Here is a 68634-nt window from a genome sequence, read left to right on the forward strand (position 1 = left end):
TGACTGGAAAAATTATAGATGACTTAGAACTTTGAAAATACATTTAAATCTATCAAAAATAGTTGTAGTTTAAAATATTTGTCTTCACATTATTAAAGCTACTGTTAAATTATATTTTTATAAATGCCAAGTACAAATAGATAAAAAGTAATAAATCATGGTATAAAAAGAAAGAAATACTTTCTTGGGAAAATGTATTTGCAATTCAACTGATCATATAAAAGCATAAACTAAAAAAGTTTATATATTTTTATGTGCTATGGTTTCACCATTCATTGCATTACATTCCAGAATATTTCACAAGTTCTGGGCACAATGTCCTTTTGTGTGAAGCATAATGATCATAACTTTTACACTGAAGTCACTCTCATAACAACCTCCCCAGAACTGTTGTCATCTGATGAATCCTCCAGAGGTCTCATTCGACTGAATAGTTGCAATAAAACATAGCCACATTGAAATCTTGGTGAGGTTAACTGTGTTGAATGAACTAAATTTCTGTTTCTCAATACATTTAGTGGTAGCCACAAAGTCCTAGCTGTGGAGGATTCTCCTCGAGTGCTCTCTTCTATGTCTGTTGCTTTGTCATAATTTTGTACATCCCAGAGCAAATTGACAGCCCTCCAACGCTTAAATACTCTGCAAACTGATGCTCCTTCATGGACAATAAGGCCTGAAATTAAAAGAAACAAATTATTGAAGCCCTTAGTTCTGCACATCAAATGTACTTTTTGTTAACAAATACAATTAAAATTGAAATGCTGGCTTGAATCAAAGCACAGACTTGAATTATGGATAACTGATTCCCACATACCCACTGTATTAAACATTTATATCCAGATATATCTTTTTGGATAGCTTACATTGTGTATTATTAATAAACAGAAGAAAGATAATGCTTTTATTTAAACATTTAGAAGTTAGCATAAACTGGGGGCCACTACTAATTTTAATAAGTTCCAATTTATGATAGGTGATAGATAGATGATAGAGAGGTAGATAGAGAGAGACAGAGTCAGAGATGGGAGAGAGAGGAAGAGATGATAGAGGGAGAGGGAGAGATATTCCCATGCCTTTGATTCAAGAGACATAACCAGGAAATCCAGAGCAAAAAAAAAACCAGCATCAAACAACTACAGGAAGCAAACAAACAGTAGGCAGTAGAATGGTCAATGTTCAGGAAGTTTTGTTATGTATACAGCAAGGTTCAGAAAGCTAGGGAACAAGAGACATCACAGGTTCAGCAGATACAGAATTACTTGCATTGTCCAAGAAAGGGTCATCTTCAAAAAAAACCCCAAAGGAGTCAAAATACAGCTGTCCAATATGGTTTCAATGTTTAAAAGGAACCAGGACCAAAAGCTCCTAGTCTCCAGCCAAACAAAACTGGCTCTGTTTGGAATGAATTTTAGTCACTGAATTGCTTTAAAAAAACAGCCTACGTCAGAATCGGATAATAATTCCAAGACGTTTCCCCCCACAATGTGGTATTTCTATTTTTCAGTTCTCTGCTACTCAAATGAGAGATGGAAGCATTCTGATAGATTTTGTGCTTCTGTCCTTCCTTCAGAGTCTGAGTTTAACATAAGCAGAGTCGGAGGTTGTTGAAAGTGACTCCACCAAGACCTAAGAGATAGAATTAACTTCCTCAGATTATACTTGCTAGAATCTTATTCTTCACCTAGTTCTCCTTTTCTTCAAGAGGAGGCCTGCTGGGGGGGGCGGGGTTTCCATCATTTGCCCTCCCAATATATACCTTCTCCAGTTGTATGAAAGCTGGCTTATTTTAGTTTAGAGGAAAATAGTTTGTCAAGCTGAGAGAATGCATATCTAAAGCACTCCAAAAGAGAAACCTTCTAATCACTTCCCAGATACTGCACACATAAATAATAGAAATGAAAATTAAAAAACTGTACTACTTCATAATCTTCTTGTCCTTTAATCAGCATTGTTAGAGGATGAAAGAGGTTGACATGACCAGGCTGGGAAGGAATATCAAGAACAGATGTGTAGTTATATGAATGTAGCTGGTATGCTGTAAGATTAATTTGAGCAGTTATCTTGAAGGCTGCTATGAAGTGTGGGCTTAGTCTGAGCATAAAACAGTAGATGATTCATGGAAAGTCAGGCTTGTTACCAGCTATGAAAAAAGTTCCATTTTGTTTCTTCTGGTCTGTAGAGACAATGCAGTCTTGTTTAGGCCTTTCGTATTCTATCCAGTGTATCTAATCCACGGTAGTAACTGAGGAAGGAATAATTCTATTGGGAAAAAACACAAGTGAAAATCTGGAGTGTTGCCTTGTGGAAGCTTGCTGTTACAAGGGCAATTCAGAAATAAACCTCAGTTTGGTTATCAATGACAGACACTCGCAGATACAGAACTTTTATTATACACATTAGAAAACTACAACATTACATTACTTTTTGACATAATTGCCATTCAAATTGAGGCACTTGTCATAATGTCTTACAAGGTTTGAAATTCCTTCTGCAAAAAAAATCTCCCACCTGGGATGAAGCCAACCTGTAACAGCATCTTGAAGCATATTGTCATCGTCAACGCAAGCCAATGTTTCATGTGCCTGAAGAGGTGGTAGCTGCTCAGTGCCAAATCTGGGTTATTGGAGTGGTGGTGGTGATCAAAAACATACCAATGGAATTGCTTCAAAGGTTTTTGGGTGTGTCTAGCAGTGTGCGGGCAAGTATTATCGTGAACTAACACCACACTGTAAGTCAGCATGCCCTGATGCTTCTAATGGATAGCTCGTCTGAATTTTTGTAACTTTTCACAGTAGACTTCTGAACTGATGGTTGAACCACACTCCATGGACTTCACTAGCAGTACTCCTTTGGCATCACAGAATACTATTGCTATAACCTTTCTGGCAGACAATGTTTGCCGAGCTTTTTTGAGTTTCTTTGGCGAGTGTGTATAACACCACACCATTATTGCTGTTTGCTTTCAGGGTTCACATACAACACCCAGGTCTCATCACCGGTCACAATTCTGTTAATAATGTGTGAGAAAGTCCAAAGCAGAAACCATTATGCCTCTCTAGCTACAGTTATACAAAGTAGACAGCTTGAGTATATTCTAAACATTATCTTGACTATGTTGTGTTTGAAACTTCCAAGAAATTAAGAGCTTCTGTTTATGATTATGTATTCTGGGAGACCATATAGGCACAAAGATACAAAGGAATAATTTTGCAATTTCATAACGCTGCAAAATTCAAATAACTACTAGCTGGCAGAAAGGAAATACAAAAAACCCTCGTCTCTTTTTTGCCATCAAACTGTCATTCAGATTTTTTGCAGTTCACATTTTACATCCTTGCTTCATGAGCTGTGGGCTAGGATCAGAAGGAAACTGACCACATTAAACTATGAACAAAAATATATTTTGACTTGTACTTGAAAATAAAGTCCAAAACAATTGACTCGCTGTACTTGAGGACAGAAACATAAGAAGACATGTATGCTAACCAGACAAGCAATTCATTCACCTACATTTAAGAGGGATTGTAATGCATTGATAATTTCTGCTCTAATTTGATGCCACCAAAGGTCACTGGAGGTATAAAGTCTTGTAGAATCCAAAATGTCCAATAATCAGATGATCATGATGTAATTTAATTTGATTTTATAATTCCATGGGTTATATTTATTTGGATTTTAGCAATAAGCAATTTTGTATAGAGTACAAGGTAAAGTGGAAACTGACCTGGCTTAACACATTCTCATAGTATGACTTTTTAATGATTCTTGTTACTGATAAATGTATATTTTCTCAAACACAAGTGAAGGTTCCAGAAAATAATAGAAATTCTTCAAGTGCAAAATGGTGGTTTCCAGAACCTCTTTGCAGGCCGAACTACTGAACTTGAGTTTGTATGACAAAATATATGGTTTCTGATTCTGGACCTGTATATCATAAGAGTTGAGGAAATTAAACCATGAAAAGAGACCAATAAGCCTGGCATTAGATGAGCTTTTTAGAAGTCTGAAGATATTCAAGATTATATTATTTTGTATACTTGATGACATTTATTCAAATCATTTCACATTGGAAAAGCATTCTCAATATTGGATCTCATATTGTATAGTTGAATTTTGTAAAACAGAGTTTCTGTGCAAAATCTCTTCTGCGCCAGAGATTTATAAGAAAAGCCTTTCTACAATATCTTCCTTACTACAAAGGAAATCTGATGACTACATAATGGTGAATTCAGTCAGAAGTGAATAAATTCTTAAAATTTTAGAAGATTTGCTTAGTAGCCATCTCTCAAAAAAAAATTGGACAAAAGCAAGTGCTACCTTAGTGAAGGGGTATAAATTGTAAGTAATAATTTACAAAGCTTAAGTGCCTTTGTACTATCCTGATATTCTGATAGAGAGGAATTACTTAGAGGAATCCATTACTTGCTGAAGAAATAGAAGAAATATTTACAAATCTGAATAGGAAATTCGAGAAGATACAATTCATAAAATGTTGGAAGATGATCAAAATGTTGCACAGTTCAGTAGGTATCACTATGTTCAGGCAGGAGGCTGGCATAATCACTGTGTCTAGTATGTACCAGACAGTATGCATCTTAAAGCCATGATTTAGTATGGATAACTGCTCCTTGTAACTGCATCAGCAGAACCCATTTAGTTGCATATGCCATTTTTCTATTTCTCCTATAATCATTGCATATATATTTTTTTCAATAAATAATTATTTTCTTTAAAAATAAATTAAAAAATCCTAGTTGTTCTGGTGAAACTGAGCCTGTGGAAATATAGCATCAGGAAACAAAAACTCTGTGTCAGATTAGATATAAAGAGTTAGGGAGATAATCTTGAAGGAACTCTTGAACAGCTGTGGAGAGTGTTGAAGTATGCTAAATTTTGTACTCTTGGAGGTGGTTTTATGATGTAAATATCTCACTGGTTTTAAAAAAGGGACTTCTCAAAAAACATTCTTTGGTAAAGCAATTTGGTTCTTATGGGCTTTTAGATGTTTCATACATGGTTTCAACACACTAAGTGCAAATTCAAAAGTCATCATAAAGAATGAGATGTTGGAGTTTTTATAAAACTCTAGTGGTCAATACTCATTCATAACTATCCTCAATAAATGAAGAACTCAGGCTTCTGGGGAAAAGAGTAACTTTAGTCAGTATGCTATGATGCAGGTCCAGGCATGTATTTCAATTTTAGTTAGCCCTTTTAAGTTAGCTCTTTAATACTACATTTTACAATTTTAATTAGCTCTTTAATACTATATTTGGAATGCCAGGGGCTATATGTAATATGGCCTTTAGGAATTTAGATTGGACCTATTTATAAGGAGTAAATGTAAGGCCCCAGCTAGGCACTGAACAGTAATTGTATTTGAGCCTCAGCTGAACATAATTTCAGTTTTGCTAAGATACTGTACACCTCTGGTAAAATGAAATATTGCTTCTTGTTTAAGTTCAAGTATGCAGCCCAGTAGAATAATGAAAAATTATTACAGTTTATTATTATTATAGTTTTGAGAATCTATAGTTAGTAATATAGTTTACTCTATTACTAGGATTCTAATTAGCGTTTAACTTTTACTAGATTCAACAATGACTGGATCATTGCTGCGGATATGTTACATTGAGAAGCAAATTTAAGACTCAAAGAATTGAGACTTGGAGTCTTAAATCTGACCTCAATTCTGAAAAAGATAATCAAGCAACGAATCAGTGAATTAGAAGCAAACAAAGTCATAACCAAAATCCAACATGGGTTTGTCAAAAAACAGATCATGCCAGACAAATCTTATTGCATTCTTTGACAAGGTGACAAAATTAGTGGACCAGAGGAATGCAGTGGATATAATTTACTTGGAGTTCAGTAAGACATTTGATAAAGTAGACCACAACCTACTACTAGGTAAGATAGAAAAATGTGGGTTAGACAGCATTACCACCAGATGGATTCATAACTGGCTAACCTACTACCCTCAATGTGTAGTCCTCAATGGAACTGCATCTACATGGAGGGAAGTATGCCCTGGGGTGCCCCAAAGCTCTGTTTAGGCCCAGTACTCTTCAACATCTTCATCAATGATTTAGATGAGAGGATAGATGGGGAACTCATCAAATTTGCCAATGACACCAAACTGGCAGGAATGACCAATACTCCAGAGGATAGGCTTAAGATACAGAAGGATCTTGACAGACTTGAACATTGGGCACTATTTAACAAAATGAAATTCAATGGTGAAAAAAGTAAGGTTCTACATTTATTTATTTAATTGGTTTTATATATCGCCCTATTCCCGAAGGACTCAGGGCAGTTTACGGGGCAAAGTTAAAAAACAATATAAGTTAAAATAGAGTTTAAATAAAATTAAATAACAATTAATAGCCCAAAAAGTTAAAAATTTAAAACCCCTCAGTCCAGGCCAGATAAATCAAATAACCAGGTTTTTAGGTCCCAGCGAAATGAACGAAGGTCGGGGCAGTCCAGAGATCCACAGGCAGATCATTCCATAGGGCAGGCGCACCCACAGAGAACGCCCTTCCCCGGGGGATCACCCGCCGGCACTCACTGACCAGCGGCACCCTAAGGGGGCCCTCCCTGTGGGAGCGCACAGGACGATAGGAAATTGATGCTGGCAGCAGGTGCTCCCTAAGATAATCCGGACCCATGCCATTTAGGGCTTTATAGGTCATCACCAGCACCTTGAATCTCACCCGGAGGGCAACCGGAAGCCAATGCAACTCGCGGTGGAGAGGTGTTACACGGGAGTATTGGGAGACTCCCATCACAACTCATGCGGCTGCATTCTGCACCAGCTGAAGCCTCCGAGTGGTCCTCAAGGGCAGCCCCATGTAGAGAGCATTGCAGTAGTCTAGCCGGGAGGTCATGAGCGCATGAGTGACTGTGTGTAGGGCATCTCGGTCCAGATAGGGCCGCAACTGGTGCACCAGGTGGACCTGGGCAAAAGCCCCCCTGGTCACAGCTCGTATATGATCTTCCAAACTGAGCCGTGAGTCCAGGAGGATGCCCAAGTTGCAAGCCCTATCAACAGGGGGTAACACCTCACCCCCCCATAGTTAACGATGGACAAAACTGGTTCATTCCTTTAGGCAAGGAAAACCAAATGCACAGGTACAGTATAGGTGGTACCTTGTAACTTGAGAGGGATCTTGGAGTCCTAGTGGACAACCACTTATATATGAACCAGCAGTGTGCTGCAGCTGCCAAAAAAGCCAACACAGTTCTAGGCTGCATTAACAGAGGGATAGAATCAAGATCAAATGAAGTGTTAATACCACTTTATAATGACTTGGTAAGGCCACACTTAGAATACTGCATCCAGTTTTGGTCACCATGATGTAAAAAAGATGTTGAGGCTCTAGAACGAGTGCAGAGAAGAGCAACAAAGATGATTAGGGGACTGGAGGCTAAAACATATAAAGAATGGTTGCTGGGATTGGGTATGTCTACTCAAATACTTTGGCCACCTAATGAGAAAGAAGGACTCATTGGAGAAGGGCCTAATGCTGGGAAAGATTGAGGGCAAGAGAAGAAGGAGACAACAGAGAATGAGGTGGCTGGATGGAGTCACTGAAGCAGTAGGCATGAGCTTAAATGGACTCCAGAAGATGATAGAGGACAGGAAGGCTTGGAGGAATGTTGTCCATGGGGTCGCGATGGGTCGGACACAACTTCGCAACTAACAACAACAACAAGTTAAATAAGAAGGACTAGGGTTGATATGATAGCAGTGTTCCAATATCTCAGGGGCTGCTACAAAGAAGAGGGAGTCAAGCTATTCTCCAAAGCACCTGAAGGTAGGACAAGAAGCAATGGATGGAAATTAATCAAGGAGAAAAGCAACCTAGAACTAGGTAGAAATTTCCTGACAGAACAATTAATCAATGGAACAACCTGCCTCCAGAAGTTGTGAATGCTCCAACACTGGAAGTTTTTAAGAACAGACTGGACAACCCTTTGTCTGAAATGGTATAGGGTTTTCTGCCTGAGCAGGGGATTGGACTAAAAGACCTCCAAGGTCCGTTCCAACTCTGTTATTCTATTCTATTCTATTCTATTCTATTCTATTCTATTCTATTCTATTCTATTCTATTCTATTCTATTCTATTCTATTCTATTCTATTCTATTCTATTCTATTCTATTCTATTCTATTCTATTCCATTCCATTCCATTCCATTCCATTCCATTCCATTCATTATCAGCAGGTCCAGGATTAATTATGTCTGAAAACTAGTCAAATATATGCAATGTTACAGACAGGTTGAGATGCTATGCCATTTCATTGTCTGGGTGCGGAAGTGCTTTTTGCACTCAAGATTTAGAGTCTTCCATTTTCTTCCATTTTCTGGTCTTCCCATTGCTGATTGCTTCTTGGATGCAAAGTAACCATCTTGGCCAAAAGATAAACAATTTTCTCAGAAAGACAGGGTCTAGCTAGCTCCTTCCAATTGCATTGATTCCTTGACCACATGATTTGGCTAGGAATATGGTAATCAGGTATTACCATATTCTCTGCCAATGAAAAGTTACTCAGATGTGAGTCACACCAACTTTCCAAACATTCATCAGTCCGTAGATGCAACTGCTTAGACTTTGAAGCATTAGAGCACACATCAACTAGCAGGTAATCAACTAACTTTCCTGGCATTCATCCATGAATATTCCAAGAACTGTCATAGTAATAGCAAAAGCATTTAGACTTATATACCACTCCAGAGTGCTTTACAACACTCTCTGAGTGGTTTAGAGTCAGCTTATTGCCCCCAACAATCTGGGTTCTCAGAAGAATGGAAGGCTGAATCAACCTTGAGCCCTGTCAGGATCAAACTCCTGGCTATGGTCACAGTTAGTCTGCAATACTGCATTCTAACCACTGCACCACCATGGCTCCTAGTATACCACAGTACCAATCATAGCTACCAATCAGAGTTTACTGGTGTATATAGCAACAGATCTCTGTCCTACAACTATTATGCACAGGTGTATAATATAGCTTTTCACATTTTCAAGAATTCTTACAATTTATTTACATTACCTTTGCAAAGATTTTTATATACGATGTGACAGACTTGGAGGCTGGACTCATCTGTATCTCTCTCCTGTAATATGTCATCCAGTAACAATAAAGTCTACTGGATTCTCTTTGTGAACTGTCTTGCTCTCAACTGTGTATAGAAAGTATGCTGGTCAAAGGTTGCTGGAAATATTTTAGCATTCCCATCAGATTTTCCAGACAGAATTATTCAGAATTTGCATAATGGATGCTTAAAGGTAAAGGTTCCCCCGCACATGCGTGCTAGTCGTTTCCAACTCTAGGGGCTGGTGCTCATCTCTGTTTCAAAGCCAAAGAGCCAGCGCTTGTCCGAGGATGTCTCCGTGGTCATGTGGCCGGCATGACTAGATGCCAAAGGCGCACGGAACACTGTTACCTTCCCACCGTAGTAGTCCCTATTTTTCTACTTGCATTTTTACGTGCTTTCGAACTGCTAGGTTGGCAGAAGCTGGGACGAGTAACAGGTGCTCACTCTGTTACACAGCACTCGGGATTCGACCCGCCAAACTGCCGACCTTCTGATCGACAAGCTCAGCGTCCTAACCCACTGAGCCACCGTGTCCCTTAATGGATGCTTAGGTGATGAAAATAGTTAAGCCCCAGACTAACTCTTCGTAGGACTGGTGACCCAGAAAGAGACACTCAGATCCTGCTATTTAACTCCTCTAACTGTGCTTTAGTGCCTGAAAAAAACTGCCTTCTTTTAGTGCAACTATATGGGAATGGTAAACAAAACAGCAGAAGATGGCAACTAAGAGTTAGACTTTCTGTGTTTCTTCACTGCCATCTAGTGATCTTTCTTTATCTTTCCAAGTCAGTAATTGTATTTGCTCTGTCATAACAGTGCTAGAGGTACAACTGGACAATCCTGAGTGAAAAACCATCAGTAAATATTTAGAGCAAAGATAGTAAAGGACCTCTTAGTCAAGATCTGATCCAGAGTTTAAGGAATATTGTTTTGTTTGAAAAACAGAGCATTAGGCAATAATTGTTCTGGCAGATATCTACATAAATGACTTAGATGAGGAAATAGAAGGGGAACTCATCAAATTTGCAGATGACACTAAGCTGGCAGGAATAGCCAACACTCCAGAAGACAAGCTCAGGATCCAAAAAGATCTTGATAGACTTGAACAATGGGCCCTATGCAACAACATGAAATTTAATGTGGAGAAAAGCAAGGTTTTACACTTAAGCAGGAAAAATCAAAGGTACAAGTACAGATTAAGCAAAACCTGGCTCAAAAACAGTAACTGTGAGGGGAACCTTGGAGTCCTAGTGGATGATCACTTAAATATGATTACTTAAATATGAGCCAGCAGTCTGCAGCAGCAGCCAAAAAAGCAAATACAATCCTTGGTTGTATAAACCAAAGCTTAGAATCAAAATCACATTATTAGTACTGCTTTATAAAGCCTTAGTAAGACAACACCTGGAATACTACATCCAGTTTTGGTCACCACATTATAAAAAAGATGTTGAGACTTTGGGAAAAGAGAAGAGCAACTAAGATGATTAAAGGCCTGGAGACTAAAACGTATGAAAAACAGTTGCAGTATTTGGGTTTGGCTAGTCTAGAGAAAAGAAGAACTAGGGATGACATGATAGCAGTATTTCAGTATTTGAAAGGTTGCCACAAAGAGGAGGGGGTCAACTTATTTACCAAGGCACCTGTAGGCAGGACAAGAAACAATGGATAAAAACTAATCAAGGAGAGAAGCAACCTGGAACTAGGGAGAACCTTCCTAACAGTGAGGACAATTAACCAGTGGAAGAGCTTCATCACTGGAGATTTTTAAGAAGAGACTGGACAGTCACTTGTCTGTAATGGTATAGAGTCTCCTGCTTGAGAAGGGGGATGGGCTAGAAAACCTCCAAGGTCCCTTCCAGCTCTATTCTGATTAACATCAAGTTATCTGGATGATCAAAGTAAAAATGAATTTCAAGAAATAACAGTTTCAATTAGACTTTTAGAAACATTATGTCAGTAACTTATGATCCCTTAAAGGTAAAGGTTCCCCCGCACATGCGTGCTAGTCATTTCCGACTCTAGGGGCCGGTGCTCATCTCCATTTCAAAGCCGAAGAGCCAGCGCTTGTCCGAGGACATCTCCGTGGTCATGTGGCCAGCATGACTAGACGCCAAAGGCGCACGGAACGCTGTTACCTTCCCACTGTAGTGGTCCCTATTTTTCTACATGCATTTTACGTGCTTTCAAACTGCTAGGTTGGCAGAAGCTGGGATGAGTAACAGGCACTCACTCTGCTACGCAGCACTCGGGATTTGACCCGCCAAACTGCTGATCATCTGATCGACAAGCTCAGCGTCCTAACCCACTGAGCCCTTTAACCCAGAAACTCCCACTCTTTGCTCAAATACAGTCAATACTGCTTCAGTTGAACTGAGATTATAAAGAGATTATAGAATTATAGCACAACTATTCAGAGCAACATCTTATTTCTGCCTAGACAAAGTACTCTTCCCAGAAATCTGGTACTTCATTTTTCTGCTCCCAACTTTAAGGAGGTATTGATTTCTTAGACATTGTGGCTCTATCCTTTCTTTTGAAACTTAGTCCAAGGTTGCAAAGCTGGCAGCAGTAGAAAATGATTTTAAGCTTAAGGCATGCCTGGGCTTCAGAATCCAGACCACAAATTTATAGCATTGCATACATAGTTTTTTATCTCTTTGCTGTAATATAGCTGTCAACTAGGGTTTTTAAAAATCCCAATATGAGAGTCCTAAGATTACAAGCTGGCTAGACCATAACTCTTTAGGAGTGTTCTCATCAGATACTTTTTCCCAAGCAAATTAAAATTTTACATAAAGAGACAATCATCATTTTTAAATAAATAAATAAATAAGAACGTCAGCATCAATGGAAAAAGGCACATTTGTTGTCAATGGGTTCAAATAATATTTTAAATATTTTTATTATATATCAGCAAGCAAAAAAATTATTATGAAAAGGAATTTCCATTACCAGAAGCACTTAGGTAATCACTAGTATCTGACATGGTGAGGAAACAAAGCATTACTTCACTTCGCTGGCTGAATTCATCCTTACAGAAACCTTGAAAGTACACGTGGGAGAACAACTAGAGGAGCCCTTAGCTGCAAAACTGTAGGAATGTCTAGCAGCTTTTCTCTCTAGTCAAATAACTGGTAGGGAACTTATTATTATTTTCCCTTTGCTATTAGCAACAGAAAATTGCTTTTCTCTTTCCCATCAGACATTGATCGTGTTGATCAATTGCCCTGTGAAAGTAGATGCATCATTTTCTGCTGCTAATGCTACAGAAAACAGGTTTCCTGAGGAGAACTGCTTGTGGGTTGGGATAAGGCGCATAGTCTGCACAGTCTCACTCAAAATTGCTGCAAGGAAAAGGAATTATGCTTCCATTCTCCTTCTCAATACTAGCATCATTCCTGCTACAGAAACCTAAGGATCTTTTGAGTTGGGAAGAATACCATCTCATGGGCAGGCAGCGTGTTGAGAGAGGGATATACAAGTAGTGCATGGAAATGGGCACATATCAATATTTACCATCTATTCAAATGCAAAATGAGAACTGGGGCTGAAGTCATACTAGAAATCAATAGACATTGTACAATATTAGCTGATACATTTTTTTTTTGCTGGGCCTAGTTAGTTTCCTCACAACCACATTATAAAAGGCTCAGTTTTTATAGACGCTTTAAAGGCATGATGATGTAGAAAATTAGTAATTAATCAGGATGTGATTGAGTCAGGTGTGATTGTAGCTCGATCTAATGTTTCGTGGAAAGGCAGTGGCAAACATACAAACAAGTCTCCAGTTCACCACCAGGGCACCCAGAAATTGTTTATTCTTTTTTCCAAGTTGCAAACCTGATCAAGATCCCTGGTCAAAGATCCATCTGCTGCATGCAACATCTTGTTTCTCATTTAAAATTCTTGTCAAGATCAATCTTATTCAAAGCAAATTAAATACAAAATCATATAATAACTATTCTATTTATAAGCTACTCCACTACTTTGTTCAATATTGATTCTAGACATTTATTTAGGATGTCATAACCTGTTTAAAATCTAATGGAAAAGACAACGCTGAAAGTTGCTTATTAGAAAAAATAAATATCCACTTATGTATTCACCAATAACTTCAAAACATTATTAAATAATACGATAGACAAAATGGAATCCATGGGATTCCAAGGCCTTTAGCTGTTTCTAAGCATACCATTCAGCAGATTAACTACAAGGAAGAATTTTATAAGTGTTTCTTGAAAAATCAATTGTATTGAAAACTGTTAAGTACTTCTCAAAAACCAGTAGCAATGAAATATAGCTTAGTATCCAGATTATCCATCTGTAATGAATGGAACTAATACATATCATTCAGAAATATGTGAAGGTTGTCCACTGGTCCAAAGACATTTGAGTACCTTGCCAAGGTTGCCCTATAGCTCAATGAATTAAATACAGTTAGAAATCATTAAATTTGCTGGGATTTTTGCCAAGGGTACTGCTGGTAAAAGATTGCCGGCGGACAATACCCAGGGGGAGGGCCTTCTCTGTGGGTGCGCCTACCCTCTGGAACCAGCTGCCCGTAGAGCTCAGGACTGCCCCTGACCTTCGCTCATTCCGCCGGGACCTGAAGACTTGGCTCTTTGAGCTCTCTGACCCAGGCTGAGAATTTTAACTGGGGTTTTATTTTCAGGGATAATTTAATCTTTTAATTCTCTTTTAACTTTGTATTTTATATTGATGTGATTTTAAAATGCCCTGTAAACCACCCTGAGTCCTTCGGGAAAGGGCGGTATATAAATCTAATAAAATCTAAAAAATCTAAATCTAAATCTAACCCCTTCTCTTTCCCCACTGATGCTGTCTCCTCTCTCCGGGTTGGGGGGATGCTTTGGAGTCTAAGTTCTTCTGCCCCCCCCTTTGGGAAGTTAAGTTCTGCTGTCCTCCAGTTTATCCCGGGGTTCCATTTCTTCAGCCATTCCAGTCCTAAAATCATTGGGCATTCCATGCCTGGGGCCAGTATAAACGTTATGTCTTCCTCATGAGACCCCAGGGATAGGTGAATTCGTAAAGTGGCTCGGGTAGCTGGTCCCCCCCGCTATTGATCCATCTAATTGATTAAAGGAGATTGGTTGTTTTAGTCTCCTCACTGGGGTGCTCAATCTCTCCACCAGTGTTGGGCTGATAAGGCAGCGGATGCAACCAGAGTCTATCAGAGCTTTTATTTCTATGGCTTCCGGTATAGAGGAAGCTGATATAGTCACTGTCTTAAGTATGGGTGGAAGGGGTCCACTTACCAATGGTTCTCCCTCTGAGCTGTCTTCTGAGGTGTCCACCGTCCCTGCGGTGCAGGCTGGAGTACAATCCCAGTTCTTGGCAGGAGTTGTGGACTCTACAGCCTCTGTCCCCTTCATGGAGGATTCTTTTGTGTTGCCTTGGGACTACCCCAGCTTCTTAGAAGATGATGCCTCTGTTTTTCGTGGAGGGGCTTTTGAGTGACATTCTGTGGCGCGGTGGCCCTCTCTCCCGCAGTTGAAACATCCTGTTGATTTTTTGGCTGTGGCTGGTGGTTTTTCCCCCTCACGTGTTTGCTCGGGTGGCAGGCGGCTCCATGGTTTTCCTCTGTGGTGTCTCTTCAGTAGGTCTATTTTCACTTCCTCCACCAGGACATACCAGTCGTCGAGATGGAGTGGGTCTCCTCGAGGCAGGCAAGTGTCATACAGGTTGTAGTTTAGACTGTCTTTGAAATGGCTAAGGAGGATATCTTCTGGCCAGTTCAGCTTGCTGGTGATGGTTCAGAATTCTTGGGTATATTAGGCCACCGCTCGCCTGCCCTGCCTCACCGTTTTGATTCTCTCCCAGGCCTTACGGTCAGCCAAAGGATCCTCAAACCGCCACCTCAAGGATGACATGAATCAGTTGAAATCGTTGAGTTCAGGGGCGTTGGAGTCATGCATGTTCACCACCCAGTCTGCAGCCGATCCGTCCAGGGCGGATTGCACAATTCGGATGCGGGTTTTGTCACTGGGGATATCCCGTCCATATTCTTCCATATAGCTGAGGACTTGGGTTAGGAAAAATCCCAATCGTGATGGCTCCCCCTTGAATTTTACTTCCAGGGGCGGGAATCTTTGACTGGAGCGTTGTCTGCACCACGGACAGTATCGCTCCTCATCCTGCTCCCCGTCTGTGGTTCTGGGGGGGTGGGTACTGCTGAGGCAGTGACTCCTGTTCCATTGGACGGCCCCGGGGTTTCAGATGCTGGATCCCCTCCGTTACCTCTCCAGTTGCGGCCCCAGGCACTGACTCAGCTGCGGTCCTCAGCTTTCTCCTCTCTTAGTGAGCTAAGGGTTGCCTTCAATAGGTCGATAGCTCTTTCTAGAATCCGCTCCTCTTCATTGACGTGCAGGGAGCTCTCCATCTCTTGCCTCCATTCCAGTTGGTGGTTGCTCCGCCACGGGGTCACTTCCCCCGATGCCTTTTCCCACTCACTTTTCCTTCCAACGCCCATCAACCACCAGGGCTTTCGGTCATGCTGCTCCACCACTCCTTCCCCGGGGGAATATGCCGCTTTAGCTTCCCATCATTTCTGGGATTTCATTTGGGAGGAAGGCTCCCTCTCTGTGGGGCTTCCCTCCTCTCTTGCTTCGTCGCCAGACATTGTATTTATTGCAAAGTCCCTTGGTAAGGTTTTCCCTTCCAGGTTGACTGTTATAGCAGATCCTGTCTACTGTTAGGACCCACCCCAAATCACATCTTAGGAAATAAGAACTCTTGGAGCCAGGTTTGTCCAAAAAGGAGATTTTACTAGGATGTGTTTGGTTGTGGAAATACAAGACAGGATCTGGCATTGTGTTACATTTTGATACTATATAAAGGATTCCCGTTTCAACTCCCCCGCTCAACCCCATCTTTTCAGACTCACATCAATTAAACTTAGGTGTCAAACCCTTTCGTGGGGAAGGGGAATCTTCTCGTGCTTTATTGCTAATTGCTTTCTTCCTTTCAGTTTCAGATGGGGATACAAACCAGATCTCTTCTCCCTTCCTTCCCTTCCTTTGTTGTTCTAATATCAAAGGGGTTTCCCTGGTTTTGGAATGCAGCCTCCGGCCAGGCTGAATAAACATCTTCACCTTTCCCCACCCCGAAGAATGGCAGAATCCAGGGATGCACAACATTTCAAACATACATTTATGAATGTGATATAAATGGATTCTGACATGAAGGCTGCTGTAATTTCATTTAAACTGAATTATGGATCTCTCTATGGGTATTGTGGGTAAGAGTAATTATCAGGCAACTTTTTAATATTTTTGTATATCTGAATTATTGTATTTTTAAAATTGAAATTCTTGTTATATCTAAAATTGACAATACTCCCCCATATACATTTTATTTTTTTCTAGAAACTATCATGTATGTAAATTAGATGTACAAAAACATACACTCAAATGATAACATGCCATATTTAACAAAATGAATGACTGCATTATTTTTTAACTTACCTATGCATACTAGATCCATAAAACCATACATTCCATAGCAGATTTGAAAAAGGAGGTCTTTTCTTTGCCATACTGCATAGGGACTGAAGGCTGACCATAGAAGCCAAGTTACACTTGCTACTAAGAATAGTGATCCCAAAATTACAGCAATCATCTGCACCTTCTCAACCAGAGTTACAGTAATACTCTGCCACTAAAAGGAAGGAAAACAATATGGATAAAATATTTATCAAAAAATTCTAGGTCTGTTTAAACTCATCATGACAATATTCACAAAGTTCTATTGCATTTGTTCATAGCATTTTTCATATTCATTCTGGAGAAAGAAATTCCATTCATTTCGCTGAATCATCTTAAGCTGAATAACTTTAACAGTCTAGAAATGCCACAAATCTCTGTTCAGACATTATTTTTCAATGTTTGATAAAAACATGGTCCTTGTCAAAACTGGGTTCTAGAACGAACCTCTAACCAGAGTGTGCAACACAATGAAGAAAGCTAATAAAGTTTGTCATGTTTCCTCTTTCTCTGCATGATAATTGTACACATTAGAAATTCAATTTTAAAGATACATGCAGAAAATGCTTTCACTGTACATGCAACAGGAAACAAAGAAGAAATTCGTTAGAATGATGCAGTGCTTAAGAATAAAGCTCTAAAATTTATGGGCACATTTATTATAATACCTTGCAACCCCCATTTCAGTGTCTCAATTTATATTAATATGCTTTTTGAGATGTTTTCAGGAAACATAACCCTAGCACAAAGAAAGTGAAGCCTGAATAATTAAATATATATTGTTTATAGTTACACATTAGTCTTATAAGCATGCTTGTATATACAAATTCATTGTGATTAAATACTGTAAAAAGTGCCATTCAAATAAAATGTGGAGAATTTTTACTCATAACAATTGTAAATAATTTGCTCTTCAGTGACATATTATCTCTGCAGGTATAATCTTACTACAAAGGGACAAAACAGTGTTCCCCATTCTTCAAAGCAGAACTGCCTCTTATATGAGAGTTATTCAACCATATACAGTAGATTAATACAAATCTATACCCCATCACTTGACTCAAATGGACAACTAACATTTCTTTAAAAAAAATAAAAACATAAATCAAATTATCAAAATTAACAGTTATAGATCTTCTGAAAGAGATACAGAATGGTTAAGAATGGCTGGTAGCTTGATTTCTTATAGCCTCATCTGTCATATCTATCTGACATAATACTTTATATTTCCATTCTTGGTGACCTAGGTGATGCTGTGGCCGCTCTTTCATGGTGCTTGAAGGCTGTGTGGCCTGGATGAGGGACAACAGGCTTTGGCTGAACCCTGGTAAGACCGAATGGCTTTGAGTATTCAGGGATCTGAGATCCAGGACTTTGTCATCCTTGACTCTGGATGGGGTGGCACTGCCCCAGAAAAACCCGGTCCGCAACTTGGAGGTTCTCCTGGACTCACAACTCCTGTTCGAGGAACAGGTGGCAGTCATGGCTAGGAGGGCTTTTGCACAACTTCGTGTTATGCGCCAGGATTCCCTATGCTCAGTCGTTCAATCCCTAGTCATCTCATGACTGGATTATTGTAATGTGCTCTACATGGGGCTACCCTTGAAGAGCATTTGGAAGCTACAGGTGGTTCAAAGTGTGGCAGTGTGGTAGTTTTGGGGGCCCCAAAGATGGGCCCTGTAGCATCACTGCTAGCTGCGCTGGTTGTCTGCTTCTGGGTGCAATTTAAGGTGCTGGTGATCATCTTTAAAGCCCTTCACGGCATCAGTCCAGATTAATTGAGGGACCATCTCACCCTGCTGGGATTGGCTTGTACCATTTATGCCAGCAGAGGAGGCATGTTGCGGGTCCCGTCAGCCCAAGTTGATCAGGTCCAGGAGGAGGGCCTTCTCTCCTGTTGCTTCTGTTCTCTTGAACATCCTACCCCCCCCCGATGTGAGGTTGGCTCCAACTGTCATATTTTTTCATGAGGGTCTAAAGACATGGCTATGCCAGTTGGCTTGGGGCCTTAGTGGGGGATCAGCACAATGGAGGTGTTTAATTGAGCAATAACAGATCCCACCTGCCCCCACTCCTCCCCCGTCCTCTCCATGTGTCTGTGGCTGTAAGGTATGATTTTAACATTTTATGCTTTAACTAAAATATAATTGTAAGCCACCCAGAGTTACACCTTATGGTATAATGGATGGCAAACAAACAGACAGATAGACAGACAAACAAACAAACAAACAAACAAACAAACAAACAAATAAATAAATAAATAAATAAATAAACTTAATAAATAAATAGGAGGAAAATTGCTCATCACACTGTTTGAAGATCCAGCCAAAAAGGAAGAAAACAAATTAATTTTAAATGCAAGCATTTAACTGCAGAAGAAATCTAGGTATTTGTTGTGTTTTGCTGGTTATCAGTATCTTTCCTATTGAACTGAATAGTTCAGAGTTTACATCCAGCATATGAATGTCAAATGGAAGAGCATAGGTGCATAAAGCATTAAGAATTTGAATTTCTAGAAATTGTTAGCAGAATTGTGCAAAATAGCATCATGGATGAAATAGCATTGCCAACAGTTCATATTCTAACTCTTGGTAAAGACACAAACATTACTATCAATACTGAAATTTTACTTTAAACTGTGATCAATATATTCCTCAAATTATAAAACCTTACTTGGAGAATATTAGTTTCAAATCTGTGGTGCTATAGCAAGAATCTCTGAATTCAAAATGTTAATTAAAATAGAATGATCTAATGAAAATGATGATAGTGCCATCATGATATTACAAAGACTCAGTGGTGCAACCATATTGATGAAAAATGATATTCTACACATAGTCCAGCGGTAAGGCATTACATGCCACAAAGATCTGGAGATTACTGATGCAAGGAAAGAAGTCAAATTGATAAAGAACACTAAAACTTTAATCAGTGGCTACATAGTGTTTTATTACTCTTCTACATACATAAACAAGGCAAATTTCAAGAAATAGTGAATGTTTCTAAGTGTCACTCTTCAAGGATTCAGTTTTGTGAAGTCATAAAATTAAATCTCTTCTAGACAAGAACTCTTAAGAAAATAATCAAATAAAAAGCAATCCCACAATTACATTCAGAAACATCCTATCTGCTCAACTGCCACACAGGAATAGAATAGAATAGAATAGAATAGAATAGAATAGAATAGAATAGAATAGAATAGAATAGAATAGAATAGAATAGAATAGAATAGAATAGAATAGAATAGAATAGAATAGAATAGAATAGAATAGAAGCTGTAAGGGACATTGGAGGTCTTCTAGTCCAGGAGTGCCACACTGCGTAGGAGTATGATTTCAAGTTTTGGAATTCAGTTATTACAAATAAAGATTTTCTTTAGTTGATCGGAACAATGAGGTCAGCTGGTTATGAGCATGACTTAAGTTTAATAATACTCTAAATTCAAGTTATAGAATTGTTTACAACTGGATAATTTGGACATGCTAATGCATCTGAGTGTTATGGATGTCTATTCACTGTTCACTGTTATGGTATTTATTCTGTGCAGATACTAAAAAATCAATGCAAAGATTGCAGGGGAAAAGTTTAAGGTATATTATTCCTTTTTTTCTATAGTTTTTGACTCATTCTACTAATTGAGTTATATAAAAGACTAACAGACTGGAATTCGCCTACTGTTCTTTTAAAAATATATTATATGTTGGTTAGTTTATATTCTGCCTTTATAAGTTTTACAAATAACTCAAGGTGGAAAACATTTCCAATAAACCTGCCTCCGCCTACTTTCCCATAACAACACTGTGAAGTAGATTGGGCTGAGATACAGTAATTGGCCCAAAGTCATCAGCTGGCTTTCATGGCTCAGATGATACAGCTTCCCACTTTCTAGCTTAGTGCCTTAACCATTAGACCAAAGTGGCTTTTTATTGTACTTTATTGGTACTTTATTGTAATTACATGTGTATCATTAACATGTTGTAAAATTATTTTCATATTTATATATTTGAAACAGCATAAAAATTGCAAAATAAATTTGTTGTACACACACTGTACACACCATAGTAAAATTGGAGGATACATTTATGTAGTTTATAGGCCATCCAATAAATAACTTTGGGTAACAAGTTTACAAATTTAAATGAACACCTGAAAGGAGGAGGAGGAGGAGGAGGAGGAGCAGGAGGAAGAGGAGGAGATGATGATGATAACCCAGGGACTAACATACCCAACATATTAATGAAGTCCCCCCCCACAAAGGAACATGCTTCTTAACCCAGAGTTTGGGAAAAGAACCAGGTCTTCAAGGCTGGTTTAAAAGACAATAGGGTTAGGACAACTGAAATCAGTAAAGGAAGACTGTTCCAGAGCATTGCTGCCACAACAGACAAGGTGTACTGTCTGGGTCAGTAACTGTTTTAACTGACACTGTACAAGAACATGTTCAGCATTTAGTTCGGCACTCAAGTCATTACAAATTTGGATAATTACAGGAATTGATGGAATAGCTATAGAAATATGGCAGAGTGACCACAGATTGGAAGACGTTAGTCAATATCAAAGAAAGGAGACTTAACAGAATATGCAATCTATTATGCAATACCCTTAATTCTACATGTTAACAATATGATGTTTAGGATTGTCCAATGCAGATTAGGACCTTACATTGGAAGGGAGAGATGCCAAATGTTCAAGCTGGTTTTATAAAAGGCATTATTGTTGATGTACACAAGATAATTTAGAAAGTCAATATATGCCTCATTGGTTATAAAAAGGTAAAGGTTCCCCCGCACATGCGTGCTAGTCGTTTCCAACTCTAGGGGCCAGTGCTCATCTCCGTTTCAAAGCCGAAGAGCCAGCGCTTGTCCGAGGACGTCTCCGTGGTCATGTGGCCGGCATGACTAGATGCCAAAGGCGCACGGAACGCTGTTACCTTCCCACCATAGTGGTCCCTATTTTTCTACTTGCATTTTTACGTGCTTTCGAACTGCTAGGTTGGCAGAAGCTGGGACGAGTAACAGGCGCTCACTCTGTTATGCGGCACTCGGGATTCGACCTGCCAAACTGCCGACCTTCCGATCGACAAGCTCAGCGTCCTAACCCACTGAGCCACCACATCCCTTACTCATTGGTTATAGAAAGCTATTTATGTCAGCCATGACAATGTGAATATACTTGGGGAAAATGGGATCCCAGAACTTCTAATTGTCATGAGAACCTTATACATAGAAAAGGAAACCATAGTCAAGAAGGAAAAATGATGAAACAGAGTGGTTCTAAGTCAGCAAAAGAATGAGAGAATGTTGTATATTCTCCCCTTTTTCATTCAATATATACACTGAATGTATATTGAGGAGGTTTGGACAAGAGAAAGATGAATCTGTGGTTTTAAAACTAGAGGAAGAAATATTAATTACCAGTGCTAAATTGAGGATACCAGTCTGATGGTTTATCACGTTTTGGACGCATTATACAAAAACCCAGATCTCTTCAGAAGTCTAAAATGATGGGAAAGGTAGAAAGAAAGAAAAAAGATTACCAGCAAAGTGGATGGACTTAATTGCAGCACCAAAGGATATACTTTTGAAAGATCTGAAGGGTGAGGCTGAGGACAGGTCATCCTGGAGAAGGTTTCTCTATGTGATTACTAAGAGCACTGACTTGTGTCATAATCTTTTATTTATTAATGCATTCTAATTAACTCCTTTTTAAAAATTGTATAATATTGATCCTAGAACTTCTCCCTTGGAACACACCCTGACCCCAATTTTAGAGAAGAGAATCACTGTTTATTTAAACAAAAAGTTATTTGGTAATTAATAAAGTAATATGGAATAAATAACTGGTTCCTGAACTGGATGTTTTGGACTACATTGATTATAATCCCCAGCCATTATAGTTTGGAATTAACCAAATAGTCCGAAATATCTGAGAGTACCAGTTATGGGAAAGCTGGAGTAATTAAAAACATTCTGAAATCAAAGTAGCCCAGTAGGAAGTGGAAGCTTTGCATTTGCAGTTTGATGAAGAAATAAAGATTTCACAGCAGGATTTTAATAAAGAACTTTAAATGGTTCCTAAATTGTAGAAGATCTACTGTGGGGAAACCTGTATGACTGTCTCACTGCTGGCATTTTCACAAAGCAGTTAAGATGTGGCTTTTAAATAATGTCTGTGGCCTAGATTATTATCATTATTTTGCTTTCTGCTGTAAATTTTCTTTGGCTGTGAATTATTTTCTATTTTAAGCGATATTGTATTATAAAAGTAATTTATGGTCACTGACCATAGATTAGAGCATGCATAGGTTTGGAATTTTTTCCAACCCTCTTAATATCAGCTCCACATTGGGCCACATGACCAGGAGAGAGGAGGGAGAAGAGATTTTTTTTCTGACATTTTGCACTGAAAACAGATCCAGTCCATTTTCAGACTATATCTTTCTACTGTTGATTTGTCCCAAACCAAATCTGGTAATGTGCTGTTTTGTTTTCAGATAGTTATCATGTTAATAGAGTCCTGAGACCCCAAGCCCCTTTTACATAATTCCTATTCGATATTCCATTGGGCTGAAAAAAATAACAAGTATAAAAATGAAGTACAGTCCATGCTTCGCTTTGTGTTTAAGACATGTTTCTTATATGATCAGCAGCTAACTACAGTAGTTGAAATGTATAGGCTATAAATTATTGCACTTATTCAGTAGAGTTGAGAATCAGCTTTCCTTCCTGTCTTTATCTATACATTATAGTTTCCTCTCGTATTAGACTGAATTGAAGCTACCCATACTTAAATTTATTTGTAAATATAGGTCCAATTCAGTGGTGGGATTCAATTATGTGAACAACTGGTTCTCTGTGTGGATGCCACTTCTGGATGTCCATTCTTGGCCTGGGCAACAAAAAATTAGCTACCAGTTCTGCCAAAGTGGTGCAAACTGGCTGAATCCCACCACTGGTCCAATTACAGGTGCCAATACAACTGTCCTGTGGACAGAAATTTATGAGAAAAACAAGTGTGTTGGAAAAAACAATTCAAACAGATGAAAACAGTATCTTATACCTGCTGTAATGCTGATGCCCTGTTTTGTGTGGGGGGAACAGTTTGTATGTATGTATGTATGTTTATATGTGATACACGTGTACCAATGCATTTTCTAATTGTTGTGAGCTTTTCTGAAAGAGTCAACAAAAAACAGAATATAATGATATTAAATGAATTAATAATTAACATTTACCTATTTCGGTAACAGTAATAACATTGAAAATATAGCAGAAATGACCACATCATAAAACATCTGGGTGGGGTTAACTTAGACAAGAAAACAGAAATCTTTAATTCTACCTTATCTCAGCTAAATTCATCTGGACAAATTTAATGGGCAAAATATGGAGAACAGATTTTATGTATCCTTTTTTAAGGGAAATACAATGTTGGGGAAAAAATGATAAGAAATTTTGGATGTTCAGAACATATATTTTACAAATATTAGATGCCAATTTCATTATGTATGCAAGAAAGCAAAGCCAAAAATAATTTGCTTGCAGCATGAACAGAAATGAGAAAACCTAGGAATAAGAAATTCTTATTCCCTATCCTATTCAATCAGCTGAGCTCCATTAATCCTACAGATTTAACTAAGTAATGAGGAATAGTCAGACTTGTAGAACTTTGGGCAACTGTTACTCTCATAAATGTAATACAATGTTCAGGTTCAGTATAAAGAAAGATGCTACACAATTTAAAACTAGAATTTGTGAGATATATTTTTATTGTATAATTTTGTTCTATTCTATTCTAGTGTAGTTGTTCTGATGCATTTTAGGGTTGCAAAAATATAGGTCACCATTAACCGGGAGAAAAAGGGTAAAGAAGTCTGTACCTCTTTTCTGATACTTATGATAGCTAAACAGGAAGGATAAAATTATTTTAATTCATTGACGAGGAGCATATTAATGTATTTGTTTAATTAATACAGTACGTATTTAAGACTTGAAGAAAATCTAATAGCAAAGTTTAATGCAATTTTCCTTTAACACGAAGGTTTTTTTAAGTGAAATAGTAGTAAGAATTGCTAATACCGTGTTTCCCTGAAAATAAGACTGGGTCTTATATTAATTTTTGCTTCAAAAGATGCATTATGGCTTATTTTCTGGTTAGGTTTTATTTTCAGGGAAATATGGTACCAAATGCAGCTGTCTAGCTGACAATCTTAACTGGGGCTTATTTTTGAGGTGGGGCTTATATTAGAAGCATCCTTCAAAAATGCTAGGGCTTATTTACTGGTTTATTTTCAGGGAAACATGGTAAGTGGTTATAATTGGCAATTCTGAACCATTTCCTCCCCCCTCCCATGCAGTTCAGGACTGTTCAGTCTCTAGTCTTTGGTCCCTCTCTGGAATCTGTTGCCTCCTCCCTGGGAAGGTACAGTACTACTGCCAACATTCCCCCTCACTCCTTCTTCAACTATACATTCCATCCAAGTTAAGAACCAACAGAGATGGAGGGCTGTTGGTTAGAGTAGGGCTTTTCAACCTTTTTCACAGATTGTACCACTTTTAGGATATGGGAATATTCGAGTACCATCAGTTGCCTAGAAAGGTGTCAAAAAACTTATGACCAAAAAAAGGAAAAAAGTGATAAAATAGTCCTCAACTTACAACAGTTTGCTTAGTGACTGTTCAAAGTTACAATGGCACTGAAAAAAGTGACATAACCATTTTTCACACTTACGACTGTTGCAGCATCCCCAGGGTCAATCTACATTTGGATGCTTGGCAACTGCTTCATATTTATGATGGTCACAGTGTCCTAGGATCGTGTGATGCCCTTTTGCAACCTTCTGACAAACAAAGTCAATGGAGAAACCAGATTCACTACTCCTTTCATATCTTCTTTTCTCTCCCCTCTCCTTTGATATCCTCTCTTCTCCACCCTCATTTTATATCCTCTTTTCTCTCTCCCCTTCTTTTATATCCTCTTTTCTCTCCCTCCTTTCTTTTATATCCTCTCTTCTCTTGGAGATGGCTGGAAAGGTAAAAAGAAAAGAAACAAAGTAAAAACCTCAAGACTCAGAAGACAATTCCAAGAGAAAAAGACAAAGTGGTGAACTGGGGAAGGGAGATTGCTATTAGAAATATGGATACGTGTAGGTAACAAATATGGAGAGGTTGTTAAATCAATTCAACAATCCAGCAGAATGAAAACCTCAGAAATTCCAGGCAAATCTGACTTGGGACAAATAAGACTGACCATCTTGTCATTTTGCCAGCTCTTTACTATTTGGAATCCATTAAGAGTAGTGATGGTTGCAGAAAAGTGGTAGAAAGCAGTTGTGTGGAATCCATGAGGGTTAAGATAAACAGCCAGGCTCAGTTGTAACCAAAGAGACATATATAAGCTTAGTAAATAAAATGATGAAATCCATCTTCTAGCTTTTAGAAGGTCGAGAAAGATTCTTCCTGATTGGTGGACAGTAAGAAAAGGCAACTGTACTTCCTGTGTAGCGAAATAAACATTGGAATAATTACTCCCTTGTCATGCTGATTATTGCATGTAGCTATGGTATGATACAACTGTACATGCCCTCTGTGTTCTGTGAGTCTCGTACTTCAGAATAAGTAGTACATGTTAAGCTGCTTTTGTTTTTAATCCTTGGCATAATCCTTCATTAGTTTATCATGAGCTAAAGTCTGGGTGGTTTTGCCAACAGATCCAACAAAGATTTGTTCACCCACTGCCCAGCTCTGTGAAAACCTGTGTTCACCTAGCTACCTTACAGGGAATGAAAGGAGAGCAGACTGTTAGTCCATTAGTGGAGATTTTTAGCTTCTAATGCTATCTCATTTCCAAGAACTTATTCATATGTATATGAATTTAAGCAACACTCAGCTCTCAAGAGTCTAAAAGCTTCATAATAAAATTAAAAAGAAAAGATATATAAATCCGATATCCACATTTTTAAAAAACCAGAAGCTCAAATACCATGTAGTCATAACAGTACTAAAAATCAATCCCCAAATGCCTGCTGGAATAAAGCTATTTTCATTGCTCTAAGAATGAACGCAAATAAGGTGGGTTCCTAGTGTAGGCTATTGTATAACCAGGGAGCTATGATACAGAAGTATTGCCTTAGGCTCTTTGTCCTTTTGTGTTCTCATGGGGACAGGACCTTAAGCGTCCCCTTCCTGCTTGTGCCCAGGCTGGGCAGACAGTCTGTAAGGTATCTTTGAATTTAGATATATAAGTCTTTATAAGCCAAAAACAGCATTTTGAATTGGACTCACTAACTGGAGAATTGGTCTCAACACTAACATTTGTGCCCACTGGGACCTTGTGAGAGGAATGTGATGCAGAGTACATTATAAAGCTTAATCATATAGAGATGAGAACATGAGTCACTATTGGCAGATATGACAGCAATAGACACAACTGTGTAAATGCCTCTCTAGTCATGGCTTCCATTTTCAGTAGAAGCCATAAGGGTAGAAAGATATCCAAAATTTAGAATTGCTCCTTCAAAGGGCAAATAACTTTGCCCAGAGCTATTTCTGTGTTGTTGAGATTCAGATTAAATTTGTTTTGGCTCATTTAGACCTATACAATCTCAAGACATCAGGTCAGGATTTCCACACCATTTCTGGCATGTCTTGAGGTGGTAATGTATAATAGAATACCATGATTACCTTTCTAGATTGAGGAACAACCTCTTCCTATTGATTAACACCTCACAGACACCACAAATAATCATGAACAGAGATTTAACTAAATCATGTGAGATACAAAAAGGAACAAGAGATGGTTGCCCACTATCTCTTCTCTTGTTTATTTTAGTTCTTGAAATATTAAGTAGAGATATAGTACCATATGAAAAGATCACAAGTAAAAAGATCAAGAAAGAATCATAAAAGTTAAGAGCTATTGTAGATGACTTAGTTTTGATTTTGGTAGAATCTTTAGAGCAGAACCAATACTAATAGGTGCCTTGGGTGCAATCCTAAAACATATGGAGCATCATCTGAGCACCATCAGCATTGACAAAATCATCATCAGTCAACTCCAAATAGCAGCTTTACTTGGAAGAGCTTACATCCGTTAATGATACCAATGACATCATCAAACAAGAACATCTGCCTATCCCAGGGCCTTAGGAAGAACTTGATAGATGGATAAAAAATGCCAAATCCACTCTAAACATCTGGCTTGACTCAATCCTAATTAATTTAATAATAATAATAATAATAATAATAATAATAATAATAATAATAATAATAATAATAATAATAATAATAATAATATAGCAGACATGCCACAGTGGACCGAAGAGCATTGTCCTAACCACTCATCCCCAATATGAACTAAGCTACTCAAAATAAGACAGCTGGATACCATTCTATGACACAATTTACAGCATACTTCTGCATTGTCTCAAGGTAGGCCCAAACATAGCCTCATATCATATTCACTGTTTATTTTTTTGCTATTTTTATTCTACAGATTTCTTCATTCTTTCATTTCTCAGAAATAAATCAATGGACCCTTAGTATTGGCAGTACTCTTGTCTCTTCTTTATTCTACAAAGCAACTAGAGTTGCCCACCAGGTTACAGGGTAAGTCCTCAAGCGACCTCGAGAAGCCTTCTAGATCCATTAGACACCCAGGGCAGATCATACAGAAGTCTAGCACATTTGCAAAAAAGAAAGGTAGTATAAATGTAAAGCTTATACTTTAATTGTCTCACATCTCTGAGGAATTTTCTCAACTACTACAACAAAAAGAAAATATGTCCAGTTGACCTACTTTACAAGGCAACTGGCATATTAGGGAGATAAATTCTCTTAATGGGGAAAAAGTTTTTGTTATTTGCATTGGGAGGAAATTTTCTGCTGGTACCCTATGAATTTCTTTTAGTGATAACTGAAAATTGAGAGGGTGGATTTTTGCAAGATCAATCGATGGATGGATTTTTCTCTAAACTTTAGCATGAGAAGAAAAGGTTAAATGAAATGTGTTATGTTAATGTGACATGTTGATAGTGGAAATTATTTTATATTACCTGGCAAGGCCTTTTCATTTTAATTGCTATAACATGGTATCTATAGCAGCAGAGTTCACAAGTCCATGATCCTCGTTCACTGATCCACTTCAGTAGACAGAGTTGATGTGTATATCTTACAGAGCCATCACAGCGACAAGGATTTAACAACTCACCCTAGGAAAAAAATAAAATATAAATAAATATCAATCTTTTTAAATTCCAAAATACAACTCAGTTTTTTTAAAAAAGGTCTTATTGGCTGAATAAAACTAATGTTTCTTTCAACAACATCATTTTGCAGATTCATTTGCAATAAACATTACCTTTCTTATTCACAGATTGTCTTCAACTATGGAATGAAAGATACAAACTCTATAACTATTCTTTATGTTGTTGTTTTTCTTAGAATTTGTCTCAAAATTGAGGATTTACTTTTGCACTACACTTGTTTGGTTCTCACAATGAAATTTATCAATGTGTGAAGTAACGAAGGGTTTTGTTTTTCAACCAGCTTGTCAGAGTCTAATGAAGATTAGGGCTAGGAGGGAATAAAATGCAACAATGCATGCAACAAATGTAAGGATATATAAAAATTCTAATACACAGAAATATTTCAGATTGTAATCCTTAATTATTAGACGATGGCATCTATGGAAAGAAAAATATTATGATTTTGAAAATATATATTTCATTCTTTCTCATTTAGATCTTCAATATAGATTCTGCTCTGAATTAAGATTATCATGTCAGCAGATGAAGACCTGCTCTAAAATAGAATAAGGTCTTCTCGGTCTTCTCAGGTTTTACCGAATTTGTTTCAAGATGTCAGAAAGATCAAGCTCTCACAAAAATCACTTCCCTCATACCAGGCTAAATTTATGAGCAAAGCAGATAACAGTTTTTAACTGAAAAGATTAAAGATGGTTTTGCTATTCAGCTCTTCTACAGATAGTTAGACTGTCCTCATAAAAAACAGCCACAATAGTGCTGCCTTCCTCCTGCAGTAACATTGCTGTGACTGCCTCTGAAATCAGTGAAGGAACAAACTCAACCCAGAAACATTTGTTTACAGACCAAGTTGCAAGGGAAGCAGATAAATTTGTCTAGGTCAGGAAACAATATATGAAGCACAGTTGTTAAATTTCAGAGCAAACATTATTATCCAGACATGAAATTATATACGGTATTTAAAGGAAAGATGTTCAAATAGACCACCAATTAAAACTTATTAAAAGGACTGGTGAAAAATATGCACTACTGTGAAAAGAGAATGTGTAAAATATGAAAACACAACTGTAGCAGAATGCTTGTAACTATCTGGGAAAAAATAAAATTTAAAGGAAGTGGAAGGGCAGGTTACTGTAACTAAATCTATTAATGTATTCAACTCTATGCACAGTACCACAAAATTGCAAATTTGGAAAAAAAACCTATTAAAAACAACAAAAATAGAAAGAATATTTTTATACATATTATATAATAATTTTTAATTATTAAAAATGATTAAAATCTAAAATCTAAATCAGATAGGCAACTTTGCTGAATTACCTAAACTTTGATAGAAATAGCTAAATAAAGCAACATATTTAAGATCTCACTGACTCATACCTTCCATCATAGGATTCCATCATCCTATTATAAAGAATTATTTTAGAATCTCTTATTACGTATTAGAATAATTAGAAGTTGCCATCCAATTACATATGGAGTTGGTATGCCGGCTAATTTACAAGCATGTTTTAAAATATAATGTAAAAAGGGACTAGAAATAAATACAGAATTTCAAATCTGTAATTCTGATTCTTATACATGAAACAATTTAGCACATCCAGCCATATTTAAACACTTTTAATGTTAAATTAGTAGAGTTCCACTGCTTTACTATGCCTACTCACTACCCAGGTTAATGTATATCACTAAGCTAAAGTGTGATTTGCCTAGTTTTGGTTTAGTATGTTGCACAAACACAGACAACTGAAATTCAAGCAAACCAGTATGATGTATAAACTCATCCTACTTATAGCTGTAAATCTGAGATAAACCATTAGTTTTATTTAGAAAGAAAATGATTAAAAGTCAGCAGTTTTTATTAAAAAAAAACCTACAGAATCTGTGATCGTTTCAGAGATTTCCTTACTGGATTCCTCAACGCTTTGAACAATGACAGAACTAATGTACTTGAAAAGTTTTTAGAAATTCAGGGAGATATTCAGAGATGTATCTGCTTTGAAAGCAGCCTATGTTAAGCTGTATAAGCACAGGAAATGTTTCATGACATTTTTTTTATTACATCATAAAATGCTTTCTGTCAATTTTTATGTCATGAAGTGGTTTATAAAATTTGCCAAATTTTATTTAAAAAATCAATTCCATGGGAAACATGAGTCCTCAGTTTGGGATGCATTCCAAACTGCATTCCAATTAGCCCATTTGAGGTACTTTGGTTGAAAAGATTTTACCCCATGATATACAAATTCACCCAGTTAAAGGTAACATACATGAGAGTTTTAGTAGTATATAGTCTAGATCAGAGGTCTCCAACCCCTGGACCATGGACCGGTACCAGGTCACAGCATGCCAGCAACTAGTCCGCACAAATAAGCAAAGTCCAATCCATGGAATGCAGGCAGCACACGAAATCACACACTTTCCGGTCTGCAGAAAAAAACTTTCTCCATGGAACCAGTCCCTGGTACCCAAAAGGTTAGGGACCTCTGGTCTAGATCAATGCTACTGTAGTTTTTGAAAAAGTTAATGTTCTGGTAGACAAGGTAGAATTCAGGGTTTTGCAAATCTTCAAGTTTTCATCTATTTCAATTAAATTTATTTCAGAAATATTGGATCTAATATGCCTCAGTTGTGTATCTGTGTAAGGAGATAGTTTAAATTTTTTTTAACTTAGAAACAATTTTAGCTTAGAAAGAATTCAGTCAAAAATTTAAAAAATCTGATTTATTTATTAAATATGAGTCCATTATCCAATCTTTAACATTTGAATGCAATTGAAATGAGATTGCATTGTCACTGTGTGACTGGATTTTTTTTTTAGAACTGGATGTGTATTCAGGAGTACAAGGATGGCAATTGATACAGGGAAACGAAGGCAGTAGAGACTTTTATGCTTCTTCACTATATGTAACATAACTATGTACAATGGATATTTTCAACAAGATCCTAGTTTTTTACCTAGTTTTAGGTTTTTTTCTCAACTTTCTTTTCTAAAGATTATTTCCCTCTAAATATTCTCCCAAATGCTTAACTTCTTCCTCTTTCAGTTTGTCTGCCTTACCCATTTCTGGAATTATCACAAGAGAATTAAAGGAAAGAATGTGCTGGATTTTTGAATGAATGTGCTAAATGCTATTAATCTTCTTTCCTTGAATCTGTTCTGCTAATCACCATCTGCATCTTCTCTGTTAGGCGATGAACCTCTCTTGGGAATCTTTTTCTTATTCTTTCCTCAGAGACTAGGGCTTTGTCAAAGACTCCAACACTCTGTCCATAGCCAGCCAAGTCCCTCCTACCCATATGCCATCTCTGGGACTTTGCTTCTATTACTCCAGGCAAGTCACCTGTTGATTTTTTTTTCTCTCTCTACAACCACAAACTAACAACTGCTCCACACACATCAACATTTCCTTTGGCTTTTCTTCTCCAGCCATTTCTTTTTACAACAGTCTTTGTAAATGTCCAATTTTGGATTAAACTAGTAGCATGTTGTCCAGCAACTAAGGAGATGGGTATCTTCATCCCAGGGATCTAGTTCCCCACACCTATATGCAAGGCTTGACCAATGGCAATGATGTCTATGCCTGCCCCACAACAATCCTGGCCAGCAGCCAGGTCAACACATCAGTCCTTGGGACAGTATACCTATACTTCAAGCTGGAATTGAGCTGTTTCCCCTTTTCTCTCTCCATTTGCTCACACACCAGTACAGCAACTACACCAGACCACTTAAATCATATGCTACAATGCCATTACCCTTCTTTAGGGTGACCATTCTTCAGAAGCTTCAAAGAAGATTGTAAAATTTCTGTCAATTGCTACAGCTGATAGACATCATCTAGTTTCTCCCCTATTCTCCCCACAGCTATTGTTAACTGTGTTTTCTTGCAATACTTTCAGGATTTTCTGTCAGTATTTTTATTCTTTTATGTTTTTATTGTATTGTTGGTCTTCTTGTGTGTGTTTGGTCTTGGATTTTAAATAAATTTTAACTTGACATAAAATATTAGTTAAAGAGCAGTTCATTGACACAAAGTGGGACCCAACTCCATGGGTAAATGTGAAATGAACAAATCTGAAATGATAAAGTAAATTAAGTAGGACAAAGATAGGAATGAAGAATGAAACATATTTGTAGTTAAGGGGTCAAAGCTTAATCCAAGGTCATGAACTGATAAATGGATGTTGTGAGAAAATGCTAATGCTATTGATTTTAGAAAAATCATAGCGTTCATTAATGAAAAAAATATTATGAAATATGCAATACTTTTAAAGCATTTAAGAAATAATGAATAATGGATTATTTTTCTTTAAAAAATTGGATACAATAAAAAACTGTTATCTAATCTTAAAGAAAATCTTTACATATTATATTCATACAGAGAAAATGTGTGAAGACATAGGTCTTCATCAAACATCTACAATATGCCAACAGTAGGGACCTTGCTAATTTCAAGAAAAAGAGTAGCACAGATTGTAGAGAGAGAGAGCATGTCTATCCATGAGTGATTATAAAATGATATTATGTGGTAGTGTGGAAAATACAATACAATATCTTCCAATTATCCTAGGGACTGAGCAAGTCTGTAATAGTACAAGCATTCTATCAAGCTTCCTGGTCCCAAATTGTTTAATGCTTTATATGTCATAACTAAAATATGACTTGATAGCTAATTAGCCGCTAGTACAATTTCTTCAACCGAAATTTAACATGTATATGTACAGGCATTCTACTCAATAGCATGGCTGCTATATTATGCCTAGTTGTAACATTCAGATCAAGGGTAAGGGTAGTACTATGAACAGTACATTAGAAAAATGAAGCACAAAATTGGCAATACATGCACAACAGTAGCTTGGTTGGCTCTGTTCAGGAAAAGACATAATTAGTGCATGTTCCACAGAAGTTATTAGGACATTCAATGACACCACTCAATTTATGAGTACATTCAAATGACAAACAAATTCTTGTTTGAGGGATTGCAACCAATTGAGAATTTGGGAACTGCTAACATGGTCTTCTTCCTAAAAGATTAATACAATTTTTTTGAGGTCACTGATGTTGATAAAAGCTGTATTTCTGAATAAATCAACTATAATTCTGAGAGAAACATCTGCTGTAGGAAAGAGCAATGGCAAAAGCCAGTTGTCAAGCCCTGTGGGCTTGCCATTTCAGGGAAGGGAAAGGGAGGGAATTCCCCTTTGCCTGAGGAATCCCTCTGCAATACCTCCAGCTGAGGCTCCTGGCTGCATGCTGACTGCTCTCTCTTTGGCCCTCATACAGCTGAGGCTCCTGGCTGCATGCTGGACTGCTGGAGACAACACTGGAGGGGGGAGGTGGAGGCCAGCTATGCTGGTTTTAGGGACGGATGCCAGATGCTGGCTGGTTGGATGGGGGTGGTGGAGCTAAGGCAGGGTTGTCAAACTCAATTTCATTGAGGGCCACATCAGCATTGCGGTTGCCCTCAGGGGGCCGGGTGGGTGTGGCCTGCATGGGCGTGGCCTACTGGGTGGGCATGGCTAAAATGCGTATGGCCTACTGGGTGGGCATGGCCAGCTCTACATCGTTCACATCAAGGGTGCCTATGGGGGCCTGGGCAGGACTGGGACAGATCTGAGGGTCTCTGGCAGGAGGAGGGTCTCTGGGCCAGGGCCAAGGCAGTGGGGGCTGTTCCCTCACTGTTTCCAGGATGGCTTCGCGGGCCGCATGAAACCACTTCACGGGCCGGATCCGGCCCCCGGGCCTTGTGTTTGACATGTCTGAGCTAATGGGATTGCCTGTATATAAGGCACTGGGAGCAAGTCACTTGCAGTGCTGACTTTATTTGCTGTGCTTTTAATTGCTGTTAGTTGCTGTTAATTGCTGTCAATAAACACTGGTCAGAAAGTTCCTGCCTAGCCAGCTACCTTGTTGACCATCATTTATCATTTGTGGAACCAGGACTGGTAAGGACTCTGACAGAAAAGTCAGCACTCTTTATTTGTTCCTCCCCATTACCCTTATGCTTCTTTAGGGAATGGCTGAAGGGACACAGGAGGTGGCACCTCTGGGTGATGGAGGAGAGACAGCTGATGTGGCAGCATCAAGTCCTGCTGAGGGAAATGGAGGTGGTGAACCAGTGGTACAGCCCAAAGTGCGTGAGGCTCGACCTGCAGGTTCGGTGAGCGATACCCAGACATCTGCAGGGGTTGGCACAGGAGGCAGGGGCCTCAGGGGAATGGTGGCACAGTTCAGCTGTCACCGGCTTGGCTACTGGCCCAGGAAAACCACCGGGTGCAGTAGGCCCCATAATGGAGTGGAGAGAGAGGCGTTTGACTGAGGATGACAACAATGATTGGAGCTATTCTATGGCTCCCAGACGATACACGCTGGATGCATTAAGAGACTGGTTTGGTGAGGCTGGGGTTCAGGATCCCTCCCTATGGCCAAAGGTGGAGGCGGGATCCAAGACAGCTTCGTGGCCACAGATGCCGATACAGCCAACCCAGGCAGGGCCAACCCAGTTCTGATTGGCTAGCCTAAGGTTGAGGGTAGGGGCCAGCCACACTACTCACACCCCAGTGGCAGGGGCCAATAACCAGGGCATACAGACAGGACAATTGCAGCCACCATGGGATGGCAGGTCACCGATGGCTCCAGGCAGAACCCCTACCAGGCAACCAGTCCCAGCGGATGGATCCTCGGCCCAGCATTCTACGCCTGCGATGGATGCTCTGCATGGTACAGGTTGGCCCTTGGGGCCATGGGACCAAGGGATGGCCTGGGGTCCTCCAACGTTGAAGGCAACCTTTGATGGAGACCCGGATTGGTTGGCCATGTTTCTCTGCCAGGTTATTAGCCACGTGGACCAATATGCCCACTTTTACCCATCCCAGTGGGCATTGGTGGTGGTGATAACAGCAGGGCTACAAGGCAAAGCCGCAGAATGGGCAGCAGATCTATATAGCGACCATGCCAGAGAGCTGGCTGATGCCAGTTTATTTCTGGATGCTCTGCGGTCCTGTTTTGAAGACATCTCACCCACCCAGCAGGCCGAAGGGGAACTGCTGGCACTGCAGGAGCAGGGCTGGTCCGCAGTCGAGTATGTGCGTGAGTTCTGGAGGGTGGCCGGTAGGCTACGTTCGTGGCCTGAATGTTTGTTGATCCACCACTTCCGGGCTGGTTTGGACTGGGACCTGCACCAGGCATGTGTCTTCCGAGGCATCCCAAACCGGCTGCAGGACTGGTTTCGTGTTGTGGTGGACTTGGACCCGGGCCTGCGGGAATTCTGGGCAAAGGTGGAGGGACCACCAGCATTGCGTAAGGCTACAGAGAAACAAAGGGATGATGAACAAAGGACCCAGGATCCTGGTCTGGGTTCTCCTGGGGTCAAACCTCAGCCATTGATTAGATGCTTTCGTTGCAACCAGTCAGGACATCGGGTAGTGGGGTGCTGGGTCCCCATCAACCAGGGGACTCCCAGGAAGTCTGGGGCCACACCCAAGTGGTTCCCAGAGAAGCTGCGAGCAGCGCATCAGGCAGAGGGGTCCACCCTTGAAAGGGTATCCAGGAGGAGGAGGAGTCGACTACTGCCACATGATACCAACTGGTGGCCCATGACAGCGAGGACAAGCCAACGGAGAATGCAATGGTGAGTGAACCCATACGACCATTTGTCATCCCCATCGTCTTGACAAGTCCACAAACAGGGCATCGTGGGGAGCACAGGGCCCTGATAGATTCCTGTTGCACCCATTGCCTAATCAGCAAATCCGTGGTGGCAGAGGTAGGGATCAGAGTAAGGCAGCTGGCCAAACCCATTCAGTTTGAGCAGGTGGATGGTTCCCTCCTGGGAGGCGCGCTGGCTACCCTTATAACAGAGCCAGTAAGGCTAGAGATGGGGGCCCATTGGGAAGTCCTCCAATTCATCGTGGTCCCTTCCATGACTGAGGCTGTTATTTTGGGGCTAGCATGGCTAGACAAGTGGGGTCCCACAATTTGGTGGGAAGAGGGCTACCGTAAGCTACGGATTGGTGTTGGTCCCCAACCACCAGCCCAGGAACAAGCAAACAAGGGTGGAGAGAGCCAGGGAGGCACTCGTAGAACAGGAGAGCATGAGGGGGAAGGTCCCCTTCCTGGAGGTGTACGCTGACCTTGCTGAGGTGTTCAGCAAGCATGAATGTGATGCACTACCTCCTCACCGGCCAACTGATTGTGCCATCGACATTCTGCCGGGGGCCAAACTGCCAAAACCCCAGATGTATGCCATGATGCCTAAGGAGATGAAGGAACTGAGACACTAAATCGATAAGAACTTGGCAAGGGGTGTCATCCAACTGGCAAGATCATGGATTGCAGCTCCAGTGCTCTTCAAGGAGAAGAAGGATGGCTCCCTATGCCTGTGTGTAGACTTTCGTGGCATCAATGGGGTTTGCATCGAGAACATGTACCCTCTACCATTGATAAAGGACTTATTGGCCCATCTAGCCAAGGGGAAGGTGTTTACAAAACTCGACCTTAGGGAAGCGTATTACAGGGTCCAGATCAAAAAGGTAAACAAGTGGAAGACGGTGTTCAACTGTCCGTTAGGCAGCTACCAGTTTTGATTCATGCCATTCAGTTTGCAGGGAGCCCCTGCAGTGTTCATGCAACTCATTAATGAGGTTTTGCATGAACACCTGTACCGCAGGGTGCTTGTGTATTTGGACGACACCCTGATCTACTCCTCCAACATGACAGACCACATCCGACTCGTAAGACAGGTGTTGGAAAAACTGCTGAGGGCCCAACTATATGTGAAGCTGTCCAAATGTGAGTTCCATCAAACCCGGTTGGATTACCTAGGGAACCGAATATCGGGAGGGGGGGTTAGCTGAACTATCTGCCACAGCGGGTAATTAATCATATGTGTTTCCTTATTTTCCAGGTGGAGCCCTGGTAGAGGGGCTATCTGTCAAGCCCTGTGGGCTTGCCATTTCAAGGAAGGGAAAGGGAGGGAATTCCCCTTTGCCTGAGGAATCCCTCTGCCTGACCTCCGAGCAGCTGAGGCTCCTGGCTGCATGCTGGACTGCTGGAGACAACGCTGGAGGGGGAAGACAGAGGCCAGCTATGCTGGTTTTAGGGATGGACGCCGGATGCTGGCTGGTTGGATGGGGGGTGGAGCCAAGGGGATTGTCTATATATAAGGCACTGGGAGCAAGTCACTCGCAGTGCTGACTTTATTTGCTGTTTAGTTGCTGTTAATTGCTGTCAATTGCTGTCAATAAACACTGGTCAGAACGTACCTGCCTAGCCAGCTACCTTGTTGACCATCACTTATCATTTGTGAAACCAGGGATGGTAAGGACTCTTGACACCAGTGGGGAACATTATATATGTTAATTAAATAAAGCTATTGTTAAATTTTGCAAAAATTGTTGTTATCAACACATGGGCATTGACTTCACAATATTAATTTCTCAGAAATATTTTCCCCAAAACATTTTATCCTCATAAGACAAAATTGTCTGGACATAGAGACACCCTCTTCAGGAATGAACAGATTACCGACTCCTTTAGAGCTGGTGGAACTATCCATTACATAATACACCTACAACTCTCTGTTTCCATCGAGAGAATAGGTAATACATTACAAAAATCTTGCCCATATCCTATGAAAACTGAAAACAATCCCACTCATTTATCCCAGATGACACACACTAGACACTTCAGTACAATGCATAACAAAAGCAGATTTTCAAGGAGCATGAAATTAAATTATTCTATCCTCAAAATGTCTAACAAATGTGTCATAATGGGTGCCTGAGGACTCCTACACTGGGCTTTACAGAGTAAATGACAGTAAGAAAAAAATATATTTATGGTCAACAAGTTGACCATTCTAAAGAATTATGGCTAGCTACCTAAGAAGGCAATGGAGGATACAAAATAAGCCCCTTTTTGCAGCCCTTGTTGCCATTTAGCAGATATAACTGAATATACTAAGCCAAACTCAGGCAGGATAAATTTGTACCATTCACAATCCAGTTATCTGTTGGCTAGCTTTATTTCCATCTCCAGAAAATCTGCTCGCTCTCTCTCTCTCTCTCTCTCTCTCTCTCTCTCTCTCTGTGTGTGTGTGTGTGTGTGTGTGTGTGTGTGTTAGATTTCACATTGTTGAAGAGGATATTTAGTGATTGTCTCAATGGATCTTTCAGGGTCCAGCTACATATATAAAAATCCTAAGCAAATGAACCTATCACGTTAGAAGCTGAGGAGCCTAATGTACCATGAGGCAACAGATACAGGCCTTTACATTCTTGATATAATTGTAGAAAAGTCAAGACCATCTAGGATTGGGAATAAGATCAGATTTGAGTAAAAAATCTAAAAGACAAATCTTTGCAGAGCCCAACCCTAATTAATCTGGTCTACTATGAGATGTCCCTGGATGGGATGAGAAAGTTACTTGGATACTATGCCAGTGGCATCATTTCTAAAATTGTACTTTTCCTGACTCTCAGATGAAATTTGACATCTGCTATCCTTGAACCTGATATTTTTGGGACTGCTTGCTGGAACTTTAATTCTTATCATGAATTAGAAACATTACTACTGCTTGGTTCCCTGCTATTCTCAATCTCCACTTTCAGGATGATGTACAATTTATAACCATTAATATCTCTGTGATTTACAACCCACTTGTTTGCAGTCCACTGAACTGAGTTAAGCTTTGAAAGGCCCTTCTGTTTTCTTAGTCCATATATCAACAGGAACATTAATAGAAGAACGGATTCTTGCTTCAGGAAAATAGACTGGAAATTCAAGAATCCATCAGATTTCATAAATCTCTGGAGTCAGGTCATCTTAATAGCTTGTCTCCTGCATATACAGTACTAACTTCCTTAATATCCATGCCAAAAAACCCCTCTATATTTATGGTGTACCACATCCCAAAAACCATTTGAAAACTTGCTACAAAATTCTACTTTTTACTGTGACATTGGGAAAGCAATAATATTAGCTGTATTAAATTACTTTGGTCTAAATTAAATTTTATCCTCAAATTAAATCAATTTTTATTTATTTCTGGTCTCAGCTGTTTTGGAATGTAATTCCTACTATACATTGTGATTCTTGATCCAAATGAAGGTGCATCCTGATCTAGGCTGCACTCATATTGATACTCCCATATAACAATTAATACAGGCCAAGTAATAAATGTCAACATAAGCACACACACACACACATGTATCACAGTATTATTAAGCACACAAAAGTAACCTGTTATAAGGTGACAGTGTACAATTCATACTGATCTAAGTCACATATTTATTTATTTATTTTAATCCCATTTATATCCCGCCCTTCTCCGAAGACTCAGGGCGGCTTACAATCTAAGCACAAATCAATGTGCTTAGCAATAGCCTTCATTCTATGTATATGCCTGCTTATTAGGGCTTTCGCCCCCCCCCCAAAAGCGGCATTATTACAAAGTCAGCTTATTGCCCCCAACAATCTGGGTCCTCAGTGAATTTTCTAAGTTATCTTCATTGAAAGACATTCAACCCTGTTAACATTCTCTAGATGCTGCAGCTCTATGTCAGAAAACAGCTAACGGTAAATTAATAACCGATTCTTTGACCTGCAGATGTAATAGCAAGCCTCTATATAACTTGTCATTGTCACAAGAAAGTTACCCTGACTTGTTCTTACTGAATGCAGAAAGGTGCCACCACCATGCTACCACCCCGGTCATATAAGAGGTAGCATGTCTCGTCTGGGAGCTTAACCCCGCCTACTAACAATATTATGATGATTCAACCCAGTGGCGAAATGAGAAACCGGATTCTTCACTTCCTCTTTTCTGCAGTGCTTTTTCTCAGCGGCCACTGGCGCTGTCCGTGGTGCTGATGACCAGCCCGTGTAGTTAACTACTATTTCACTAGCCCAGGGGTCGGCAACCTCGGCTCTTTTATGACTCGCGGACTTCAACTCCCAGAATTCCTGAGCCAGCATAGCTGGCTCAGGAATTCTGGGAGTTGAAGTCCGCGAGTCATAAAAGAGCCGAGGTTGCCGACCCCTGCACTAGCCGTATTTGAAGAAGCAATCTTCCAAGGAGCTATAACAAACGGAGCGGGGGCGGGGGAGCGCCCCCCCCTCTTTTCTGCTTCTTGCTCCCTGAAAGTCATCCAGGGGATCTTTAACCTGTAATTCGGACGCATGAGACACCGTGTCTTTCCCAATCGGCTCTCCCGATTGTATACAACTACAATTGCTGCCTGGTTTTGGGGGGTGGGGGTGGAGGAAGGATGGCAGGCTGCAAATCTGTCTGCCCGCCCTTGCGACTGGAAGACTCTCCTTCCCCCTCCCCTCCCTTCCCCTCCCCTCCCCCCCCCCCCGGAGCCCATCTCTACCCCAGCGCTCACCTGCTCAGCGCCCTGGAAGCAGATCTTGCAGATGGGGCCGGCACCGCCCCCGCCGGCTTCCCAGCTGCTGTTACTACACACCGAGCGGGTTTCGGGTTTCTCGCTCTGACCCGTCCCGCTTTTGACGGAGCGGTTACTGGGGCCCGGCCCGGGCGGGATTCCAGTGGCTTTCCCAGCTGTTGTCCCAGGCGAGGGGTTTTTTGGCTGCGGTGGCTCCCCGCCGCCGGGGCTCCCGCCGTCTCCCCCGCCGGAGTTCATGGGGGACACCGGTGTCTGACAGCAAACCCCCCCCTCCGCCTTTTCCCTCCGCTTGCCCCGCCGGTGGCCGCCCCCTCCTGCTCTGCGGAGGGGACAGGGCGAGAGCGAAAGAGAGGCGAGGCGGGCACGAGCCGCCTGCTGGCTGGCTGGCTGGCTGGCTGACGAGGGCAAGCGAAGCGGTCACCGCGTGTCAGCGTCCTCCTCCTCCTCCCCCAATCCGTCCGTCCCCTCCCGGTTCGGTAGGGGCGCGAAATTCCCCGCTTCTGACGCCAGCCGCTGCCTCAGAATGCGCTGGCTGAGAAACCGTTAGAGACCGTTACCGGGCGCGAGCGAAAAGGGGGATGGAACACGGTGGGGGGGTGTGGGGGAGGGGGAAACTCCGCCACCTGCAAGCGGCACGTGCCTCCTCACGACCACCTTTACCGTCTCCACCCCCGACGATAAATGCGGGGGGCTTTTCTACCCACCCACCCCGCCAGCCAACGAAGCAGCCCTTCCCCGTCCAAAGGGCGCCAGATGCCTCCTTCAAACTTCACCCTGTGGGGAGGGGGGGTCTTTCCCCCCCCCACAGGTTACAGGGCTCTTCCTTTTTCCCCCTCATAGAAGCCCCGAAGGGCCCCCTCCAACCCCGCCAAAGCATTGGATGCCTCTTTCCCTCCAAAAGTGCGTTCGCTTCTCGCACCTGTCCTGTTCCGCTTGTCTCGAGGCTGGTTTTTACCCTCTGCGTGTTTCAACGAGTTTCAACGCGTTTCTCAGCTTGCCTTTAGATTGTTGGAGGGGCTTTCGTCGCGGGATGGTTTTTGTTTTTTGTGTTTTTTTATAAAAGAAAAGACTGGACAGTCACCTGTCTGAAATAGTATAGGGCAGGGGTCTTCAAACTTGGCCCTTTTATGACTTGTGGACTTCAACTCCCAGAATTCCTCAGCCAGCGTGCCTGGCTGAGGAATTCTGGGAGTTGAAGTCCACAAGTCATAAAAGGGCCAAGTTTGAAGACCCCTGGTATAGGGTCTCCCGCTTGAGCAGGGGGTTGGACTAGAAGACCTCCCAGGTCCCTCCCAGCTCTGTTCTGACTTCCATGTCCCAATAGTTCAAATCTGAGGACTGGCTTCAGAGTAACCCACCAGATTTATTCAATGACACTTTAATTATCAAAATCTCAAGCTCTCAAAATGAGGACCCAGATTGTTGGGGGCAATTAAGCTGACTTTGTAATAATGCTGCTTGGGGGAGGTGTGAAAGCCCTAATAAGCAGGCATATACATAGAATGAAGGCTACTGCTAAAGTTTGTAAGCCACCCTGAGTCTTCAGAGAATGGCGGGATATAAATGGAATTAAAATAAAAATAAAATTCTTTAATGACAATTTTTCCCAGGAATGAAAGAGATATTGGTTGTTGTTATTGTTGTTGTTTTTTCTTTCTTCCCCATTTTCTCTTAGGAAAATAAGGACACAATAAATATTGGGGGGGGAAGAGGGAAGAGATTCAAAATCCATAGAGGCAATATTTCTTGCAAGCCAAGTAAATTTTTAGAAAGTAACTGTGATCTCATCGTGGCATAGTTTAAGAAGCATTTATTTATTACATTTATATTTAATTCACCTATGCATTTATAAACCTCACTTAAGGATAATCTCAGCACTGCATAAAAGCAACAGTTGCATTCAAAGAAATAGTAATGCTAACAATGACATGCATTAACAGAAATACAATGTAAAATTATGGCGCATGTTATAATTTGCCGCAGCATCCTCAGGGAAGGGAGCAGATACATCAGTTTCTCCTACCCACAACTAGATTATAATGCACATATTCTCTGTCTCCTGCTATGTTCTCAGTTTTTCCCACTTTGCATGAAGAGCTCATGCACACCATGTGGAAAAACAATTAACTCAAGAATGGGGGGGGTTGGAGAAAAAAATAGACTTATCTGCCAACTTATTCAATATTTGACAGACTTCGGCTGAATGTCATATATGCACAAATATATGTGGATGCCTTAATTGTCAAAAAGAGAATTTTAAAGCAGCCAGCTTATTATTTATTTAAACCATTTGTTCATTTATCAGGAAAGGACAATTTCTTCCTCCATATAAATGTATTTTGTTAGTTAACTCTATTTGCATAGTTGAAGGGGCAAATCTATTTATTACATTTATCTTTTATATATTCATCCAATCAAGGCTAGTTTTTGTGGGCTACAAAAAACAACAGCTGCACCCAAGGAAATAGTGATACCAACAGATAATAATATACAATAACAGAAATATAACATAAAATTAAGTACTAATTATAATTAATATAATATTCCTGGTACCAGAAATTCTAGAGGACTTGTCCAAAAGGCCTTTTGGAACAGCCAAGTTTCTACTAGCTTTCAGAAAGCCAGAGAGTGGATGATAATCTTTATTTGAGAAGCCAGCAGTTCCTAAAATGAGAGTCATCACAAAAATTGTTGCTTTGGGTGCCCCTCCCACCATATTTCTTGATAATTTAAGATTTTCAACAGACAAGCTCTGTCTGCTGACTGAGCAGACAGAATATATACAGAATAGATTCTGTATAGAATAGGTGATCACGAGGATACCCAGGTTCTGACCCATTTAGGGCTTGGGTATCTTGCCCTTGTAAATGTATCAATAGCCAATGATACTCCAAGAGCAAGAGTCTTATGCAGTCGTAACAAGACTGTCCAATAAGCATATTGGCCATTGGATTTTTCACCAACTGAATTTTCCAGGTCTTTAAAGTTGTCCCATGTAAAGCTGGTATTCATTTATTTATTTAAAATAAAGCCCGAGCCAAAAAGAAGAACAACCATCAAAAGGCAATGAAACATGCAAGATTCTAACCCAAGTCATGGAGAAAGAGCCTGATTTTCAAAGCTCTTTTGAATATGGCCAGGGTGGAGGCCAGATGTATTTTGAAGAGGAGGAGGATGTTCCAGAGAACAATGCTGTGACAGAGAAGACATGTTTCTTAAGTTCCATCAGATGGACTTAGTGGATGGGGCATGTCAACTCTGCCTATTTATACAAGCCAGGAGAAGTCATGGAAGACAATCCTTGGAAAACCAAGCTGTATGCCTTGAGAAACTATAGGTTTCTGAATTGCATCTGGAAGCCTAATTGTAACCAGTGCAAGGAGATACACCCATAATTGCCCATGCCTCTATATTCTGGATTAATTGCAGTTTCATGCTTAATGCATTGCAGATTTACAGTAATTCTTGGACCACAAGGTCTTATGTTCAGTCATCCCCTTCTTGGATTATTGTAATGTACTCTAAACGGAGCTTCCCTTGAAGACCATCTGGAAGCTTCAGTTGGTGCAAAATTGGTGGTATGGAGAGTTATGTTTGCATCTACATCAGCATGTATTACGTCTCTGCTCCACAAGTTGCACTGACTACCAATTTTCTTCTGAATTCAAGGTGATAGTAATTACCTATAAAGCCCTACATGGCATAGAACTGGGATATTTGAGGGCCCACCTCTCCCAATCACATCTACCCATCCCTTTAGGAAGCAGAAAAAAACATGTTGCAGGTCCTATCCACAAAGTAATGTTATCTGATGTGACCCAGAAGGAGAGCATTTGCCGACATATGGTCCAGCCTTTGAACATCATCCCTGCTAAAGTGAGATTGGCTCTGACTTTGTTAGCCTTTTGGAAGAGACTGAAGACATGGCTTGGAGATTCAGTGATGTTGGTGAAGAGACTGCTAAGTGGTTGTACTGTTAGGAAAATGAATGGTCCTCTCCCACAAATCATATGTTTTACAGTTTTAATAGTTTTTATTGTTGCTAATGTTTTAATAAATTTTGTGGCTATATTTTTGGTTGGTTTTGTATTATTCTTTTGTATTTTCAACTTTGTAAGCTGCCCAGAGTCAGGAAAGTAAGATAAGTAATTATATAAGCTAATGCATAAATAAATCATGTAGGAGAAGACAAGACCATGAGTGACCAGCTTCAATGTCTCTTGTTCTGTTAGCCCAAAATTGGTACCCCAGCTGAAGTTGGACAAATGTCTTCCTGGCCACAGTTTCCAACTGCTATTCCAGAAGGAGCCATAAGTCCAAGACAAATGCCAGGCAGCAAGTCTGTAGGAGCACAATCCTATGAAGAGCACAATCTTATAAAACAATTTCGTGGTTGAAATAGTCATTCTCTCTTATCCATGTTCTGTCAATCTACAAACACTGGATCAAAGCTTCCATAACAACCCCATTCATCCCAAAGTGGAGATATATAATTGGCCTTCATCTGCATATTGATAATATAATGGGTTTCCCATTGGTTTCATACAGATGCATAATAGGATAGGAGTAGGACCAAGCCTTGAGGCATCACATAATGTATCACCAAAGGGCTGAACTTTCCCCACTCAGCTTGAAAACTAACCAGAATGTCTTAAGAAGAACTAGAACCACTGTAAAATTGTGCCACCAACTTCCAAACTTCCTAGGTAGTCCAGAAGCATACTTTGTTCAAAAATTTAAAAGCCATTTAGCAAGACAAGGATAGTCATATTCCTATTAGCCAAGCCTTGCTAACTCTTCCATGAAGATGACCGATGTATTCTGTGCCAGAATCTGAATCCTGTCTCTCATGAAACTAAATAATCCATTTGTTGTAGGTGCTTTGTAGCTATTGTTCCACCACTTTCCCCACACAGGGGAGATTGGATATAGAACATTATTTGTCAAATAAAGTAGATAGAAGACAGTATCTTGAAAATGGAGTGATCGTAATGCTTCTTTCAAAGTTGCAATCATTATTTTGTCCCACAATGAGGTATTGACAATATTCTATCACTGCTATGGGAATTCAAGGCAATTGAGATGGCTGCTTCCTTTTAATCATTTTATTCAAACAATAGTCCTATTTCTAATCCTATGATAAAAAATATGGCTGATAAGTATTATGGCTAGGCAAATTTTCATATAAAACTAAACATTAAACCACAGTGATGCTTACCTTTTGTGTTCTCAACACAATCCTTGCTTGCTCATAAAGAGTCTTGAACAAATTGTTCAAATCATAAGGTTCAGTATAAAAATGTATTTAATTTTCTTAACATAAATTTTGAAGACTTCACAACTCATTTAATTAGGAAAAAAGGCTAGTATTAAGTAATATGATCTGTTTCTGTTATCTTTTTAATTTATTAAATATATATTTTATCTTTCTATTTATGCAACACTTAAGGTACCTTAGAGCAACTACGGTACTAATTATCAAATATAAGAATAAAATTAAAAAAAACAAGCTCAAGAGAAAATTAAAATCAGGTAAAAGTATGTTTTTAGAGTAAGTAATTTCATTTTGTTAATAGGGTTTAATGTTTTTATATTCTTGTTTTTATGATGTAGCCCCCAGAGTCACTCGACAGTGAGATGAACAGTAAATAAATTTAATAAATACATTAAATCCTAAATTTATATATAACAGCTACAACAGTTTTACTGAAAGTTGCCTTATTTGAATACATTTTAGAACTATGAATCAGGGCTAAGCGATAGGGCATGGAAGTCTGGAAGTCTCTACGTATACAACTAGAGTTTGAGACTGTGGTATCTTTAGAAACCTGACTCTAGGAGCCAATGCACACAGAATTACACAATCATAAGGGCAACAGAACATAATTCCCAGCTCAGTGAAATAATGCATTTTGCTGCATCCCTGACAGATGGCTGCTTAGCCTCTGCTGAAATATATCTAGTGAAAGGGAGCTCATCAATTACATTGTCCACTGTAATTTGTTCTTTTGTCAAATTCCTCTTATCATCAAGCATTTTTCCTAACATCAACCATAATCTGCTTTTATGTAAGTTATCACTGCTGTACAGTGCCTTGCACTCAAGAACAATAGAGGACACATCTTGACCTTTGATGTAATACCTCTTCAGCTTCAGTGTTATCTTGCTTTACTCACTTTTTTCTCGAGAGTGAACATATCCAGTTGCCTCAGTCTCTTATAAAATTTAATTTCCAGTCTCCTGATCTTCCTCATTATTCTACTTTGCACTTCTTGCTTCGGCCTATTTCCTGACTATTCAATTGTCCTTGACTGGATTAATGCACCAAAGTACCATGGTGCCCTTTCTTGTATTTTTTATTGGGGAAGGTTTGAAGCTCTCTGTTGTGTAGCTGGTTCTTTGCAGGCAATAAGTGAGACGGAAGGTTGCAAACAGGAACATTGCTTTATTGAGGCAAACAGTAACAGAACTGAAACAGAGGCTGCTGCGCAGCTACTTATATGGTTGGCCACTAGGTGGTGGCCAATAGGTTTAAAGGAACCCATTCCCACCCCAAATCATCCAATGATCTTCTTGAAGACAACAGTGGCGTAGCGTGGGGGGTGCAGGGGGGGCCGGCCGCACCGGGCGCAACATCTGGGGGGGCGCATTGGATGCATTTTACTTTAATTACATCAGTATTTTCATAACAAACAATACATGTGCTTAGGGGGTAAGGGTTTCTTTAACTAATCTAGTGGAAGAGACTCGAGTGCCAAAATCCACGGGTTAGGGGGCGCAAATTACTTGCCTTGCCCCGGGTGCTGACAACCCACGCTACGCCACTGGAAGACCTCAAGTCTGGCTTAGTCAGTGACCATTATACAGACTCACCATTGAGTAACCTTAAGCAGCATTCAAACAGACACGTGAAACAGTTCAAGTAAAAATCCTAATACATTACACTCTCCTAGCAGTGTCTCTTACATTTTTAAAAGTTATTGTGACAATGAACCATGCAAAGATAGGACAAGGGGCATAGGATGGCTAAATTTTGTTCATCTCCATTAGTCAGAGAGTAGAAGTGCTGTTCCACACATGAACACTTGTTTCCCAGCACTTGTTATGAGGACAACTGCAGAGAGCTGTAATTCAGTTTATGAGGATGTGGAGAGCTGGGAAAACTGATTGTATGGAACTATCCTACTTCCTGTGTTAGGATCAGAACAAGAATGGCTTATTTCTTTATGCCTTTCTCCACTCTGAAAGAGAAAGCTGGCAGTATATTTGTGTCTTAGCTGAGTCAGAATCAGTATCTGGAAGATTTTTACAGCAATCATTATCAGCACAATCCAATACCAAAACTCAGTTATTGGGTGTACCTGGTGCCATTTTCATATATTGCACTACAAAATTTGAAGTTTACCTTGTCATCCATACTAAAAGACTCCACTTATGCTAAAATAAGTTTGAAAAATGCAAAATAGAAGTAATTTTGGTTAAAGTGTGATGCTTGATAAGTAAGATAGTGGGGTTTGGGTATTTATTAACCAAATTTGGTTTATTATTTCATTGACAAGCCCCCATGTGCAAGAAAATTGTTAAAGAAAATGCAGTATTTGTTTTGATTACTTATGCACGAAATACATGAAATCCTGACAAGAATATTGTTATAGCTAGGACATATTGTTGGATGAAAGGGTATGCAATTCATCCAACCAGGCAATCGGATATGGAGATTGTATCAGGGCTATTAAGTCTCAGGAAACACTGGGATGCTGAACTATTCATACTCTTCCTGCTCAAATACAGCCTGCAATAGCCAGACAGAAATATCTTCCATGTAGAATATGATAATTTCCAATTAACTGTGATAGTGTGGAATCAGAGAGAAACAACTGCCTACACATCCTCCCCTGTGCATAATTGAGTTGGATGTGAGCTCCAAATAATTTTCTGTTTTTAATAACTAACAGTACATAGGCAAGAATAACACTGAAGTTATCAGTAGAACATTAGGAATGAAAAGAAAAAAGTACTGAAATAGACGACAAGAAAACACTGGGTGGGAAAAAAGAGCTATGAAAGCGAACCTTTTTTTAATATGAACTGTATTTTCTGGGCATCTATTGCTGACATTGGTAACAATAGTTTATTATAACAAAGCAATATCCTCTTAGCGTAATAGGATTAGGTGGCTCAAGCCATTATTGCTATACTGTATATGCTGAAATAAATACTCATTATGCTTGATTAGAAATAAATATATAAAACATCTCCAGAAACTTTATATTTATGCAAAGGCACAGAGGTTTGTAACAGGAGTATTAATAGCTCCCATAATCTTCTGACAAGATTAAGACTGCAATTCTGCGTGTGCAAAAATACAGTACATACAAGTCGTCTCTCACTGAAAATGCATACTTACATTGAAATAGAAAAGGAAGCAAATTAGACAGTTAATAAAATAATTTATAAAAAGTATGTGGAATAATAGTAAGGTAATGGGAACATCCTATGTTTCATTGGGAAGATGTTACAGTATCTCCATACTTAATGGAAAATATAAGGTAAAATTTTTGTGAGCAAAAGATACAAACACAGAACACTAATAATGCTTTGGTTCCAGTTTTCCTTTCTGTTTTACTACCTTAATTATTCCTATGATATTCCAAGCATCCTATAGGATATATAGATATTAGTTTAACTTGTATCAGTTACAAATTATTTGAGTGAATTCTTCAGTTCATTTAAAGGTAAAGGTTCCCCCGCACACGCGTGCTAGTCGTTTCCGACTCTAGGGGCCGGTGCTCATCCCCGTTTCAAAGCTGAAGAGCCAGCGCTTATCCGAGGACGTCTACGTGGTCATGTGGCCGGCATGACTAGATGCCAAAGGCACACGGAACGCTGTTACCTTCCCACCGTAGTGGTCCCTATTTTTCTACTTGCATTTTTACGTGCTTTCGAACTGCTAGGTTGGCAGAAGCTGGGACGAGTAACAGGTGCTCACTCTGTTATGCGGCACTCGGGATTCGACCCGCCAAACTGCCGACCTTCTGATCGACAAGCTCAGCGTCCTAACCCACTGAGCCACCGCGTCCCTCTCAGTTCATTTAGTTGTATATAATTAACACTGGTGAATTTTTGTTTTATTTTCTAGTCCAAAACCGATTTTCAAATGTGAAATAAAAATAATAAAAGAATTCAAACTTTCCTGTGGGAATACTAGCATTTTTTTAATTTGGTTGTTTATCTTTTTCACAACTCAAGATGGCAAACATACCAACAGTAATTCCTTCTCCTAGTTTCCCTACAACAACAACTCTGTGAGACAGTGATTGGCCCAAAGTCACACAGCTGATTTTTCATATCCAAGTGGGAGAACTCACAGTCTCCTGGTTTCCAGTCCAACACTTTAACCACCACACCAAACTGTTTCTTTTTCTCTTTCTTCCTGGAAAAGGAATATGTGAAATAATACATAATATGCAGTTTCTGGCTTAATAGAGAAGTAAATATTTTCTTTTGTTTCTAATTTAAAAATGTTATGTTTAAACCTTTATTAAATTAAATGAGATAATTTATTATAACAATTTTTATTCAAAGTCAGCTTTTTAATTTTTCTGAGTTTGACTCAAAACTTTGAAAATTATTCAGTCACCATGACCAGAGGGGCTTTTGCCCAGGTTCACCTGGTGTGCCAGTTGCAACCCTATCTGGACCGAGATTTCCTATGCACAGTCACCCATGCACTCATGACCTCACGGTTGGACTACTGCAACGCTCTCTATATGGGGCTGCCCTCGAGGACCACTTGGAGGCTTCAGCTGGTGCAGAATGCTGCTGCACAAGTTGTGATGGGGGTTTCCTGATACTCCCATGTAACACCTCTACTCCGTGAGCTGCATTGGCTTCCGGTTGCCCTCTGGGTGAGATTCAAGGTGCTGGTGATGACCTATAAAGCCCTAAATGGCTTGGGTCCGGGATATTTGAGGGAACACCTACTGCTGGCATCAAGTTCCCTTCGTCCTGTGCGCTCCCACTTGGAGGGCCTTCTCAGGGTGCTGCCTGTAAAAGACTGCCGGCGGATAACACCCAGGGGGAGGGCCTTCTCAGTGGGTGCGCCTGCCCTGTGGAACCAGCTGCCCGTGGAGCTTAAGACTGCCCCCGACTTTCGGTCATTCCGCCAGGACCTGAAGACCTGGCTCTTTGAGCTTTCCGGCCTAGGCTGATAGGTTTTTTTTCCCCCTCAGGGATCAAATTTAATTATTTTAACTGTTTTTAACTCTTGTATTGTATTGATGCTTTTAAATACTTTGTAAACCGCCCTGAGTCCTACGGGAAAAGGGCGGTATATAAATTCAATAAACTTAAACTTAAAGACATTTATTTCTTTATTATACCTATAGTTTTAACTCAAAAATTGATACGCTGACTTTATAACTTTGTACGGAAGGATACGTGAACCCATTTAAGCTCAAAAAGATAATGAACTTCAAGCAAGTGAAAAAGGAGCTGCAAGTCAGCAACGAGCAGAACTACACCTAAAGTGAAAGAGCTAGACTGCTACAGACTTGAAGTGCCTTATCTATGTCAGAAATATGACACATTGTTTATAATGATTCTGCAAACTAATTTAAGGGAACATAATGACAATGGTAGGTAATATTACATGTGATGAATCTGCATACAGTGCTCCACTTTGTGAAACATTAAAACTGTGGTAAAAACCACTTTGAAGTTGAGGCTTGTACAACACGCAGTAGCTGGAAAACACTTCCTCAACAAGAGAATAATGCTTACTACTTGTCTATGGGAACAATCTGACTTCATTGGAAAAGCTGTTCCACATCAAGGGGTCACTTCAAGATGTGAGATATACAAGATTTTAAATCCTGGGACTTTTTCAAACATTTTTGTAAGGGATTTTACAAATTTTGAGTTACACCTGAGGAATCAACACCCTCAGAATATATTGCTGAAGTGGTTGATGATATGATATTTTGCAAATATTTAAGGAGCAAGAAGAAATATATATGAGAAGGCATTTAAAACTTTGGAGGAACTGGACAAAAAGTAGCAATAACTGAAAGCTGGTTTCCTGCCAAGATAAATTGAAATTGAAATGGAGGTCAGGGACAGGGGGAACAAGAGCTGTTTCAGTTGAATTAAGGTGGTTTAGTTGACATTGCATTTTGTGAAGAATAAATCTCTTCAAAGTTGATTTGATTTGGGGCGATGGGGGTGAGGTGGGAGAGATATCCCAAAAATATTGTCATAAAGTATTAGTAGGAAGAAAGAATGCAAACATTTTGGAATGCCAAGGGGAAAGAAACAAAAAAAAAACATTTTTAGATTTGCTTCCAAGAGTAATAAAGAAGCTTAAAGAGTTTCATCAGGCGCATCTCATTGCCAGAAAATGGGATTAAGGCATACTTCTTATACATGTTGGCTTAGTCCTGGACAATTATGTGAGAAGATGGTATGATCCTGAAATAGCTAACTAAAATATAAACTATATCCATATTGTGACTGGAACTTTGCCACAGTGTGTTGAGAAATGATTACACCAGAGAGCTAATTTTGTGTATCTCATGCACGTATATCTGCAAGAGTGTGTTGATGTCTGGCGGCATCCAAGGTGAGTGGGTAGGCCTTCTGGGGTAGCAATGCCCACCCTTACATAAGGGATGGGATTAGAAAAGATATCTTAAAAATTGCCTACCCCACAACAACATTTGGCTAGTTAACTATGGCTAGGAGATCATCTCATCAAGCAGTTGAGAATCAAGAAAAAAAGAATTAAAAAAACCCTCTTTGCGGTCCCTACCTTGCTGGATAGAGACAAGGTATCACGGCCTGAAAGATGAACAGGACTCATAGCAGCCAGACTTCACAGTTACAGCATTAACATTGCTGCATTCCATAAAACCAGACTAACAGATGAAGGTTCATTATGGGAAGTAGTGAGTGGATATATGGTTTTTTTGGAAAAGGATGCCACAGACTGACAACAGTACTCATGGAGTAGGTTTTGCAATCAAAGCTGCTTTGCTAAAGAACATCCCTATTCTATCCACTTCAAAAATCTTCTGGAGTATTTCAGATGTTACAATGTTTGGTGTCATTTTGTAAACCTCTGTACTAACCACATGCCAAGGGCAAATTTTACACCTTTTTTCTGTCTGGAATCTTTAATCCCCTTCTAGTGTTTCTGAAATCATAAAGTCTCAAGTCTCTATAATGACTAAACAATTTGGTTCCCACTAAAAGTTGTTTCTTTTATATAATTTCTAAACCCTTGTAGTAAAAGTCTCAATATTCAAAGTTTGTTTGGACCATTAATTTATTTTTAACTTCCTTAAATCAAAGCCTTCTTTAGGTTTTTCCTGTTTATTTTCAAATCTTTCTTAAATTTAGTTAATTTTTCTTTTGTTCAAGAATCAAGGTAAACACACCAGATGGCCTTTCAATTTTGTCATTTTGAGGATCTTTAATAACCCTAAGAGAGTTAAATAAGCAATTTCCCAAAATGATTAGAAAGTGAAGTTAGCAAAAGATAGTAGGCGTTAGTGTCCTTTAAAAGGCTCCACCATGATTGTGACTATGATGATTGATCCCTTTGTCTCCTGGTGTTCAAACCTGCAGGAGACTGCTGTGCAGATCACATATGGATAATTTCCTGTCCTCTCCTTATCCAGAACTGGTCTACTTGTAGGTTCTTCAGTCTTTGGCACAGTCATCATCTCAGCAATTTCAGAGATGTGTTTACTCACCTTGCCTTCTCCAGAAGTCCCTATGTAATTTTTCTTGTAGATATGATTTGTGATCAGTGATTTATCTATATCTATCTATCTATCTATCTATCTATCTATCTATCTATCTATCTATCTATCTATCTATCTATCTATCTATCTATCTATCTATCTAAGAGGGACATGGTGACTCAGTGGGTTAGGATGCTGAGCTTGTCAATCAAATGGTTGGCAGTTTGGCAGGTTGAATCCTGAGTGCCGCGTAACAGAGTGAGTGCCTCTTACTTGTCCCAGCTTCTGCCAACCTAGCAGTTTGAAAGCACGTAAAAAATGCAAGTAGAAAAATAGGGACCACTACGGTGGGAAGGTAACAGCATTCTGTGCACCTTTGGCATCTAGTCATGCCGGCCACATGACCACGGAGACGTCTTTGGACAAGTGCTGGCTATTCGGCTTTGAAACGGAGATGAGCACTGGCCCCTAGAGTTGGAAACGACTAGCACGCATGTGTGGGGGAACCTTTACCTTTACCTTTTATCTATCTGTCTGTCTGTCTGTCTGTCTGTCTGTCTGTCTGTCAAATGGGAAAGGATTTTTCATAAATTAAAGAAAATGAAGTCTAAAATATTCTTCTTGAACAAAATTAATAGTCTACCTAATGAAAATAGTTTTTTATTATAACAGAATTGATCAGATGTAAATATGATTAATAAAAGTCCCTAGAGGGTTTTTTGTAACATTTCTGGGAATGTCTTGTCATTTCCTTCTTCCACCAGTACAAATCAAAATTAGAAGGATTTCATATAATTTTGATTGTTAGAGGTTACCCAAAACATCTCAGAATTATTATGGCTAAGTATTTGAATGTGATACTAGATGAAATACTGGATCAGAATAAGAATTTCATGAGGAAAAATGTTGGAATATTCCTCATGCATTGGTAACTCCTAATGGACTTTTTTGTTGAAATAGGATAGAAAAGATAACAGTTTCTGGTTTGGATATAGATAAAAGTTAGACTCTAGGGAGAAAGGTTTTTTTATTTGTAACTTTAAAAGGGGAAAGAGTTACTATACTTAATGACAAGCTTATACTTGATGTGATGAAGATTGGAAGTCACTTCTTTAATATTGTCTTTGTTGCCTTTTTTCCTCTTCTATTTTTTTTCTTCTAATCTAGTTGATATTAATTTTACAATGTTTATTTAAAACATCAATAAAATTATTTAAAAATTGAAGTAAACCACTATTTAGTTTACATTTTTTTAAAAAATAATGTAAAATGATAGGTAAATTGCTTTTTATAAGGTAAAGCATACTGCATTTGTCCTATAATATATTCTTTACTTGGTACTTACTTTAAAGAGATGCATCTATTTCTGCCCGAGATAAATTCCTGAATTTGTGTATTTTCTGAAGACAGATTTTTTTCTTTTTTTAAAAAAAATCAGCTATTTTAAAACTTTAGATAATTTCACCATTCCTCATTAGGTCACCACAAATTTCCATATTTGTTTGTTGTAGTCACTTTATAGTCACATGAAATAGTACAAAACAACTCAGTTTCTGTCAGCCAAATCGCAAATTAGCACGTTTCATTTCAATCTTTCACAACATATTGTAAGAATGTATTTTAGTCTTCAAAATTGCTATCAGGTAAAAATTAGTAACTCGTAAGTTGTTGATTTCTGTTCTAACTACTAAACTGGTAATTTAGCTGCAGGCTAAAAACTGTTGACTTAAAATGAAATCATTCATTTTACCATTTTTTTTAAACTGAGGTATATTATAAAGATCTGCTTTCTTGGCTGTCCCAAGATATATTCAGGAGTCTTCTTTAACATCAGAAGCATCAATACTCTTCCTATCCTGCTTCATCAAAATCCAACTTTCCTTTTCACAGAGTGGAATGGAATGCCTTGTGTTATTTATGTATGTATTTATTTATTTATGTTTAAGATTATATTATAATATTTTCTCAATGGCAATATAATGGCATAACTAACATGAAAGAAATTGAAAGAAATTAATTGAAATTGTAATTATTATATAAGATCACATTTAAGGAGCTTTGAAATAAAAAAATATAATCAGCTTTTTTGCACTGTGCAGCTGGTAAGACAGTATAATAATATCATTTTAAAGAAGTTGTGTATGCAATTGAACATTCATTTTATATTTTGATAATTGATGTCTCTAGAATCAAGGGTTAGCTGAATGATGAAAAATAAAGAGATAAAAGCAGTAATAGTAGAATTATTGATCTATAATTATGTAAGTATGATGCTTTCACTCAGTCAAGAATAATAATTAAATTTACCCATTATGTCATCGGGAGGTTTTAACTGATTGTTGACAATAGGATTGTTTTACATATGATCCATTAATAAAATCTATTTTCCCCTCACAGGTAAATATAAAATTTGTCCCTTCAATTGCCATTATTGGAGAAACTGACTTTTGTATCTCAAAACACAAAGTTTATTTTATTTAAAGGTTAAAAATAACATTCCATTGAAAAATTGTTTTATTCACTATTCTAAGTTATGGCATTATATGATTTCCTCTGCACTTATATAGAAACTTAAATTTCAAGTTGCACATGCTGTTGATGCCTTCTCTTTCAGCTAATGGAGGTTATAGTTTGGATTAATAGTCTACAGCTCCATGTTCATTTATTCTTCCACTAAAGAATATCTCTTGAAAGGGCTTTGTGTGGAAGCTTTAATAACTATAGCTATATAATTTATAAGGTAGTGTTTCTCAGTCTTTGCAGCTTTAAAATGTGTGGACTTCAACTTTAAAACGTGTGGACTGCTGAATGGAGAATTCTGCAAGTTGAAGTCGAAATATCTTAAAGTTGACAAGGTTAAAAACACTGTTCTAAAGAAAATGACATTCTTCATTAAGTTGGGGGAATATTTATCGGTGTTCAACAATCACATATCATCTGATCGTTTCTTAATGTAGTGACATTGTAGAAGGCCATTGTATTTCAACATCTTTTAATTTTTCCTTCATATTAAGATTCTAGAACTTTAGACTTCATAGGGTTGTGATTGTATCTAAATTGCTTGTCATTTTCCACTCATGCTAACAAGGATAAGGGAGAAATCTTAACACAGCTCTAGTACACTAGGTAGAGCCCCAAGATCACTTCAGTTGGCACCTGCTTATCTGTATATTTATCAGACTTTTGGTCTACATCCAGGTACTGACAAATTGCATGATGAACAGCTATGCCATCTAGCTAAGGTTAGGTCATGTAATTGTGGTGTCATGTAAACAAGGCCATGAGTTTTGAAGCCAAGTGTAAATGGATCAACCTATTGACAAGTGATTTAGTCCACGATAAGGATAAATGACCCTGGTGTTGCCGCTTGAGTTCAGAATTTTGACTGTGTTGGGGTATTTGCTATTGTTCCGCTGGACTGTCAATAGTTGAATGGAGATTTGTTATCATCCTGCTTGGTATGTTATGCTTTTGTTTCTGTTTAAATCTGCCTGCTGAAGTGAACAATAAAGTTTAAAATTTCATTATTAATTGGTGTTTTTATTGTCTCTGGGTCCTAAAAAAGAATCAGTTTTGCTCGGTAATATACCTAAATAGCTTGTCTATCATAATAAAGTGCTTCCCTGAATTTTATTTTGCTCAAATGCTTTTCCTGTTGTTTCTGCAATATAAAGTAACTAATGAAACTGAAATCACAAGATTCAATTTTTACATTTTGAGCTACTATCAATTGCTTTTACCACTTTATGACATCGAAATTGTAGTATTTTTGATTTACAGGCTACCACTCGGCGTTTGTCCTGGGAGAACGTATTCTACTTTATTAAATAATGTTATCATATCAGAGTAAAATATTGTTCCAATATTAGGTTGCTTAAACAATGCACAATTACATTAACTTGAAGTTAAATACTAGTTAAAGAGTGAAGTCAAGCTGGAAGCTCAACTGACAGCAATCTAATTTAAGCTGATATATTGGAAAAGCAGTAACTATTTTCCAGTTCAATAAGATAATTTGTTTTAGGGAAAGAAATAAGGTTATTTGTTTTATTTGTAATAGCTATTTGGCAGTTATAGTCTTAAAGGATTTGTTTATTTATTAATCTTTTTTTTATGTCAGCCTAAAAATTAAGATAATTGTGGGTGCCTTAAAGCAATGTCTCAAAAATTTTCCTAGGGCATTCACACTGTAATAGTTGTCTTAGTTAACTAAAATGTCATCAGCAGAGATGACTCAAGAAGGTGTTAAGTGAGAGCTTGTATGTGCAATAAGAAGTCAATCTGTGTTAGAACTGCAGCTGAGGAGACAGAGATTTGTTGCTCTTCACAAGTCCTATGGCTCAATAGGTTTCCTTAGAAAGCTGTCAGAAAAGGAATCTGTTGAAGAATTAATACTATGATTGGTTATAATAATCGTTCACTCATATGCACACAAGCAGTTGGTATCACATAGAAATGGCAAGAATGGGGTTACAAAAATATAATAATGATGAAACATGAAAGAAGACAAATGTTGAGAAGACAGAAGACAATTTTTATTAGAACACACATACGCACATACAGTGTGTGAGTGTGTAATATACAAATGGTATACAATCAGATATGGTATACAATCAATTATGACCTCATTACTTCATTAGTCTTGCTAGCCTTAACCTGTCTGATTAGAAAAAACAGTGCAATTGGAAAGTAGATTTTTTTGTGTGTGTTTTGTTTTGGCTGGCTCAAGGTTATCCAGCTGGCTTTGTGTCTAAAGCAGGACTAGAACTCACAGCCTCCTAATTTCTAGCCTGATGCCTACATCAAATTGACTTTCATTGGATGTTATGGGAGCTCACTGATAAGTATGGATAAGGTTTAGCTTCCTTTCTCTAAATATTCCTTTCCTTTTTGCTATAAAAATCACCCGTTCCCATCCATTTCTATTCATATGTGGCTAAGTATTCTTAAATTGAAACCAGAGGTGGGCAAACCTTTTTTCTGCATTCCAGTGGTGGATCAGCTTTCCCCTTCTTATCAATGCAAACACACTTCAACTGTTCCTCTGCTCACTTATTTATGTATAAGCACACACAGTATTTCTCTTCCTCATTTATACATTTCGATCATTTTCCTCTCATGATTTACCCAGCTGACTGGTGTTGGAAAGCTGAACAATAACATTGTTCTGTGCCCTCACCAGCTGTTCCGCACAGCACTGAGATGTGACAATGTGAACAAATTGTTACCATATGTACAATATAAAGCCCCCCAAAGGGGTTGTGCAACAAGCAATAATTCCTTACCTGCAAAAGACAGATTAGTGCTGCTCTCTTCATAAAATGTACTTCAATCGTGAAAATTTTAAACTAGTAACATTTATGGTAGAGAGGCAAAGCAATGCTGCAATATACTGTATGGAAAGGCGAAACAATCCGTGAAGAAATAATGGTCTGTAGAATGGTTGCCCGCAGCTGGAAAGGCCTTGGACTATAATGGCCACTTCCTATTATTAAACAAGGCAAAGATAAAATATGAAGACGCAATATTCGTGCTAATGAGAAATGACAACAGTTTTGTAGCACTGTGTTTTAAGTGATGCCTATCTTTCCTGAATAATTCTTAGATAAAAGTAATTGTTGAGCAGGGAGGTAGCAGGATATATTATTGAACATACATCAGAAAAAAAAGTTGCTGTTATCTAAAATGAGATTATCCATAAATAACTGTATTCTTCCCATAGACAATTGAAGATCCACTTGTAAAATACAGTCATGATATCACCTACAATAAGTGATAGACACATGTTTATGAAGATCTGAAATAAATTGCAAAGCTGAAGAACTAAATTCCTGGAGAAAAGAATTTACTCAAGAGAGAAACACTGTGAATAATCTATTGTTTAGAATAGCTGTCTGAAAACCTGTGCTGCAACTCTGAATCATGAGTTCAAAATACTTGTGGATTTGTGTGGGTGTGCTCGTGCATACGTGCAGTTTGTTGGAATTGTGCTTATCTATAGTTATGAAAAATCGTAATGTTGTGTCTGTAAATGGCTATATAACAGAGATTGTGTTTGTCTTGTCTGGAACTAAAGATCATTTTTATTTTGTAAAAATAAAACATTTGAATGAATAAAAATTATTCTGGGGGCTGTTCTTTATAGTTTTCTGCTTTCTATTAATTCATCCTATAATTTTTAATTTATTCCTTAATTACAATAATCTTAGGAGAAGTCCTAAGAGAAGTCCTCATGATATTATTGCTGAGCAAATAACATTTCAGACCACATGAAAGTTGTCCTTTTGAAATAACTGACATTCTACCACTTTGGCCAGTTCATATCAAACAAGAACTCTTGCATATCATATCTGATTTCATATTTCACTTCTCCTATAGCTGAAAAATGTTTTTGTGACTGCACATGTAGTCAAATGCATGGTTATGTGTATATGCTTCTAGATGGGTTGCAAGGTATATGATAAACAAAGTTGTCACATGCACATGGCACTCATTCAAAAGATTAAATACATAAATATATGTGAATTTTTTGCTATGTTTCTGGATTAATGTTGAAGACCTGTCTTTGCACTACAAAGGGCAGTTTGTACTATGAAGGGGCTATCCGTACTACATGCCAATATCGAGGAGAGAGTCAGCTCATTTTATTCCTGTTGATGGAAGTTTAATTGATGTTAGGCCTAGACATCTAGTCTACTAGAGGCAGATTAGATTAGAAAAGTAAAGTCATGCAGGTCAGTACTATTTTTGTTATAAAATTATAGTAACTGTTTTGCAAGTCTGAGCGTGCTTCCCTCCTCCCTCTATCTATGTGAATGCTAGGAAGAGTCTTGTTGTTCAGGTTACAATTCTGCTCTGGACTTAAGTTTCTTTTATTTGATCATTGTTTTGGTAGCAGCTCTTCTTTCTGTTCTTCAAGGTCATTCCTTTTGTATATTATACTAGATAACTTGGGCCAGTCAGTCTCTCCAAGCACTGTACTGCCTAATAGGGTTATTGCAGAAAAAATGGGCAAAGAAAACACAATGCATATCCTTGGAGGACAACCAGGATATCAATCAATCAAATAACTCAAGAATATATAGTGGTTTGGAATACAGGATTATCTTGTTAGCCCTAATTTTTCAAGTATGACAAGTTGGCTTTAGAAATGAAAAAAAAATCACATTTATGTCTGTTCCCTTATCAACGGAAGACTACTATAGATGAATTTAGAAAGGAAATGGACAATGTGACTGAAGACATTAGGGAAAGCGCACGAGCCTAACTTCTGGAACTGCTTTCAAACCATTTGCCAAAATTGGCAATTGGAGGCATCTGCATTTTTTCCAGCGTAATATAATTATGTACTGTGTAGGTTTCTGCTTCCCCTTCATTTTATACGTGTGTGCCGAAAAGCACAGGGTGGGCTCCATACTCTGCATTTGGGGTCACATGACTTGAAGAGATGAAGGCTGAGAATATAACAGCAACTTTACATGCTGCTGCTTGTCTTCTCCAGTGGGGATATATATTCAATCTTTCTTTTGCTGGCTTCTCCTATCTTGTCAAATTTTGACCCATTCTGTTCAGTTATCCTGCTGAGGGTCAGAGACAGACAGATGGACAGAATCCCAAGCCCTTTGCCATAATTTCTAATACTGTATTCTGTTGAATAAAGGGGTGGGTGGGTGAACTAAGCAATACAAATCTTTAAAAAAAAATTCAGTGGGGATATTGGCGCATTTTAAAATACTATATATGTATTCTTAATAACCCTTTCTGAATCACTTTAATGCCTTTAAGGTTATTTCAAGATGAGATAGCATTTTCAGTACTTCTTGATAGTTTTCCAATACAATATTGACACACACCTTGATTCAGTTTACAAGAGCAGTTCATGACAAATTTGATTGATGAATTCTATTACTCATGTAGCAAGACTTGACATGTTTCTTTAATGAGCTTGAATCACTGAATCCATCTTCTTCTAAGTAACATAGAAGACAGTTTATTTCATTTTTTAAAAAGGAAACTCTTCTGAGCTTTTTTTTAAAAAAAATACTGATTTTCTTGTTGCTAGTCTTGTCATAAACTGATGGTACTGTCAATTAGTAATTGTTAATCCTTGGGAAATCTATTACTCTTGCAGAAGATAATCTAGTGTGTAAGAAACTTAGTATTGCAATATGAATAATTCTGCAGAGATCTGTTGCTCATTTTTTAACAGTGCATTGATTAGAAGCCATTTCAGTATTTGATGCATGCTTGCAATAGTGAGTGTTTCAAGATTAGAACGCTATATTCAGAGACTGGAGTGAATATTGTGCAGTTATTGCTGTGCTGCAACAGAAAGAACTGACTTTCACATAGGTCAAACATGACTTCGTTAATTGAAAGAAGTGCTGACCAAACTCCCCAGTCTTACAAATTACACAAAGTGCAAGGGCAAAACAGATACTAATAGTACACATCACCCTCCACGAAATTCAACAGTAACTGCGGATAAGGATTTCCAAATTTCCAATGGAATCAACTCAGCCTTTATAGGAAACAGAAACAAAATATTCAGTATAATTTTGGGCTGACCCAGAAAAGTGTTGCTTATGTTTGTTAAGTATAGGTAGTTCTTCTTTAGTTACTAGAATTCAGGTCAACAATTTGGTTATTAAGTGAAATGGTTGCTAAGTGAACAATTGCACGACTACAACTGTGTTTATGATTTTAGTTCAGTTTTCTTCCCCCACCCACTTCTCCATCCTTTGGAATGCCCACTTGGCACTGGGATAATTAGCAAGAAGTATGCATTTACATCCATTAGAGATTACAAGAGAATAAGCAGGGACACAATGGGGAATACACATAGAAAACAATGTCTTAGCATTGGTGTCTGCCTAGCAGGCTTAGAGCCTTGAACCACTTAGGAAGCAAACAAAAGCTGAACATGTGAAACTGATTAGTCTTGTCGAGTTATAGGCAGAATGACCATGGGTGAGCACAACAGCAGTGGGAACAGGAGTTATTCCCAACTTCCTGCCAGCTTCCCCATTGATTTTGCATGTGGGAAGCTGGCGGGGAGCATTGGAAATCAAGTTCATATGACCATGGCTGACTTCAGCGGTGCTGCAGGTAGTGTGGCTCTACGGTGGCAGCCACAACTTTGCCAATGCAACTGGTCTGAATAGCCTTCACAGTTCAGTCCCATGGGTCCTGGATTTGGGATGCATTTTTAAGTTACTTCCTGTGATTCAAAAATTTTGGCCTATGATGCCCCATTTTGCCCAACTGAAGGTTATAGACCAGGCTAACCTCGGCTCTTTTATGACTCAGGAATTCTGGGAGTTGAAGTCCATGAGTCATAAAAGAGCCGAGGTTGCCTACCCGTTATAGACAGACAGGAGATTTATTAATTTATAGATCCCACAATCTTTATTTCAAATCCATCTAGACCCTTAGTCCATTTGTAACTTTCCAGAATCAAAGTTCTAATCGCCCCTTTTCTGTTCAATGAAACACACAAAACTTCTTTAAAACTTCTTTTGCAAAGGATTGAAGGAAATTCATTGAGTGTTTTCTCTCTCAAGAGCTCTAAATCTGCAGGAAACCAGTCTTATGGTCTGTTCACAAGGAGCAATTGTCTGGAGCGCTTTGCAGTAATTTTAAGGCCTCCCTTTTGTCTGCAGAGGAACTACAATAGCCAGTCTACTCACTGGCTCTTTATTCTATCATGGTCATTTTCTATGTTTTTTCAAAGGCTTCTTCAGTCTGCTGTTTCTTCCCCAGAAGTCCCCAGTACTAGGATTTTACGTGACAATATATAGCATACTATCTAAAAAGGAAATATTCTGCAAAGTAAGGATATCACTCTTTTGCAAATGAATGCAAACATTAAAACTGTCATGTCAAGAGAATGTAGTAAATATTATATTCAGAGGTCAGGCAGTTCCATCTCTTGATAATTCAAATTCCTCCTATTTTTATCTTTTTGAGCAACATAATTTGAATGTAATAAATGTTAATTGTATGCAGTCATTTTGCAATGAGAAAGGTCACCTATGATATAGTCACATATGGTATTGCTTGAAAAATGTCCCTCTAGATGAGATGCCTCTTCCTAACCAATTATTCAACACAGTTCAGGTAATTTAACTGGAAGATGTATAAACTTACCTGTTTTACATTAGATAATAATATACAGACCTGCCTTCTACTTTCAGTAAAAGGGCAGCATTAAGTTATGGGAATTGTCTCTACCTAAGAAACGATGCTGTACTAATTTGCCTAAGTGCAAAGGTCCCCAACATTTTGGGGCTAGCAGCCTCAACTGGAATTTTGGAATATTGCATCCTACTAAGCACTTTGAAAAAATTGTGGAGGATCTTGCCAACTATAAAACACTGATTTATCAGAAGGTAAGTTAATAAAAATTGTTCCCACAACCCCTTCTAGCCATCTGGAATATCTTATTACCTCAAATTACCTTTGGGAATAGGAGTTTGTTTAATAGTGCAAGGCAGGCAGTCACCAATTCAAAATTATTCTTAGAAAATGTCCAATTATATGAGGTTTTAATACAATAGTGGTTTACCAATCAGTAAGAGAAATAGTTCACTAAACTAGAATGTGTGAAATGGTTACAAGTGTCATGCCAGAATAAGGTATATTATCTGAAAGCCCAAGAGGTACACCTTTAACCAAGCTACATAGTACACATTACTACTGGGATGCAATACTGTCACCAAATTACAACACATTTTATGCATATCCTTTATTGAGCAGGTCTGATTGACAACATTCAATTAAAATATTTGAAATAGCAGCCTAAACGCAACCACTGGTAAGGCATCAGCCATATATTTGCGGCATCAATACTCCCAATACTGAACACTTTATATTGTGCTCTTAGAACTGGACTTGTGAGCGGAAATGCATCTGCTTTGTAAAGTTATTTTGCATGCTAGTTTTCAGCATCCACTTTGCTTTCATCCTTTGAAGGTACTGCATGTCACGCTCCTGAGCCAGAGCTGCTCCTGCATTAATGGAGAAAGAGCCAACATCTGAATCTCAGCAGAAAGCATAATTATTTTCCAAGATGAACAAAGCTGCTTAAACCTGTTATGAACTCGGCTAAGGTATGCTGTGCTCTCCATAAAATCGGTCACTGTTGAAATGCAATTACTTTTACACTTGAAATGTTCACAAACGTTTTGAAATTATCCTGTATGGAGTTTGCCTACTGTTCTGGCCCAGCAAACAGATCAACATAGGAATCGGTGAGTATCTAGTCCAACGTTCTGTTTTCAACTGTACTTAGCTAGAAATTTCTGAGAACTGAGCTATCGGTAGAATTCTGTAAAATGTTTTGGCAGAATAACCATGAGGGGGAGAGGATTCCACCAACACCCAGAGTAAGCAAAGGGATTTGTCCCACAGATAAATAAGAGAAAGCCCTCCTGGAATATAGTTTTGCTTTCACGATGCTGAATTTTCACCCTGCATATACGAATAATCCGATACAATTAGGGAAGAAGGGGGCTGGAAGAACACGCATAAAAAATGTATCAGTTCTTAAAAACCTGACTTCCAGTTTGGAGTAGGAGAGAAGCGTTCTGTCAACACCAGTGTTTAGATTTAGCTACTTACAGGAACCTTATGGTTCAAGAAAATACTTCTCAGGGAAAAGCTCTTTATTATTTACATATTGTTACTTGCAAATGTGTTAAAAACAATGAAAAAGCAAGCTAGTAAGACCCTGAGCTAAACCCACTGCTTTTATCTGCTCACCTGAGTTGCTTGTCCAACCGAGGGCTTTATACTGCTGCAGCACTCTGCCCACTGTCTGTTTATTTCTGGAAACCACCAATGCTCGTGAAGAACCAAATCGCTGCTTGTAGTATCTCATCAAGGAACGGTGACCAATCCTGGCACCTTTATGAAAAACCAATATTCATATATTAAAGTAATAAAAGATATGAAATACCTTTTTTTTGTTATAACAGGAGTATTGTGTCTCTAGCTGAGAAATGTTCGCTTTCCCCAAAGCATGTAACTGCAGAAGTAGCTGGCAATTCACTCTGGAATGCTCTAAGGCAGGGGTCCTCAAACTTGGCCTTTGATGACTTGTAGACTTCAACTCCCAGAATTCCTCAGCCAGCGTGCCTGGCTGAGGAATTCTGGGAGTTGAAGTCCACAAGTCATCAAAGGGCCAAGTTTGAGGACCCCTGCTCTAAGGCCATACTATAGGCCCACACAAAAGGGAAATCTGAGGAGAATTGATTTCATTTGGATTTCCAATTCCGAAAGCTGATCGATTTCTTTGGGACCTCTGAGCCTATAGTGAGATTTATCTTGTAATTACTTTTTATTAAAGATTGTAATTGAAATAGGGAAAACTAAGTCTATAAGGTGGTTTGGAAACATATCTCCTAGTTTTTACTGATGTTAAACTTTGTTTTGTTAAAAACCTGGGATGAAATATGCAGGCACAATAGATCCTTCTGAGGAGATAAATTGTAGAGAAATAACTATAGGGCTTTGAAAAGTAGTCTACTTTAAATTCTTTGTTTTAATTAAGTTATGGACCTGTGACACGTATTTGTTTTAAAAGAATAAGATGACTGCAAGGAAATGAAAGATTCAGTGTTCTTCCCACAGCGGTTTAATGGAAAGATTCTAATATAGTGCCCTGTGATAAGAAAGTAGATCTGTCAATCACTGGTCCATTTTTATGTGCACTTTGCCATTTTATGGAGAAACAAAAGCTAAACATAGCTCTTTTGAAAATGTAAACACAATGTATTGTTTTCCCAAAACAGTCTAAAGAGCTGAATCACATCAAAGCTTCACCATGGTCAACATTCAATTTGGTACTGAGATTTTGTCTTGTCTTGAAGAACTGGCATATGTATGAAACTTTCTGACACGACTCAGGTACACCAAATTTGTGCACAACCTGATTTTTTTTTGGGGGGGGGGCTTAATCTACTATCTAGTATGCAGGCCACAAACTATAACATATGTATTGTAAAAAAAAGAAACCCACTGGCATTTAGAGAAGATAATGTGTACACACACGCATGTGCGCACGCACACACAAACACACGCACACGCACGGACCGTCAAAAAAATTCTTTTGCTTCATTCACCTAATGTTAGCTTGGAGTTTGTCTGACATTTTGAAATCCTAACTTTGAAGCTATTGCATTATTCTATGTTTTCTTTCCAAACGTTCACCAAATATTTTTCATATTCACTCCATTCATAAGTGATTGGAGGATAATCAACTATTAATTTTGGGGATTCAGATATGTCATACATGTATCAAGAGAAATTAGTTGAAGAATCAGGGCAAGAAATCTAAGATTTGGAATTTTATCCTCAGGGTGAGGTCAAATTTTTAACAACTTCAAATGGATAAAGTATCTCTTTCTCCTCTCAATTTGCCCTGTTCAAGATCCACATGCACACTCCTGATTAGGGAATATTTTAGAAAGCAAACATTTTATGTTATAAAACTTAATTTCCCAGATTTTATCACCAAAGGTGGAGAATCACACTTAAATGGAACCAACAAAAATATTCCTAGATTAAAACCTTTCTTTTCCTTATTACCACCCATCACCCACACTTCCAAATCTCTCTCAAAATCATTTTGGAAAAACAGACATGAATTACAATTAATTTAAGATTACTACCAAGTCAAAGGCAAGGGAAAGTCTACATTATTAGAAAACATCAGCTTCCCTCCATTTTATATCAGAGAAAGCTGCTACATATCAAAGAATATAGTTTTAAGATCGATGGAATGAATGAGTCACTGCTGGTAAATGTAGCCATGCACAGACCTGAATGGTATTCCTGCCCATGTGAATATACTAATGATCGAGAATGGCCTTTTTTGATGATAAACCATCTCTTAAGATTATAGGGATAAACAAGCTTCCTTGCTTCTTACTGATACATTGCAAATCAAAAGGTCTACAGCACAATCCTGTGCTTATTAAAATATATTTTATATCAGTGTCTTGATCCTAACGCTCAGATTATTTCTTGTCCTACATTATTTATGTGTTTAATTTTTCCTATAACATTTGTCCTGTCATGCACTTCTAAGTATAAAATGCAATACAATAAAAAACAATTAAAGTATTTTACAGCATATAAATGAGTAATTATGAATAATTGGGATTTATCCAGTGTAATGAGATTGACACAACAGAGTGAACAAAATATACTTTCAGGAATCAAGTTCCAACTATGTATTATTTATTCCAGAGGATATGAGCAATGTCCCATAGATTCTTTAAAAGAAAGTAAAATCTCTGCAGTAAAATTTATTCCAGTAAATAATATACCATATGTTAGCAATATCTTTTGTTTACGGGGAACATACCCATTTATTTTATTTCGTGTGCATCTCAAGTTATTTGAGATCAACTGTACCCATCGGTAATCCTATAGCATCTTATCCCCAAAATGCTTTTTAGGCAATCGTGTCAGAACACCAACATTCAGTATTCTGTGTTACTTCATTCAGATCACTTTAAGTTTTGAAGAACAAATTTTTAAAACTGATATATAAGTCTCTTCACTTTCTGTTATTTTAAGTATAACCCTTTCCTATCCGTTA

At 38.8% G+C, this 68634-nt stretch overlaps 2 protein-coding genes across 2 annotated transcripts in view; both read right to left on the bottom strand.

Annotated features, from left to right (window-relative positions):
* Window positions 1–350: 350 nt before the first annotated feature.
* On the bottom strand, window positions 351–41517 carry MARCHF11 (membrane associated ring-CH-type finger 11; the record flags this gene model as incomplete). The annotated part of the gene is made up of 4 exons (XM_083360301.1): window positions 351–673; window positions 16593–16785; window positions 28663–28818; window positions 41260–41517. 4 exons carry the CDS (start codon window positions 41515–41517, stop codon window positions 351–353), a joined length of 930 nt encoding a protein of 309 aa, XP_083216427.1.
* Window positions 41518–64736: 23219 nt separating this feature from the next.
* ZNF622 (zinc finger protein 622) overlaps window positions 64737–68634 on the bottom strand; it is a 17846-nt gene continuing 13948 nt past the window's right edge. Inside the window, exons 6-7 of the mRNA XM_083358368.1 lie at window positions 65790–65933; window positions 64737–65035 (exon numbers count right to left, since the gene is read on the bottom strand). Of these exons, the coding sequence (XP_083214494.1) occupies window positions 64908–65035; window positions 65790–65933 (272 nt within the window). The 3' untranslated portion in view covers window positions 64737–64907. The remainder of the gene's footprint in view (window positions 65036–65789; window positions 65934–68634) is intronic.

Source organism: Vipera ursinii (genome assembly GCF_947247035.1).
Source record: "Vipera ursinii genome assembly, chromosome: 3".
Classification (NCBI taxonomy): Eukaryota; Metazoa; Chordata; class Lepidosauria; order Squamata; family Viperidae; genus Vipera; species Vipera ursinii.